Source organism: Amphiura filiformis, chromosome 12 (assembly GCF_039555335.1).
Source record: "Amphiura filiformis chromosome 12, Afil_fr2py, whole genome shotgun sequence".
Taxonomy (NCBI): Eukaryota; Metazoa; Echinodermata; class Ophiuroidea; order Amphilepidida; family Amphiuridae; genus Amphiura; species Amphiura filiformis.
Window position 1 is genome coordinate 64,107,483 of NC_092639.1, and position 70,026 is coordinate 64,177,508.

The 70,026-nt window shown below is 36.6% G+C and overlaps 1 protein-coding gene across 1 annotated transcript; it reads left to right on the forward strand.

The window, feature by feature from the left end:
* The first annotated feature begins 4,704 nt into the window (after nt 1-4,704).
* On the forward strand, nt 4,705-41,420 carry LOC140166569 (lanosterol 14-alpha demethylase-like). Its single transcript, XM_072190065.1, has 12 exons — nt 4,705-4,953; nt 13,812-13,916; nt 21,905-22,081; nt 22,911-23,037; nt 23,540-23,596; nt 25,174-25,337; nt 26,484-26,563; nt 32,659-32,788; nt 34,152-34,220; nt 36,306-36,401; nt 37,941-38,053; nt 40,574-41,420. The coding sequence occupies exons 1-12, from the start codon at nt 4,723-4,725 to the stop codon at nt 40,815-40,817; spliced, it is 1,593 nt and encodes a 530-aa protein (XP_072046166.1). The 5' UTR covers nt 4,705-4,722; the 3' UTR covers nt 40,818-41,420.
* The last annotated feature ends 28,606 nt before the right edge of the window (nt 41,421-70,026 follow it).

The following is a 70,026-nucleotide window of genomic DNA, read 5'->3' on the forward strand; positions in this document are numbered from 1 at the left end:
CCACCAGATTTCCTCTTTCATTTTTTGTCAGAAGGGCACTTTTTCTTTCATATTTTGTCAGGGGGTTGCCACCCCACTGGTATACAGTTAAAGAAACACATGCCTTAAAAATGTGATATTTTTACTGTATATCGTCTGTAGAGCGTATATTTACATTTACATGTATCTTGAATAGCATTATGTTATATTTTAAGCCTGATGAATTTACACATATCTGTGGGCGAGCGGTTAAAGCATTTGGCACAGGTGTAGTGAATCACGGGTTCGAGCCCCTGAATATATTTTAATTTCTTTTTCTTTTCTTTTTTATTATTATTTTACAATACCCTTCATCGTATTATTTTTGTCATTCTATTAATTTTTGCCAATGTCCATCCTTCTTTTTTTTCTGTATTTCTACATGTACCTTTATTTTAGGGCACTGTATAGAGAAAATCATATTTTCAAATTACTTCAGATATCCAGTTTTGTCGGTTGGCTTAGGCCTATACATTTTTAAACATTGAATATTGATAAAGGATTTATTGATCATCGATAATATTTTGATTAATATTAATTTTTAATATTGACATGAATATGAGGATTAATCCTTGAAAATGGTCATATATTTTATGGTTTATATTTTATAAGCCAAAATATGAAATTAGATGCATATTTTTGGGAGATTTATCATAATTTTAAACTACGAAAATAATCGACAATCATATAATATTCTTTTGACTAATCACTTATTTCACGATATTTTTAATTAATATGCATTTTATATATTGATACGAGTATGAGGATTACTCCCTGAAAACTTGATGGCCATACCTTTTATGTTTTTTATTTTATAAGCCAAAATAGGAAATTAGATGCATATTTTTGCAATTGACCCGGACAATCCAGGAAAAAAATAGTTGGCACACTTGCACGAAACAATTGAAATGCGTACCCTATCAAAATTGAGGAGGCGAGTGAAACATACATGCAGTATTATGTGAAGTACAGACTACCCCCTATATCTCACCCTTCCCCACTCCCCATCTTTCAATGTTGGAGGGTCTCACGGGCCTGTTGACCACATGGCTTGGTCCAACATTGAATTGGGGGAGCGGGGGCAGAGATTATACCAAAAGACAGGCAAAGTGTGCCAACCTTTTTTTCCTGGATTGTAGTCATTATATATTCTAGTAGGCATTTCAACAGACTGAGTGTATTTGGTGGGAAAAGGTTGTTGAACTTTAACACAAGGGACAAGTTCAAAATTGCTCGGACTTCGTTAAAAACATAACCAATGTGTTCCACTAGTCATAAGGACTCACAAAGTACACTTTAACCTTTGAAGTTATGCGCAAAAATGTAAATTTGTGACGTCATAGGTTTAATTTTGGCTCACCAGGGGACAAAAATAAAAAATGCTCCGATTTTGTTGAAAATGGTCTCAAATTATTTGTCTTTCCCAGAAAAAGTTCATTCTACAAATCATATACTTTGAAAATGATTTATTGTTGTTAATGAATTATGTACGTTTTACAAAAGTGTTGCTCAGCCCTTTTGACAACATAACTCAAGAACCATAGGGCCTACAAAAGTATATGCCTATTATGTGATATTTGAATTCTTCTACACAATCTCTATGAAATGATCAATGCAAATTTTGCCAAAGCTCACTACCATTCGCAAGATGCTGTGAACTACCAAATCACAACATTTTAAAATAGTTGCAAACCTTAACTTCGACAATTGTTGTGTTACCTGGATAAAAAAAAACCACCTTAAACATTTAAAACTATTCTTTTTCTTGCAACAAGACAAATAATTTGAGATCATTTTCATCAAAATCACCAAAAATTAAAATTGCTAGCGAAATATTTTTTTTTTCAATTTTAATGTAAATACCTTTCTACAGACGGGGATTTTTTTACTCACCGGTGAGGCAAAAAAAATCGAAGGGGTAGGTGTAATATAGTCCTAACCCTCCAAAAACACATGTTACTGGTTTTCAGAGAAACCGTTTTTGACCACATAGTTGTGAAATCAGATGCATTAAGTACAAAAGCATAAAGTACATGGGTTTTGCAACAGATAATGTGAGTTGCTGGAATTATTTGTGTAATTATTAATTATTTTGAAACCAGTCACTTGAGGGTTAGCACTATGTTGCACAATAGATCATGTACTAATATTGCTGTTAAGTTGTACCTTATTTCTAGACCCTGAAAACGCTAAATAAATTGGATATTCTCTTATAAGAAAATAACAAATCTAAATTAAATAATCATTGATATTCCTGATTTATATAACACATACGCGTATAGTGTTGATAAACGCAATGATCAGATGATTTTTGTTGAGAATGTACTAAACGCCAGCTTTACAAATATGTTGTAAACGCAACTGTTTTGAAACCAGTAACAAGTCGGTTGAAAATAGGTGAGGGTTAGGACTAAATTACACCCACCTCTTCAATCTTTCGTCTGATTGATTGTGGGCGAAGGTTTTTTTTTGTCTCAAATGGTGCGCCCCTTACATGCTAACTGAAGAGATAAAACCTGACGTATAATGCACTGAAGCAAATAAACCACAATTTACTCAAGGATACTATCATATTTCTATATTATCCTTGATCATATTTAGGGGATAATACCTCATTCAGTGAGTTATAAAATATTTCCAATTTTAGTAAACAGTAAATTGGTCATCTTTATAGCTATTGTGAAGGATTATTAAATCAGGATGTGACACTCAGTAATTTGCATGTGTCCAATTCATATGTTAATAGTATATTGTTATTAAAATGATGGTCTGACCCGTCTCGTAATATTCTATGTTGGGTTAAATGGGTTGAATAATAGACTTTGCACAGTGTATATCATGTCCTTATAAAATAAATGTAATTCTGTCTATATATTACGTGTAATCTTTGAAGTTGTATACGTGATTTTATAGCGGCCTTTATAGCATTTATAAAGTACATACCTGGATTCCAAACCTAAAACGGCTTAACTGCACAACACCCCGACTGCGTGAGAGAATTCCTGTCAAATATTATTGAATTACTACAGATAGAAGGGTCGCAAATACGGTCCATCTGCATTTAAAACACATTCTAATTATATGTTAATAATCGAGTAAACCCAATAAAATCCACTATGTAAAGCAGCTTAAAGCGAGCAGTGAATGTTACAATGTTGAATTATGCAATTTCACGTATTTTCACGAGCACATATTGATAATAGACGTTTGATTAAGGGACAAAGTAGTTTCCGTTTGTATCGGCTATTATTTGAAGTTTTAATTAAAAAAAATACCCTAGGCCTATTTTACTACGGTAAATTAAGATGGCGGTAAATTACCGGTAATTTACCGATACCATGTAAATTAACCGGTAATTTACCGACTCACAACACTGACATGAATACAAGTTTTAGTATCATTTAATAATATGTTTCCTCTATCTTTTGATGTACAATGGTACATGGGGCGGAGCAAAATAGTTTTGTACCTAATACATGTATGAGGGTGGGGGTCATAACAGTTTTAGGTCCCTTAAGACCGGGGGTCAACAATGTTTTGGGTTCACGAAGAGGGGGAGGGGGTTAAAAAATTTGTAACACGAAAAAATATATTGTCCCCCACCAAATATTTCTGAACACTCCCTAAAATCAGTTGATTTTTCAGCAAATGTTATTATTCATTGAGTTTTGCTTTTATTCCGTGTTAAATTATGGCAAACGGAAACAAATACTATAATCGTCCCTGGGTGTCACCCATGCATACTTTTTAATGTAGGCCTACCGGCGCGGTATATTGCCGATCACAAAGTTTGAAATTGTAATTGTTTAATGTAGGCTACTCCCTAACAGAATACGTTTATACGCTGGCGAAGTGACGTAGTTAATCGGATTAACTACCATAGCAATAGATCAGGAAAGTTTCCTGAATAGATGAATACAATTTTGACTACTGGCACATCGCCCGCACTACAACGTTCATGTGGTACCGATGCATTGAACCCACACCACTCCACGCCATAAATTCTCCCAGCCACATTTCCCCAATATGAAATTTAAAAAAAGTAAAAATAAGTTTGGCAGAGGCGGGGTTAGAACTCACGGCGTACCACTATCTTGGATACTTTAAAAGCCTAGCGCCTTAGACCGCTCGGCCACTTGTCTTGTTGGTATTCACTTTGAAACTTATTTAAACATATAATCGCAACTTCAACATAGGCCTACCACGTGACAAGCAAAGGCAGAAAACGTACCATATTTTGAAATGTTATTTGCTTAAAAACATTAATGTGTATTAATAGCGCTCAATTGTTAATAACTGCTTGTTTTACATACAGAAATCCGACAATTAATGGGCACAATACATTATCGATTTGAACTCGCTGGGCTGCACGTGCTATACTCCTATATTATACCGGGTATATACATGTGGGTCTACCATTTTTCGTGTATACACAGTCTGGATTTTTGCAATTAATAGGTTTTCCACGTAGGTCCCCAAAAGTATCTTCCAGATATTGGAGATTAGATTCCCATAAAGACGAAACAGTAATTTTTAGTGGGATGGGCTGGGTAAGAATAACCGATCGATATCTTGCCTCAATACAAAAGCCGTGAATTTAGTGTCATCCCTGCTATTGTCCTGAATCATGCCTGAATTATAATAACTCTTGGTTCTAATGTTGCCAGTTCAATGATTTCATTCTCATTGCGTAAAACACATTTCATGCAACGTGTGTGTTGCTCTGCACTTGGTACATATAGAACGGATTGCTACGCCTTTTCAGTAAATTTTTTCGCTTTAATATTGACCATCTTAGCCATGGGGGCTGGGAGCATATCTTTGGAATCTCCGACTGCTTGGGAGGAGCTGAGTCGTACAAGCGTAGTGCTGCTCATTTTGGCTGCATCACTGCTAATATTCCGAAAGCTGAAAGGCATTGCAAGCAAGCAAAAGGTGAGCTTAAGGAGTATTCAGACTTTTTATTGTACGTACAATATTGTATGCAACATATCTACGTTGTTTAATCTATTGCCATTCTATTTCCAGTAATGTTTAAGTTCTAACGAATGTTTGATGACGTAAAATCGATAATATATTTCTACTAGATATTACATGTAACATATTATCGATTTTTCGTCATCAAACATTCGTTAGAACTTAAACATTACTGGAAATGGAATGGCAATAGATTAAATAACGTACATATTGTACATACAATATTGTACGTACAATACTCGGAGTCTGTGGAGCGCTTTACACTCAGGACGATGGTCACCAGTTCTTTTGTTATGCATAGTCGCGCTAAAAGTCGATCGATACATGTTAAAATCAGCACAATTCAGAGATACACCTTTTGCTATGAAATTAATTTTCTCCGTCAAATACAATGATATTTTTTCGTTCAGAAATGTCAGTTAAAAACTAGTGGGGATTATGCACTTTCAGTTTCCCACGCGTTTGAACGGGAATTGGATTGCGTACTTTTTCGATGTCTAGTGAGCAAATTTCTTCAATATTTTGAGAAAATGATGTCGGATATTTTCGTTCCCGATTCGAATTCTGAACCCTTCGCAAGGGTGCCGATTTCGGCAGAACTTTGACGATAATTTTGCCTTTTTGGGCACTAAAATGCATTCGATCTTTAATGTTGTTTCAACCGAGTCTTAAATTAGCAATCACAATAAGGTTGGTACCACTTTTATATACATTGATGAAATTTTAAAGATTTTTTTTCAAGTTTCTAGCCGGCGCAAATCGTTAAGTGTGTATTTCCCATTGACATCCAAAATGGCGTAAGCCAGTCCTTAAAATACATGTACATAGGTACGGCGTATATAGGACTGGCAAGCGAGTCTACTGTCTGTTCAATTAGCTTAGATTCTTGAATTTTTAAGATATTTGAAAAAATAGAAAATTGTGGTCAAAGTCATCAAAGAAAAGTGTTAGCACAGCCTTAGACCTAACATGATTTATACTTTTCAAATTCTAAAGTTCAGTTTAGAACCTCATTTCTTTTCAATTTTGGTCTTTTCCCGCGATATTTTTATAAAAAGCCGTAGAACGTCGGGTACCATAAACTTTTTTGAATCAATCCATTTAGAGCAATGGGGACGAATGTCATAATGCGCTGAGATAGTATTTATTCGACCATCCGTATCAGGAAGTATTGTCCATCAAAATAGCTATATATTAGCCAGTATGCCTAATTTGTGTTGAAACCCTACTGTTGAAACATTATGTTATTTTATGAACTAAGCTGTTCTAAAATATGCCCAGCTTATATATATAAATACATTCCTTGTGTATTTATTTATTTATTTATTTATTTATTTATTTATTTATTTATTTATTTATTTATTTATTTATTTATTTATTTATTTATTTATTTATTTTACGAATTGGTCTGAGAAGGTATAGGCCTATAGGCCTACTATAAAATTACACATTTATTTTCAATTTGTTATTCCGGGTTTTTTTGTATGAGAAGGACATTTGGAAACAAAAGAATTTAATATTATTTAAAACAATCAGGTTACAGAAAACAATTCTTGTAAAGTCACTGTATCTGAAAATGTCAAGCGAAAGCTGATATTCTTGGGAAGGAATGATGGTATTAAACAAAACTCAAGTTACATCATGACATTGTAAACCAGTTAAAATAAGAACGAAATCCATAATTTTAATGTTATTGTTTAGGAAAAAATAATGCTCAGAATAATGTTATGCATAAAACGTAATCGCGCCATAATTATAGTTTCGTGTAACAAAAACCGGTGGACCATCATCACCTATAGAACCTATCCAATAACCGGAACGATATAACAATTGGAATGGCAGGACAGATTGGTGGACAGATTGTTTTGCCAAATTGGATAGGGTCTATGCCCTAAGTAGAGAATGGACCGTCCCACTCGATTTGTAAAAAGGTCGCGAACCCTTATGGTGGACCCAAGTAACTGCCTAAAATGAGGCAAAATTGAAAAGAAATGGGGTTTTAAATTGAACTTTGGAATTTGAAAAGTATAAACCACGTTAGGTCTAAGGCTGTGCTAACACTTTTCTTTGATGACTTTGGCCACAATTATTTATTTTTTCAAATATCTTAAAAATTCAAGAATCTAAGCTAATTGAACAGACAGTAGTTAAAAACATAGTGCTTAGATATACATTTAAAAAAGTCCTGGTGTTAAAATTAGCCATGAAATTGTGTCTTTTTGTGTGATATTTTTGATTTTTACAGGCCTTTAAGTTCGCCCTCGAGCTTTTTCGGAATTCATTTTTAGCGCTTCAAACTAATATTGTTTGCTGAAGAAAGATATTTCCCACCTCTTAAGGCACATCGTGTGGAACTATATAGTTTGGTCAGAATTTCCGTTTTGATTTCACCTTTTTTCACTTGCGACTGCCAAAATGTTCAACCAGTACTTCATTTCTAATATATAATGCGATCAAGCAAAATCAGTCGAAACTCGGAAATATTGATTTTGTGATAAAGGCAATTAACACCGAATTCTTTCATTTCGGATGTAATTAAATCCACTTTTTTTTAAACTTCAAAGAAATTCACTTTGTGTTGGAAATATGATTTTGAATTTCCAAATCATTATCTAAAACAAATTTGTTTTTAAATGGACTGTAAATAGTTCACTTTATTTTTATTTGAGCCTTATCTGGTAGTTGATATTTTTTGGTGGCAAACTAGGCTCGAAGTTTAAAAACGTGATTTAAGAAATGTATTCCTTTGACAATGGTAGTGATGATGATGATTATGGTGATGATGGTGATGATAATGATGATGATGATGATGGTGATAATGTTAATGATGACGACGAATCACTGTCAATTTTTTTATTTATTTCTAAAATGTCATTACCATCGGAAAGGAAATTGTAAACAAAACGCAAAGTACGGAAACTAGTCTTGGGACACTTGAGGACCACGCACCATATTCGACCCCCTCCTCCCCCGTAACAATGTTGATTTGGGTCTTATGAATAGCCTCCGTGTTCGGACTCTGCAATTTTGAATCCTAATTTGTTTGGTCACGGGAGCTTAATAGAACCCAACATTGATTGTGGGGGAAGGGGGTGGGGTAGGGATGGGGTGTTAGGAAAATGTTTAGGTTTGAGCACTTCATTTGCATTCTTTATAAACAAGTAGTAACCTTCAAATTAAATGACGTTTAGTCAAGTGTTTGCTTAAACATTGATATGGAGGGGGAAGGAATGTGAAACATTAATGTTATATTATTGTTTTGCCTGTCTTGCCCGCGTGTTATGTACAACCAGACGCACGTTTTTCTCGCTTCATAATATTTTGCAATGGTAGCCTGTTTTAACACACAGATGCATAGCGAAGCATATATAACTGTCTCTCTCGAGGACAACATTAGAACTTTTACAATGAAACAATTCCCAGTTCATTTCATTAAGATCCACAACATTCTCATCTATCAGGGGAAGTTCTTATACCCCAATACATGTGTACATTCATTGAATGACCTTTGAAGATTTGGGTACAAAAACTCATACTCTGCAACTTGAGGTCAAATTTTGCACTATGATTATGTAATTGAGGTTATTGGACTGTGCCATTGGACGAGGCTCTTGTGGTCCATAGTGTTTGCTTTGAAAGGATACCTTACGTAACCAAATTAAATCGGCATACTCCCCTCAAACATGTTGAAGGACGAGCAAGGTCTGCTGACCTTTTATGACGAGAGGCTAATTATGTACTACGCATGTTTGTGCGTAAGCACACTTGTTTGTCATATACGCGTACTGTGTTCGCACACGTATCGCATTTTGAATAGTATGCGTATAATGCGCAATGCGTTTTGGGCGTTTAAACATTACTAGTAAAATGTACTGGAGATGCTTGTGCGTATGTGTATGATTTGGAAATTCATAATCATAATTGCCAAACAAAGTGAATGTCTTTGAAGTTTTAAAAAAACTGGATAAAATTACATCCGAAATGAAAGAATTCAATGTTAATTGTTTCCTTTTGTTTTGGAAGTCTTCAATTGCTCATATCTTTGGAACTGGTTGTTCAATTTCAGTGGAGTTTTCTGCAAAATGCAGCTTTGCAAATGCTATTTACTATCCTATAAGAAACTGACAATTTAATATTTCCGAGTTCCGACTGATTTTGCTTGATCGCATCACATATAACCAGCAGAAATAATCGATATTTCTATTGTGGCTTGCAAAGTCATCCATCCATGGGTACATTTGCGAGTTGATTTTGACAAAATTGGTAGTCGAAGTTGAAAATGGTGCAATCAAAACCGAAATTCTGATAAAACTATGACATATAGCTTTATATGATGTGCTTTAGAAAGTTGGGAAATATCTTTCGTTAGCGAATTATGTTACTTTGAAAAGCAAAAACGTTGACCCCCAAAAAAGCCAGTGAAAATCAAAAATCTTACACTAGAAGCCTAAATTTCACACCGAAGTTTAACACCAGGGTTTGAAAAAAATATACAGCACCGAGCATTATAGTTTTCTTCTGACATTTACTGAAGAAATGAAAATATTGCTTTTCATTTGGCCGAGAAAAATAATTTACATTGAAAAGGTTGCTCATTTCAACATCAAATTCGATCGTTTGTATTGTCTCATTAAATGACTGAGAGCCTTGCATAACAATAGATATCGTTGTGAGTGCTTATTCATTAGCTGAATTTATACTTTATCGCTTTATAATAATAACAATTGTGATGTACATCACTCTAGAATAAAAATTCCCTTTAAAAGGGAAGGCCAGCCTCAATGCAGAAGAGGTCTTGTAAATAGTTTGGGTCACCGTGAAAGGCATTTTTTAGGATCACGTTTACATCCATGCATGTTACATGACAGTTCACCAAACCATCAATGGTGAGAACATGCACACTGAAACAGCAAAAAACATTAACTCCTATAACTCCTGTCAACTCCTTTATTACTCCAAATTGTTCTGTATTTTTGTCTTTACTGCTTTTTACCCATGCTTATTATTAAAATCAAGAAATACACTGCAGTTGTTAGTTAATTCGCTATGTTAACTCAACTTACATGCACATTTTATTTTAAAATAATTTTATATTATTTCGCAATGTATAGTTTACTATAAAGTAGATAGTGGCAAGCACATGATAAAGGACTGATCATTCACTACAATCTTCACTTTTAAACTGTATTTTTTGAATGTGTTGATTGTTTGTGCGAAACTCCTGCAAAGCTATGGACATGGCATCTTACCTACTCCATTCTGTAATAGTCTACATTGTGTGTTTTCTCAGTCTTCAATCATTTTGTTGAATGTAATTTTATGAATCAAATAAAAAAGATAGAAATTGGCCTCACTTTAGTTATGTGTCATTTTACAGTATTTATAATTTATAAAGTAAGACAATAATTTATTTATTTTCTATAAGTGCATGTCAAAATATGGGATATATTGTTCAATATTATAGCTAGCCCCTAAAAACTTTATTTTCAATCGGATTTTTCCCGTTGAAAAGACAAAACTGATGTTAAAGATAGCAATAATATCATCAATAACATTTTGAGTCAATTTTATCCATAAAACGATACAGGATAGGATAGATAATTACTTTGACTTCAATGTGGTCCATATAATGAAGATTTTGATTCTACAACATTATTAGATCTGTTATCAACATATCAATTATGCACTCACAGGCAACCAAACATCATGCTATGCTCAGTAGTCCACTGATATGACCTCGTGATCATTCCCCCGCTTTGACCATGTCATTGTTTTGATATGCTGATTGCTGAACAAGTTTATGTTTATATGTGTAGGCCTAACCACAGACCCTAGGGTCTGTGGCCTAACCTATGATAACTTTTTAAGTCATAATTAATTCAAACATAACTTTGGCAATACTCAATCGTTTTCGTTCGTTGAAACGGCAAAACATACTTTCTTTTCCTTGCCAATCGAATTAGCAGACATCAAAAACATTTCCACCACGAGAAGTAAAAAAAATAATTCATACCAATAGAAGAAGGCTATAATCTTGACTAATCTTTAGTGTACACAAACCCCATCTCAGAATTAGGTACCAGCCCTATGGGCTGGCGAAAAGCGATGGTGGGCATGATGGGTAATGGGGATGCAATATCGCTTGTAGTTGTAAAAAGTGATGCATCGCTTGCTATAAAAGCCCTGCATGCTTTTATGGATTGGAAGCCTCTATATCGCCGCAAGGAAGTTGCAATTTAAAAAACTGCGATAATTTAAAATGGCGGCAATTTTGCAATGAACAGCAAATCCACCAAAAATTTCTCATATGTATATCTATAATAAACATCTCAAAAAAAAGTAACTATCCCCCCTTAAATAATGACCATTATTCAAAAACGGGCTATTGTATTACAAATCTGTAAAATGCGTTTGAAGCCGAATTTATTTCTGCGCATTTTGACACCTCATCTGATACAATAGCCCAGAAAACAATAAAATACCGGTCAATTTAATATAGTGATGTCCAGATTTGCAATTACAACAATACAAAAACACACAGATACCATTACACAAGACTTCCTTCCATTATACTGAATACAAATCAATAGATTTTACTGCAACTTTCAAATCGGGATTCGTTGCGATCATTCAATCTGGCGCGAAAAAGAATGACACTTTTATTAAATCGAACGCACAAGTTGCGAAATTGACCAGGAAAACTTATACATGTCATTTTTTACCATTCATTTCTGTGTAAAATTGCAATTGCAAAGTGTTTGTCAACACATCATAAAAACGGGGAGCCCCCTAATATTTTTGTTATTTCCCCAAACCCTTGCCCCAAGCTTGAAGATAGTGTTTGCAATGTGTTTGTAAATGATAACCAAGAACTTCTTAACATGTCTTTTCATCACAACAATTTTAGAAACAAAGTAACGGAGCAAAGAAGAAAAATAACAAAAATATTTGAAAATCTCCCAAAATCGGTGAGGGTGGGGACGATATACATGTTATTTAATTTTACTTGTACCTAATGGAAAAAAAAAACGGGTAAAAACGAGAGAAAAAAACGAAAATAATGGAATTAGGCTACACAGGGACTCGAACCCGTACCCAAGTTTTACAGCTCAAAAGTCAAGTGTAACATAGTCCAGTCAGAGTTTTTTTAGCAGGCCGAGCGACTTTTGGCGGGCCATACGTAACGAAAAATTCATTGTGGGAAGGAATTTCCGGTAGAGAAACCCTAAATCCACGTATTGCTATCCGGGGCAGCGTTACCCGTGTAGCTACCGGTCCGTGATCGTGTGCTTCGCATGCCGGGGGTCAAAGGTTCGAATCCCGGGGGTGCCAAGTGACTTCTTCTTCTTCTTCTCTCCTTTTTCGTATCTTCTTTAACTTCCGATATCAAAAAGCAGGGTTTGGTGTAGGGGTTAGAAAAGAGAAAGTAATCACTTGGCGTCGTTTTATGGTTCTTGACGGGACACTCATTTAAAAAAACAAAAAACAAAAACAAACAAACTTGAACATGTTTTCTATCTTGTCAACCTGGTGCGTGAAAAGGATACAAACGAAGGATATATTCAAACGGAACATAACAATTACATGTAGATATAGGTCCTAAACATACAAAAAATAATGTAAAGCTATATCCAACGCACCAACATTTCTCCATGGGATGGGTATATACAAAAGATGGCCTGGCCTTGCCTGGCCTGGCCAATGATGGCCAACTGAAAAATTTTATGTGTTTGTCAAAATGTCAGATCCTGAATAAGTATTACTACACATTACTGGTTGAGACACGATAATACGCCCAATAAAGACAGCCAGTTCCAAAAATTGCTTATCCATAGCAAATCATGGCTATTCCTCTTTGAGCTCATAAGGCATGCTGTATATACTAGTAGGTGAATGATGTCCAGTAGCGTAGCCAGCGGGGGGGGGGGGCAGGGTGCCCCCTGACAAAAAAAATGAAAGAAAAAGGTGAAAGTGAAAATCAGGAGGAAGACAAAGGAAAAGAAAAGGGGCACTGAGCCCCTTTTCTACCAAAATTCAGCCCGATCATGGGCCAAAATAGTGTAAGAAACGTTTTAGATTTAGGAACCTGGTAATCTTCATTATTTCTCGTGTGGTACTTGTGCAGAGTACTCTGCCTCACAAAATACTTTTGAAATGCTTCTGGAAGTTGATTGGTAAAATGTTTATACATAAAAGTATTAGTTCAAGATCATAGTCATAGGTATCGTAAACATTAAGGGGTACTACACCCATTGCATTTTTTTTTTGCGGTTTTTTTGCATTTTTACGGCATTTGTTTCATTAACTGAATATGTATCATATAGCAGGTGTTGGCTGTGGGTGTTGGCTGACATTGTGCTTCACATTTAGTACAGTTTTTGTCCGGGATAAATGACTACTGGACAAAATCGGACGGTATACACGTCTTTAAAGAGTAAAGAATTTTAATATAATATTACTTTCTTTTTTATTTATACAAACGTGTATATCGTTCGTTTTTGTCCCAAAGTCATTTTACCCCGGCCCAAAACTGAAATAAATGTGAAGCACAATGTCAGCCAACACCTGCTATATGATAAATATTCAGTTAATGAAACAAATGCCGTAAAAGTGTGATTTGTTTGACTGTTTATCGTCTGTAGAGCGTATATTTATATACATGCATCTTGAATAGCATTATATATATTATAGTTTAAGCCTGTTTGGTGTCTCCATTGGGCTGGCCCAGGGCGCCCCAAAAGGGTAAATTCGGCCCTTATCACAGCACTTAATTTCTTGCCATCTCTAATATTTTTGTTCGTGATGTTTCTCAACAGGATTTGAATTTACCACCAAGATTGCCATCCAAGATTCCTTTCCTGGGATCGGCTATTGAATTCGACAAGAATCCCATCACATTTCTAAAGAATGCTTATGATAAGGTAAGTCTAATCTAATGCAAAGCTGAAATACCGTAGAAATTCGACAATAAGCATATGTGCCTATTAACGAGTTGCTCGCAAAAGAACGAATTGTTAGGGTAGTTTAAGCGTTTTCACAATTTACAAATATTTGTAACATAGATATTTCTAAATTTAAAGAAAAAAAAGAAAGCAAAAGTTTAACAAACTACCCTAACAATTCGTTCTTGTCCAAGCAACACTTTAATAGACACGTACACTCTAAATTAGAAAGACTTACAATTTAAATCTTAGTTGAGACTTGACAATTTTGAAGTCTAAGATTTATTTTACGTGGGGTTTGATTTAAATTTTCTTTGGGATCGGGAAAAAGAAAATCTATTTTTAAATCTTTCGAAAGACTTAAACATAAAACCAATCACAACGCGACGGTGCGTGCACGTGATCAAATCGAAACGTTTTCCTCAGCTGGTGGTCGTCGTGCATTCTCTAAATTCAGTAAATTTTCATCGTCAACCGTGTAATTGAATGGGATTATTTTGACAATTTAAAACGCTTGAAATATCACAAACAAATAGGCCTATGTTAATAAATAATATAAATACAAGCTAAAACCGTTGGGGTTCGATAATGAATTGAACCCCACAAAACTAACCGAGTATATGGAAAATGCCATACGGCCGGGCGGTTTCACAAGTTGTCTGCTCGATCATGCCATTCGCCGCCTGGTTTTCCTGGACTGCTCAGCCGCCATCTTTCTTTTGCGATTTCATGTGGTGGCGAGCGAATGAAGTGATATGAACGAATTTGTTTTGCAGAATGGCATCCCAGATGCTGTAATTGCCAATGTCAGTGATTATAACTTCCATGCAAAAGCTTGTTGTGCACGAAGGGCCAATAATTATGAACATTATCTTCAATCGCCGAGGTAGTAGTCTGTGCTTCTGCTGTATAAGCTTTGTTTTGTTTGTTTGTTTTATTTCTTCTTTTGCCTGGGTTACTCATTCAGTGCATGTTTTAAGGTATCCTCTGTTCTTCCATGAGGCCCAGGGGTCACATTAAAATATACATCAAAATACGCAATAAAATATACATCAAAATACATCAAAATAATTTAACAAAATATTTAAATACATAGGATCCATAAATATATATTGGCATACACAATCATACTTGATAATGATTATTAATGTTCTATTTGCTACTCGAAGATGTAGAAATACAAATGCCGGTACGCATAACAATAGAGGGTGCAGGTCAGTAGCATTCAGAGTGGGTGGGGATGTAATGCAAACTGGCCTTCAGATATTCTTTATTACCAACTTCTATTATTATGCGGCATTAAATTCCGGCTCAGCGATAACAAATTATAATGACAATATTGCAATATATAATAATAATGCTAAATCTGTGTCAGAATGCTACATGAAAAACGACGTTTTACATAATTAAGAAAGCGATCAGATTGATGATTTTATATCTGTCATTGTTAGGTGCATGAGCTAATCCCCAAGATTCAAGCAATTCCTACATTCAATCAGAGAAGATTAAAAAAAAGGAGATTTAAATTAAGCTGATTATCCCAATTATTGACTCCCACGTCAGTATTTGAAGTAAACATTAAAACCTTTATGGCTGAACGTTTCCTCTTCAATTATCTTGCGCCATAGATCACGACGTGGAAAATATGCATTTTTTTCTGCTCGCTACCATGGCTACGCTCGCAATAGATCTAGACCATTAAGGTTACACTAAATTTTGTAATTTTCGACCCACAACTAGACTGCATGTAGCCCCCTTTAAAATTATCTATTTCTGGAAATAAATATCGTAGAGAGAAAACGCAAACTACGTCTAAACAGTCAGGACCCGGGACTACGGATTGTTATTGTTCTGCAAGGCTCACTCAGTCATTTAATAAGGCAATACAAACGATCGAATTTGGTATTCAAATGAACAAAATTTTGAGTTACACCTTTTCAGTGTAAAAATTTTTTTCTCGGCCACATGAAAAGCAATAATTTTCATTTTTTCAGTAAATGTCAGGAAAAACTGTAATGCTTGATACTGTATTTTTTTTTCAAATCTTAGTGTTAAACTTAGTCGTGAAATTCAGTCATTTAGTGTAAGATTTTCGATTTTGATAGGCTTCAACTCTGCCCGCGAGCCTTTTTTGGATCAATCTTTTAGCTTTTCAAAGTAATATAGTTCGCTAAAGAAGGATTTTTCCCAACTTTCTAACGCACATCACCGTGAGCGATATATCATAGTTTTGTCAGAATTTCCGTTTTGATTCCATAATTTTTGACTACCAGCTGGAAAATTTTCAAATCCACACGTGAAATCTAGGCTAATACTAGCATTGTGGATCGATATCTCTGGGTGCCCGGCCTGGATATAGTGTTGCCAGAACTTCAATATAGCAAAGAAATTACCTAGTGTTTCAATTGTCATGAAGGTGACTGGGTATAGTGCCTTTTGTTTGTGTTTGTTTGAAATTGCTTAAACCCACCGAAAGTCATAATGAAGCAGCCAAAACAATACAAGGTTAAACATGGAAGTTTATAACAACCTATTATAATGACCTAAAGGAAAAATCATTTATGGCAACAATGAGCCTTGCATTGTAAGTCATGGTTAAAATGTCTTGAGTACCCACACCACCCCCATAGGCCTACATAATATTACATACCGGTACCTTATAATATTTATATAGCACGGCTATAATAGCTATAGCCTACATTTAGAAAGTAGGTCCTATAGCGCTAAATTATGACAAATAGGCCTACACAAACCCGAACGCAAGTCTGAAGGGTGTAATGAAAATGCCAACCTGGAGATAGGAGGGACAGAAAATTAAAATCCCTCTAATAACACGCGAATTTTTTTAGGTTTGGACAGTGGATTTTACCAAGGACCTCATCCTAGGTAAATAAACAAACAAACAAACAAACAGACAAAATGGTTTTCATAATCATGGAATTCATAGCCCCTATAAATTGAAATTGCAGGCTATCACGGGAGCAAATTTCCAAAATTCACTTCATTTACCAGAATTGGGGATTTGGGCTACCAAATCGCTGGTCAGGCAATCCTGGTTTTCAATGGAAAAGGGACCTGGTTGACAACAATTGAAATATCGATTATTTCTGATGGTTGTTCTCGAGATAAAGTACTGAGTTTGACATTTTCGTAGCATGAAGGGAAAAAGGGTAAAATAACTATAATATATAGACCCACACGATGTGCTTTACAGAGGTGGGAAATATCTTTCTTTAGCAAACTATATTAGTTTGAGACGCTAAAAAATGAATTCCGTAAAAAGCTCACGGGCGAACTAAAGGCCTATAAAATCAAAATATCACACTAAAAGACAAAATATGATGCTTGAATTTTAACACCAGGATTTAAAAAAAATGTATATCCAAGCACTATGTCTTTAACTGACATTACTGAAGAAAAAAAATATTGCTTTATATTTGACCGAGAAAATAAATTTCATAGCAAAAAGGTGTATCTCTGAATTGTGCTGATTTTAACATGTATCGATCGACTTTTAGCGCGACTATGCATTTCTAAAGAATTGGTAGTCCCGGGTCCTGACTGTAAAAGCTGAAAGTGTAAGGGTCATTATTATGCTTGAATTTTCCACTTGGCTCAAAAAGAAATGTACTTTTCAAATATTTCAATTTTTTTTCAATATCCGGAGCATCAAGATTTTTGGGAACACGGCCATAATTTCTCAGTGGAAGTGGCGATTTTGTTGGGAACTACGACGCACATTACAAACAAGTCAATAAAAGAATGTGCATATTCATTCTTGATATTGGTTGTCTCGATTTTTTATGTAAGCTTAAAATGTTGGCCGAATTTGAAGTAAAATGGCCTCCACTTGTATGTCGTTTTGTAACCAGTAATAATAATTCCGTGCACGATTTCTTAGACAAAATTCTGACCTACATTATTTCTATATACCCTCTTCTACATGCAGGTGCTATTTAAAATTTTATTTTGATAGCAGAAAATTGAGATATTGGCTATTTTTTCGACTCGCTGCTGCCAAATTGTCTTGTTTCGCGATAAAAAGATACAGCGAAGTCAATTTTTTTTTAGAACCATTTCACCTAGTTTCGGCTTGTGCTTTGAAGTACAAACTTCAAAATTGATATAGTGATAGTATATTTCAAGCGCCGTCATACTGTGTTTTTCTTACCTCTGATTGTCGCTGCTCAAGGCCAAAATTCGAAAATTTTTGGACAGAATTGACACTCTCATTTTTTTTCAAACGACACGTTGTTTTCATCGTACGTTCGACGGGCTCTATTTGTCCGATTCGTTACGTCACAAAGTTGTGTTGCCGAGTTTGGATTTTAAAAAAATTTAGGTATTTTCTAGCTTAAAATCTAGCACCAATGAACCTACCTGGTGCATGGGCGGGGAAGATGGGGGGGGGGGTATTTAGGGCGCGAAAAAAATGTGCACATTTTCATGCTTGCTGCGCTTGCAACAGGTAGATATCTAGAAATCCATTTGAGGTATGGGTATGGAAATTGGGGATCCCAAAAATTGGCATGGGTAGGGGTGGGGCATTTTGCCAGGCCAAGGGGAGGGGGCCACAAAATTTTGGCAGTCCACGGGGGGGCAAGCGATTTTTGGCTGCCCGAGACGGGAGGCAAGCGATTTTTAGCGAGTCGCTTGGAAATTTTGGCTTATAATTAGTAGGCTAACACCGGTAGGCCTATTGCACAGCCTTTCGAGAAAGCAATTTTTGGCAAGCCGGGGGGGTAAATTTTGGCAGGTCGAAAGGGAGGAAGAACGACTTTACCTAGCACACATTAAAGGGGCATTTCGTGATCCACAGCCTCATACAACCCCATACGTCCTTTCTCACAATGAGATTTTATACCACTCATCCCGCTCTGGCCACATGTTTAGGCTATGTACAAACATTTTCATGCAGATCAATTCGTTAAGGGATCTAGAATGAGCGATTATTGCGTTTCGACAGTATGTTTTGTGGGACATGAGAGCACCTCAGACCTATCGAATTGCATTCTGAATACGAAGCATGTCTTTCTGATATCACATAATTTTCATTTTTGAAAATCACAATATAATACAAATTTTATGACAAATTATAAAAATTTGATATTTTTCAAATTTTGATATATAACAGTCCTCGAAGTAAATTATATAAATCTAATGATATATTCTTAAAGTGTACGTAGCTGGGAGGAAAAGCCGACGGTCAATTGAAAATTTGACCTTTCATATTGAAGATATGGATTTTTTTCTCAAAAAGACCTATTTTTTTTTTGTGGTGTTTTGGGAAAAAAATCCATATCTTCAATACGAAAGGTCAAAATTTTCAATTGATCGTCGGCTTTTCATCCCACCTACATACACTTTAGGTATAAATCATCAGATTTATAAAGTTTACTTCGAGTACTGTTATATATCAAAAATATCAATTTTTAATGATTTGTCATAAAATGTGTATTACATTGCGAATTTCAAAAAATCAAAATTATTTGATATCAGAAGGCCATTCTTCATATTCAGAATGCAATTCGATATGTCTGATGTGCTCTAATGTCCCAAAATAAATACTGTCCAAAGGTTCATACCCCAGCCCTTAAGCAATGGAAAATATTGCCAAATTTGAATTGAAGGCCTACTCCCCATTAAAAAACACACTAATTTTTGGGGATTAAAAAAAAAGTTCTGTCAAATGAAATTTGGACCATTAAGGGGGGTCAAAAAAGTTTTGGGTTCACGAAGAAGGGGGAGGGTTACAACATTTTTCACGAGAAAAAACATATTTTCCACCCCCCCACCAAAGTATTTATGAACACTCCCTTAGTTAAGTTCAAAGTACCATAAAAGTCAAATGTTAATATTTGGTCAATATTTGGAAATAGGGAATAACTATAGAATACCCATCTCGGGGTGCCTAACCCTAACCCACTAACCCTAACCCACTAACCCTAACCCAATGAGCCCTGGATGGGTGTGTGTTGGGAGGTGAGATGGGTATTCTATAGCTATGCCGGAAATAGTAGTAATTTTGGTTACCAGTGTGTAGTTATTTTTTGAGAAAAATGAAAATTAGTCACAAAATTTATCAGGGGGTGTAGTACCACCTTAATGTATTATTTATTTATTTATTTATTTATTTATTTATTTATTTATTTATTTATTTATTTATTTATTTATTATTTTATTTATTTTATTTATTTTATTTATTTTATTTATTTTATTTATTTTATTTATTTATTTTATTTTTTTATTTTATTTATTTATGTATTTATGTATTGGTTTATTTATTGGTTTATTTATTTATATATGTATTAATGTATTAATTATTTATTTATTTAATTTATTTTATTTTATTTATTTTATTTTATTTTTTTTTATTTTTATTTTTTTATTTATTTATTTACTTGGAGGCCCATTCAGTGATTTGCTCATCCGGACGATCGTAAAAATTATCAAAATTCATATTTTGGTACCATTGTCATTGTCATAGATGTGCTAACATAACCTTCTAGTACAATAGCTCAGCCGAAAGCCGTGTATAAAAACAAAATAAGACATTTTACACGAATCTACAATTTATATTCTGACAGTAAATAAATAATAATGCTAGGGTTAGGGTTAGTGGGTTAGGGTTAGTGGGTTAGCGTTAGGGTTAGGGTTAGGCACCCCGAGAGGGGTATTCTATAGTTATTCCCTATTTCCAAATATTGACCAAATATTAACATTTGACTTTCATGCTACTTTGAACACTAACCCTAACCCAATGAGCCCTGGATGGGTGTGTGTTGGGAGGTGAGATGGGTATTCTATAGCTATGCCGGAAATAGTAGTAATTTTGGTTACCAGTGTGTAGTTATTTTTTGAGAAAAATGAAAATTAGTCACAACATTTATCAGGGATTGTAGTACCACCTTATTGTATTTATTTATTTATTTATTTATTTATTTATTTATTTATTTATTTATTTATTTATTTATTTATTTATTTATTTATGTATTAATTATTTATTTATTTTATTTATTTTATTTATTTTATTTATTTATTTATTTATTTTTTTTTTTATTTATTTATTTACTTGGAGAAAGATGACTATCTTCGTGCAGAGTGCTCAATGCCCTCAAAGCAGAGCTAATAATACGGGTAGAACTTGTGGAACGAAAGTTGTCTACTGATCGCATTAGCGTGAAACTCACGAGTTTTCATTTGGCAAAATTGACAACAGTACAAAAAAATAACAAATAAGCAATCAAGTAACAAGAAACGACCAGCCAAGTCAATGTGCTTAATAACCCTTAAAGTTGGCTAAGTATTTCCAACTTATTTCCAATAGGGTCCATAAATGAAAAGGTGCCTCCAAAAGGTGATGAAAACAGAGCCACAAAAGAGGGGACAAAAGTGATGATGAAGATGAAGATTAAGATAAAGATGACGATGATGATGATGATGATGATGATGATGATGATGATGATGATGACGATGATGATTATGATGACGATGACGATGATGATGACGATGACGACGACGATGATCATGATCATGATGATGGTTTCAATTCAATTGGACCTTCATTTTGTAATTTTTTCAAATTTCCAACTTCCTCAGACACCCCCCCGTGATGTCGACCCTTAGCAGTCCTTACAGATAGCGGACCGGTGCGCCTTCTAATTTTTCGCAATTTCATTTTCTAATCTTTTTCATAACCCATTATCAAAATTAAATTTTAGCCTATACTAAAGATTTTGATTGCTTACACTTGTGCCAAGTCTTAGAATTTTGTGACTACAATTTTCCCTTAAATTGAAAAAAAAATATTATAATTTGAATTTGATTGCGCCGCTGTATTTAGTGCTGTATTTTTATAGAAGTAGTTCTTTTGATTTTCAGTGCTGTAGCAAAATTTAGCCACCAACCCTGATTCTGATTAAAATTTGCTTTATTTTTCTCATTTGTGTTTTATTTGTCATGCTCAGTATGGAGATGTGTTCAGCTTCACCATGGTAGGACAAACCTTCACCTATCTCATTGGTCCTGACGCAAGTGCTCTACTACTTAACAGTAAAAATGACCAACTCAATGCAGAAGAAGTGTATGCCAATATAACAGTGCCTGTGTTTGGTAAAGGAGTGGTGTTTGATGTACCAAATCCTGTAAGTCTATACATATTCTATTCTCCTTAGCGCAAAGGGGTGTCAGGAGAAATTTTAATAAACCCTTTGAAGCAAGTAATTGCCTCCAAAGAATCCGTCCAAATATGGTCGTTTCCAGAAAGATCCCATATTCTTGTATGCATGGATTTTGAAATAATGCATTAATATATAGTATCATTAAACATAAATTTGTAGAATTTAATAGAATACTGCCAGAACTCGCTTGATTTTACAACTTGCCATGTTATTGTCTGATTATCTGATACAAAATTAAGTAAGTTCCAGTATTAGATTAAATTCACTATAATATCAATAAACAGAATTGGCAAAATGAATTGATGCGTGTAACAAATGCAGTTGGTTTTCATTGTAAAGTCATTGAATTTTACAAATGTTTGAATAAATAATCAACAGAAAATCATCTCAAATTGTGTTGCAACCTAATAACCAAATACCTTAGATAAAGACATTATATAGTACTCTGGGTGATTGTGAAGCAAAATACATTGCCTATAGATCTGATTCTATTCTAAAAGTTCACATTTTATAAACTAAATGTATAATGAATGTAATGGAACGGTTCTCAATTATATTTGTTCGCGAGCCTTGGACATGTTGGAGGGCCAAACTCTAGTCAAAAATCTGTGTTCGATGCCCGAATAGACCTTGTTTTGCTCGGTTTACTGTATCTTTTAGAGCTGCGCAACAAGAGCCAACCACAATTAGTCAGAGGGCCGGGTTTGGCATGTGGGCTGCCTATTGAGAACCAATGCATCCATAACCATTTTGATGGACTGATGAAATTTGAATTTGTTTTGTTGATATCTAGTTGTTTTTAGAACAGAAGAAGATTTTGAAGACAGGAGTAACCAGCCGTCAATTTAGGAAACATGTTCCTCTTATCACAAAAGAAGCTCAGGAGTACTTCAAGAGATGGGGAGATAAGGGGGAGACAGGTAAGAACTATACATGATCTTGAATAAAGTATGTCTTTTGATGAAAGAGAAACTGACATGAAAACACTCTATAAAATATAAGTGCATGGGAAGATCATTCTATTGGTCGACTATAAACCGGTATATAGGAGTTTCAAAAGGTGAGAATCAATTTATTTTTTGCAAAGACCTTAAAATACCTTTGGAAAATTCCAGTTTGATTCTCCAAAATTTCATGCAACATGTTGATGTGATTGTTATCAATTTACACAAATAACAGTGAATTAGAAATCCTTTTGCATTACTAATAAATAGAGGACTACAAGTTGGATATATTTGGGGGAGGCCATACTAGCTGCAGCTTCCTCCTGTCACCATTTGTGTAGCTTTCAACAGCATTGCAGTCAATCATTCTGCACTCTCTCTTGCATGTGTTTGCACTTCCCATTCAAACAACTCTATGTTCTGGCAATAGTTGCTGAGAGGGGTTGATTTAAATGTGCTTTCCCTCATTTTCCTGCAGATCTGTGTGTTGCCGTGTCTCAGCTGCTTGTCCTGACTACTAGCAGCTGTTTACATGGTAAGTAAAGATTTTAATCTACCACTTGTAAGGTAACTTTTATGTTATTGTGGTTTTCCATAGTGACAAATACAAGATAAAACCGTCCCTGTATAATCTTGACCCAATTATGCGAGGTGCCAATCACAGACAGTGATATTGGTAAAAATAGCTTTACACTGCAAACAATTTGATGCCCTGAACAGTCTGTATAATACAAAGGGATGGTTTGCACTAATCTGACATTCATCATTATGGAGCAAAAAACAATGAAATGCACAACAAAACTGCTAGAAATGTAAGGCACAACATCTTTTTTGGTCCTATAGTGCTATCGGTGCCCGATGAGGTACCGATGGCACTTTTTATAGTACCCTGAACATTTGTTAAGTGCATTCGTTTTTATTTAAATGAAAAACAGTAACACTATGCAACGTTTAGTTACCAGTGTACTTCGGTTATATCTATATACCTCTGTAGATAAATATCATCAAATTTAACTATTAATTGAGTTGCAACATTATTACACATTTTGCAATTCCGAATTTGTAATATGTTATCAAAAACAATATTCAACGACGGAAACGTTTACAATAATCACAACGTTGAACAAAATATACAATTTTGCTGCACAGCAGTTTCATGTTGTTCCACCTTCGCATTCAAATCATTCAAATGTATAGAAAGACCACTCGCTATGTACCTTCTTTTCATTTATATTCTTGTACATTATTCGAGCTGATAATTTGTTTTAAATTGTAAAAAAAACTGTGTGTCTGTGTTTTCCAGTCAATTGTTTTGGAAAAAAGGGTATGGAGTTCACTAGAGGAATTTTTGGATGAGAAAACGGACATTTTGATGAGAAACGGCCAAAATGGAAAGAATTTAAATTTTCTCATTCTTTTGGAGGAGAAACTTCCTGGTGTGTGTGTGTTAATCATTATTGTCTTATTAAAACTGGTGAGAATTGCTAATCCCCACTTAGCTCAAAATAAACATTATTTTCTCATCCAAAAGAATGAGAAAATTAAATTCTATCCATTTTGGCCGTTTCTCACCAAAATGTCCGTTTTCTCATCCAAAACTTCGTCTAGTGGTTGTGTATGCATGTTTGTTGATATTGGATAAGGCGTGCGCTAGACTGTAGTTAGGATGTGGTTGCAAGGGGTGTGTGGAGTGTGGTTATGGGTGTGTGTGGTATGTAAGGGTGTGATGGTGTTGCGGTGTATTTAGTTTGTGTATAGGTGTTTGTAGTACGAGTGTGAATTGGCAAATGTGTAACTGGAAGTAAGGTATACATACTGCTATAAGGAATGTTATTACTATTATTATGGGTTTTTTATTTCAACGTCTTGCTTTTTTATGCTTTTATAATTTTGTTACTATCGTTTTAATAATTGTGTGTGGGTTTTTGTTTTGTTTTGTTTTGTTGTTATATGGCTTAGAATGTGAATGATATTTGTTTATATGGATATTCTGCCTTTGCTGATTCACAAGTTGAAATTTAAAAATGTTAAGTACCTGAGAAATGTAGATGCAATATTTAACATTTCAGTTTACAAGAAAGATTACTTCTTTTTAAATGATGTGCCATCTAGGTAAAGAGATCCGTTCAATGTTGGATGAAAGAGTGGCACAGCTCTATGCAGACCTAGAGAGTGGATTCAACACTCTGGGATGGCTCTTCCCACCTTGGGTCCCTTTCCCCAGTTTCCTTACGCGAGACCGAGCTCATCGTGAATTAAAGAAAATATTTTACAAGGTAAGCTTGTTTTGCTACAATATATGTTGAATGAGTGTTATAGACATTAACTGAATTTTATTCAATGCTTGGTACGTTGCAAAACACAACAAGAACCTTAATGAGCGTTATAGACATTAACTGAATTTTATTCAATCCTTGGTACGTTGCAAAACACAACAAGAACCTTAATGAGCGTTATAGACATTAACTGAATTTTATTCAATCCTTGGTACATTGCAAAACACAACAAGAACCTTAATGAGTGTTATAGACATTAACTGAATTTTATTCAATCCTTGGTACGTTGCAAAACACAACAAGAACCTTAATGAGCGTTATAGACATTAACTGAATTTTATTCAATCCTTGGTACGTTGCAAAACACAACAAGAACCTTAATGAGCGTTATAGACATTAACTGAATTTTATTCAATCCTTGGTACGTTGCAAAGCACAACAAGAACCTTGTTTGTAGAAATGAATGAAATAATTTTTAACAGAAGCAGCTTGGTTTTTAGATCATGATCTTGTGTGTTGTAGTTGAACCTTTGAGCAAAAACAAGGCTAACACCCATAAATGCCACAAATTCCCACACTCAGGTTGCATCCACTGGATCAAGTATAGGGGCACTGAGATTCACCTGCCCAAACCAACCTTGCAGAGTTAGGGTGAAGAATATACACGAATCCAATTTCACGCATTCCTACACCTCAATGGCAGCCATAGCTGGTTCCCCGTCGGCTCCATCTCACCAAAAATGTGAAATGATGCGCCTTGGAGGGTATCTCAAACTGCATTCTATCACCCGTGTTACACGTAGACAAAAGAATGATGACAGTTTATAACACAAAAGAATCTAACAGTTTGGTGCTGCGGGGACCCAGTAATGGCCGACTAAATCCTGACCATGACTTGGCTCGTTGGATTCGTCTATTGGGGAATCCATTGTTCTGTTATTTTAATTGTCAATGGTGTACTGACTGGGAGGGACTAATTTCCCCCAGCACAATATACTAAGACAAACTTGACCCAAAAATGATGCGCATAGACCAAAAGTAACTCATTTTTTTTTGCATTAAATTTGCAGTGTTCACATGCTTTGCACGCATTTGTCCCAGTAAAATAATTCTTGAAGTGGGTGGACTATTTTTTCTTTTCTGTAGGCCATAAAACAAAGAAGAGAGTCTCAAGAAGAAGAAGAAGAGGATGATATGCTGCAAGTTTTGATTGATACTAAGTATAAGTATGTACTTTTACCTGGTGGTGCTTAGGATGGGGTATATATATAAAGTGTTTAGTGTGCATTTAGATACAAATTCAAAGTGTGATAACGTATAAACCAAATGGAAGGTGTTGATTTTATTTTGGATTTATGATGTGTAGGAGAATAAGTTTCAAAATGGAAATATTTTCCTGGAAAGGCGCTTCTCTTCCTTTGATTTCTGCTTGTGGCAGATCCTCTTTGATCATGTTGATGTCGATTGGCACTGGCGCCCCCGAGAACAAGCAGTACAGGACAGATGACACTGTTGCAATTAACCTGGAAAGACCCAATGAAGTTGGAAATTGCTGTAACAACCTTAGATGTGTCCTCATCACTTTGACTGATGCTTGATGGCCGCAAGCCCTTGTGTGATGTCGAGTGTTGTCCATATCTGCTAGTAGTAGGCATGTCCACTAAAAATTGACGACATTTAAATTGATTCAGACCTAACTTATTGGCTGGGAATTCATGAAAGAAACATTTTGGCGTTTAAATAATTTTAATCGGACGTTTCATTCCAGAGATATGGCCTTTCGAGTATCACGGTTTTATATAGGGCTGCTAGAAAATGTTAAAAAGTGTAAGTCCAAAAAGGAATACTAACAGAAAGTGCAATATTAAGGTGCTTTTTCTTAATGTATTTATGAACTAGCGTTATCTGGAACATTATATTTGCTTATAACAATATGAAATAAGATCATCATGAAAATTTAAGCGATTTTGTTGGCATACAACAAAAAATATAAGACCTCAAAACCCATGGTTTGTTTGGTGGAACCTCAAGTATGACCATAGATGGCTGGCATGGAAAATATCTCCATAGAGGAGCTGAACAATAAGTGCATTATTTCAAATGAATAGCGGTAGTCTGAAACATTGTTCAATGTTTTTAGGTCAGCACATTTTATCTTCAAATATGATTATATTTCATAAGTTTGGTAACATTAATCACTACCAATTTTGAGAAATTTGCTCCAACTCAAAGGTTATTTTTACTACATTGAGCAATATACTGTGTGTGCATGGAAGCCATGATGGGTAGAATATCTAAAATGCACATGGTCGTCAGAAGTGCATAATTTGAGATGGGTTTTGGAAGGCTTAAACATTCTTTAATTTCTTAACATCCTGCACATTTTGCCTTCAAAAAATAGTTTTATGAGTATGTAAGTTGCCTGTCTGAATCAATCCAAATTTTGAGATAATTGCGTTTCAAGACCTGATGCACAGAATGGTGTCACTTCAACCTGTTGTAGTTCTCATCTCATTAAATTTTTCTTTAAAAAAAGATGATCTCTTGATAAAGGAAGGTCATCTCTATTTACTGACCAATCAGGAAAGAGTTTGGTTAATGTTATCTGGTGATCAGGAATTTCTTGAAACAACTTGTTTTAGGTCTAAATTGGGCCAATGCAAGTACTGCATACCATGGGACTTCCTGCATTGATTTGTGTCTGCATTGACAATACATGGGTGAGTGCATACAACAGTTAATGGGAAACCGTTCTAGTAGCACATGTATTGACAGCGGGCATCCCTACTAGTAGTTCTATTGTCCCTTGAACATAACTAACCCTTGCATGCCTTGTCATACATCATCTGTAATACGTTGATTGACTTCTGCTGAATTCCACCATGTGAATTTGCATGTCGGTTGATGGTTTGCTCGTTAGTAAAATCGACAGCATTTCTGGAGGAGGTGACATCAATTCTGCTTACACTACATCACCGTTTACCTTAAAGGCCACTATAAATATCTGGAAAACACATTAAGTTGGGAGCTGTACAAAGTTTGGTGATATAGAGGTGAACATTGACTTGATTATATTTTAAGCCTTAATTGGGTTGTCCTTGAAAGTTTTCCTGGTCAACTGGATCCCCCTTTAAGAGAGGGTGTGTATGGGGACGGTTATGAAGAGAGTGTGAATAGTACACTGTTGTGTATCTAGCGTAATTGGGGTGATCATAAGCTAATAATAGACTGCACATTCGTTGTACGCATGCTAAATGAAGATCTAGATTATTTAGCTTTGTTGCTCTTTGAAACTGCAAAATCAGGTGCACTCTATCTACCCATAAATTGTAGCCAGTATTGTGACATGTTGCCTTGATCACCGTGACGTATGCTTTCCTTGAATGCAAGGATATTAGACTTGTCATGCATGGTTTTCATCGACAGTGTCTTTTCAAAGATTGTCAGCTATGCGGTTCAGTATCCTTTTAGCCTCTCCATGCCATGCATCTCCATGTATAAATGCTTCATACTTCTTAACAAGAGGTAGGCGTTCCAATGTTCAGTTGCAGTGCTTTCATGTGACAACTCTTTCGATGGAGCCACTAGCACATATTCCTGACTCAACCAGGATTTCTTCATATCTGCTGCCTCGGATGGTTTTACCTAAGGGCTGTGCAATAATTATGAGCCCCATTTCGGGGGGCGTAAAATTTCCAAACGGCTCGCCAAAATCGCCCCCCCCTCTCGGCCCGCCAAAAATCGCTTGCCTCTCGGCCTGCCAAAAAATCTTTGCCCCCCCCCCCTTTTTCAACATGCCAAATTTTTGGGATCGCAATTTGCAAACTTTAAATGATCTAGATGTATGTTGCGAGCGCAGCGAGCAGGAGAATTTGCATTATTTAAGCGTTTCCGTACTGTTTTCCTAAGACTTTTTAGAGCGTTTTATTAAAAAGGCGCCCCATGAATGTGTGCCAAAAATCGCTTGCCCCCCTCTCGGTTTGCGAAAAATTGCTTGCCCCCCGCCCTTTCGGCTCGCCCAAAATTTCTTGCCCCCCCAATTTTACCCTCCCCCAGGGCTCATAATTATTGCACAGCCCCTAAGGCACCCATATAGGTGCAGACCAGATGAAAACCACCCATCATGACAATTGTATCCAATGGCGTAGATTTCTTATTGACATGGAAGGGGGGTGGTGGGGTTGGAGAATATTTCTTGAAGTATAGTGAATCCAGCACCTTTTGGCGACAGATTAAGTTAAGGGGTACTACACCGTGTGGTAAATTGTGACTATTTTTGCATTTTCTCAAAAATAATAACACACTGGTAACAAAAGTTATGTATATTATTGGGGCAAGGAAAACAATTACTACACTGAAATTTCAGTGACTCAAGACAAGCGGTTCAGTATATATGATAGGAAATGAGGTACATCCTAGCGGTACCTCATTTCCTATCATAAATAACGAACCGCTTGTCTTGGGTCACTGAAATTGCAGTGTAGTAATTGGATTCCTTGCCCCTATAATGTACATATCTTACTTATCACCAATGTGCTATAATTTTTGAGAAAAATGCAAAAATAGGCACAAAATTGGCCAGGGTGTAGTACCCTTAATGGTACAAATGCACGCGTAGCGCTCGAAAAATTTTGCCATATTGAAGGTAAATTGATGAAACATAGTGCCAAATTGAAATAAATTGTGAAAAAATGGTCACTTTTGAGTGGCCAAATATGTGGTTAATTTGGTCAGAAACCCACATACAGGCATACAGGCGTCAACATTGGGGGGATGATTGTATGGACCACCTCTATCAAAACGTTGGGGGATTTATCCAACATCCACCCCCCCTCCCCCGGATCTACGCATATGATTGTATCCTTAAATATCTGTGACTTCTCCCACATAGCAAATACCTTCTTAGCAACAGCCAGGTCAAATATCACTATTGTGTAGGGCTGTCCAACTTCCCTTCACTAGTAGAAAAATTGTAAAATTCTTTCAAAACGATGAGAATTGGACAAAAGTATGAGAATTGTAAATTTTCTCATTTCTATGAAACTTTCTCATCCAAATGAATGAGAAATACTAATTAGCGTGTCAACTACCTGTCACATTGTTTTAAATGAGGAAATTTAAGTTTCAACCGTCATCCTGACGTTCTGTACAATCAAGTGCAAATTTGCTGTGGCACATCCACGGTTCAATGACCCCCCCCCCCGCCCCCTTATTCAATGTTGTATACCAAACACCGGATTTTTTTAATGTACTATATCATGTATATATTTGCTCTAACATTGGTTGGTGAGGGAGGGAGGGGATTCAAAATAGGCTGGAAATTATACAAATAAAATATCCTATGGCGAACTTCATATGGACAGTTTTATTGAACCGAGGGTGCGAAATATGCAAATGCAGTTATTAGGCCTATGAATTTCTATAATAATAATATAAAAACCAAAATTGAACATGTTGAAGAAAACCCAAGCATTGATACATGGAAATAGAAATCAATCAATCAAGATTTATTCATTTAATATTTCATATAAAGACATTTTAATAATTATGCAATGCAAAAGAAGTGTGAATTGGCAATGTGAAGAAAGAAAGAAAGACGGACAGACAGACAGACAGACAGAAAGACGGACAGAAAGACAGACAGAAAGACAGACAGAAAGACAGACGGAAAGACAGAAAGACGGAAAGAAAGAAAAAAAAAAAAAGAAAGAAAGAAAGAAAAAGACAGACAGACAGACAGAAAGACAGAAAGAAAGACAGAAAGAAAGAAAGACAGAAAGAAAGAAAGACAGAAAGAAAGAAAGACAGAAAGAAACCTTCCAATCCACTCATAGATATTTGGTATAAATATATGCCGATAATGCAGTTGTATACATTGAGTAAATAAGTTGAGATAAAAAAGTTTTTAAACATATCTTATAGAAGAGAAGAGGAAAAGTAATAATACTAAAAAATAGCACTACAGAAGATTCGAACCCATGACCCTCAATATAGCCTATAGTTCACAAGTCAGATCCTCTACCGCTGCACCACGAGGAACTCTATGAACATTTAATCGATTTGTAATGTATATTAAGTTATTCAATGTACGTATGGCCCGTGGCGTGGTAGAAAACTGAACTGAAACGTCTCAAATAGACAGAATTGTATCGGTTTACTACGAATATATTTCTTGACAATGTATTTAGGGTTAAGAAAATAAACTTGGAATTTTGATTCGTGCACTTTCCTCACGGTGGACAAAATTTAAATAAAGAAAATTACATCAATTTCTTTCAACACTGTTTGTGTCCATCGTTAGGCCATCAACCTGTTATACTTATTATAGACAACTCTGCACGACTGACAACGACCCTACTACAGTGCAGTGGTTTCGTTAATGCCTTGCGATCACGAGGTCTAGAGTTCGAGTCCAATTGTCGCCGATTTTTTTTCCTTTAAAATTCTGTTCATTATCCCTTTTAAAATCTCAGATGACACCTACGACGGCCCAGTTTATCGATTTCAATTTGTTTAAAAAAATTATCATCAATAACGAAATCTGAGATTATAAATTAAAATTAGCAAAGTCTCAAGATACTGGTTATGGCTTCCTTAGATTTTACATTCACCTATTTGGACACAAATAACGCAATGTAGGTGTTTTACATCAAAACATAGTAATCATAACAATTCCTTATGAGAAAATTGAAACTCACATTAATTTCAGTGTCAAACGACCATCTGTGACGGGTTGTTCACAGGTGAATTAGTATTTCTCATTCATTTGGATGAGAAAATTTCAATTCTCTTAGTTTTGTCCAATTCTCCAAAAGTGTTATATGCTCACGGAATCGCTGCCTGGGGCAGCGTAATCCGTGTAGTTACCGGTCCGTGATCGTGTGCTTGACATGCGGGGGTCCAAGGTTCGAATCCGGGGGTGCCAAGTGACTTTTTTCGTCATCTTCTCTCCTTTTTCGTTTCTTTAACTTCCGATAGCAAAAAGCAGGGTTGTGTGTTACGGTTAATATTCAGTATGAGACCATGGTAAATCGTAAAATCTGTGTGATTCAATGGGACGATTTACCATCTCACTTTACCAGCGTGGTATTGATACTGCACATGCACAGACGAAATGCAATAGAATCGTTACGTTCACGCGGGATATTTAATTGACCATCCCCCTAATGATACAATTAGGTTGCGAGTAAGTGGGGGGATGAGGCTGTTGATCACGAAGTGCCTATTAACTGCTATTGTGTTATTCCATCATGGCAGGATAAGAAAGAAACATTCAAATGTTTTATTCGGAAGTTCTATCTTAATTTTGCATTTCTAATAGAAATGGCAAGCACCTTACTGATGAGGAGATAGCCGGTTTGTGTATAGCACTACTGATGGCAGGACAGAGTACAACAACTACTACCAGTTCCTGGTTAGGATTCTTTCTAGCACAAAATAAACAAGTACAGGTGAGAATACAGCAAGCCAAAAAATTAAGGTACCAGTTCGGTTCACCCCCTGTATATCCTAAACAAAGGCAGATATGTAATATTTAAGACCTCATTCGTTGAAATTGTTTAAGAAATAAAGATTGTTCGCAAACAAGATAACTAGCGCTGTACTTTCATTGATTAGCACGAAAAACTAGCGTCGTGCTTTCATTGATTAGAACACAAATGTGCAACTTTTTATTTCGTATCTTCATCAGGTTTTGGACTACCGTTTCTTTAATTCTCAACCAATTTCAACAAATAAGGTCTTAAATCAGAGCTAAAGAGTACAGGCATCGGCTGCTTGTTTTAATTTTGACACATTTGTCTTTATGTAGTATATACAGGGGTGAACACAAGTGGTACCTTAATTTTTTGGCTTACTGTATGTTATTGGTTCAACGGTATGAAGAGGTCAGAATCAAGTCTGATTTTGTAAACTCTGTTTTTTATTATTTTTCTAGTTACTATACCTTTTTTAAGCCAACTTGTGAAATAGCGTCTATTATGGATCATAGTATTTTCAACAACTCCTCCTATACCTTTGTACAGGAACCAACCGTTGTTAATCCGTGATGAATCCACACTTTTACTATAGCGTATACGCGAACGCGAGCGAGACTACGCGTTACGCGAGAGCGGGTAAATTCGTCATGTTTGGAACCTGTGTGCGTATGCAAGCTTTACAAATTAAATTCATTATTTTTCAGCGGCTAAACATTGCAGTTTTATTCTGTAGTTTTATCCCAGTTTTATTGCTGATTTTAACAGAAAAATCATCGAAGTTTTTGTAAGGCTGAGTGGCAATGATTAACTGACATTCCTCATGAAATAATACGATCTTTAGCTTCTTTTCGTTGTTGAAAGGGATTCAATCATGTTTCACCGTTGTTCATCACCGTTTAACAACTCGCGTCCGGCGCGTCTGCGTGGTTTACAACGGTAAAACATGATTGAATCCCTAAATGAATGGAGTGACTTGGATTTTTTGTGTGTGATTGATATGTTTTTAAGGTTCACATTTCACCAGGGCTGAATTTACCACATGGCCAGTTGGGCCCAAGATCCAGGGGTCCCAAATTTGGGAGGATAAGAAAAAAGAAATATTAAAGTAAAGTGGGAAAATTTAGTGAAGCATTGTTTTGGAATGACAAATAGGTTACAGAGTTTTGGATGTAAAACATGGATCCGGATAATGAGTACTTTGATTGGGTCACACATATACAGCCATATGTTCAGAATTCTTACTCATTTTCTTCGACAAATCTTCATGTTCAGATGAAAAATTTGCAATATTTTGGTGTAATTTATTTTTAAGCACTGTGTTGTGTTTATGTTTCAGGAAAGCTGTTATGAAGAGCAACAGCGCATCTGTGGGGCAGACCCAGAGTACATTCCAGATTATGATGAGGTAACAGTCTAATAATTTGCTTTAAAAGTTACCTTTTTCAGAGTCTTTGCAGTGACGTAGCTTGCGACACAATCACGGCGTCTTCTTACAATCCTCCGGTCACATGGTCATATTCAATTGAATGAAGATACCGTGATGGCGTCGCAGGATAAGTCGCTGCTAATACCAAGACTCTGAAAAAGTAATAATAATTATATACTGCGCCCAAAAAAGTATCTTTACACTTGGAAAAATAAACACAATTTCAAAACAGAACCATATTGGAATAAATTTGTTTATTTAAAGGGGGGTAACCCTATTGGTTTTGGATATGGATTGTCTTTAAAATTACATAATAATATCAAATATTGCCCCTTTATGCTGCTTTGTGAGAAAACGAGAGCATTTTCAGCGTAAATGTGAATAAATAGCCAAATTTGCAATCCAATACCTTGGTATACGTGAATTGCATTATGGGCAGGCAAGCAACAACAACAATTCCCGTTCGTATGACGACAATGCTGTACAATGCCCGGCCCGTATTGAACGGAAAATATTTGTTTTTTTCGTTCCGTTTCAGAAAAAAAGGAAACAAAATATATTTCCCCTTGCAATATGTACATTTCAAATGAATATAAAAAAGTTTGGGTTAAAAATGGAGAGGAAAAAAACTTCCGAAACCGGGTTTTGAACCGGGTATCTTTCGGGTAATACACAACGCGCTAGTCGATTGAGCTAAATCGCCCACCTCGTCTATCTTGGAATTGTATAAGTATATACGGCGTACCGTCTCCTCAGCAGTTAGTGTGGTTCGCTTTTTTTCACAGAATGTGTATGACGCGAAACCAAAGTAGCTGTTGAGGAGACTGATGATTCGCAATAATTCCGTCCCACAATTCCGACGAAGTTTTAGTATTTACAAACTGGTAACCTGTAAAAACCGCTGTGATTCATGATTTCTCCGGAAATACATCGACTTGGAGCGTCAAATTTCAGGATAGTAATGAGAAAAATAGTATCTATCATACTAAAACCTCATCAACAATGAAAAATATCGGGGGGATGATGCTGTCGATCGGGTCACGGACCTTTAATAGATGCACTATCAAATCCGTCACATTATGACACCTCGTTGAATCCAATGTGACTTCAAGAAGCAAAGTTACAAGCATTTGATTAGACGTAGGTCCAGTTTTAAAGGTGACAAACTGGCTTATTCAAAACTCCACGGACTAAACATCTGGTTTGAGAGTGGTGAATGGCTAATTTATGCGTGCCTTTAATTTAAAACAAAAGGAACAAAAGAAAACTGAAACAAAAGAACTGAGAAGTAAAATGAAAGTTATGAAAAGTACAGAGACGTAAAAGCTGAAATAAAAACTGCTTTAGATAAAGCTTCATTGAAGAAACAGTGTTGTCTCTTTGTTGTGTTTGTTGGAATCTTTTTGCGCTTTGTATAGACCAGTTTGTCACTTTTAAAATTAATGGGACGTTCGTCTATTCAATTGCTTGTAACTTTACTTCTTGTGGTCACATTGGATTCAAATAAATTTACCCAATTTAGTTTAGTTTTGAAATTTTTTGAAATTTAGTTTTGAGATTTTTCTTCCAAGTGTAAGGATACTTTTTGGCGCAGTATACAATATAATGCAAGTGTAGGGATCAGGATATTTGGCTTCAATATTTTGTACATTTCCGTTGTGCTTTGCATTACAGACAAGAGACAGACTGTAGTAAAGATTTGACTGAGCCTTACATAAATGACATCAAGTACAAATATTTCATGTTGATTAAAGACTAGAGACACTAAAGTAAGGGACGCACCATTAGATATTATGGTGGGGGCTATGGAGTTTTTTGAAGAGTGAGAGAAAAACAAAATTGCTTCACTGATGCGTTAAAATGATTTCCCTACCCAACTCTGTATAAGGTATACATGAAAATTGCAAAAAGACAACTTCCCCACTTCGGCGGGGAAAAAATGCCGCCAAAGGCAGCGAAAAAGAATCTGCTTGACCCTTACCACCCCCCCCCCCCGATAATATCTAATAGTGCGTCCCGGAATATTTTACCTGATCCTACATAAATATCTCCTGTTTATTACAGACCATGCAGATGACCTATTTAGACCGTTGTGTGAAGGAAGCCCTACGTCTCCGTGCACCTATTCCGACTATGTTAAGATTGGCTAAAGTGCCACTGGTAAGTGTGCGTATAAGCCCTTTCGCAATTCCAGAATCATGATGCATCATGGGTATTATTTGCCGATAAAATTGGAGATGAAGACGAGGAGGCTGCAGTACGTTTGCAATGGTGGCGAACTTTGCACTTCCTTCAAAAAGATAATTTTGTAAAACATTTTTTATTCATTCCTATGTTAATATTTCCTGTGAAATTCAAATATATTGTGAAGGAGTGAAGACCAAACTGTCAGCGAAATTCCAGTACAAAACGTTTTTATGCAAACGTCAAAGTTCACCCCATTGAAAATGTACAGTAGCCTCATCGTTTTTATCTCCAATTTTATCGGCAAATATTACCCATGATGCACCATGATCTGGAATTGCCAAAGGGCTTATTCAAACCAAACAATTTAGTGCCGCTGCGGACTTTTTAGTGGATGTAGAATATTCTATGTAACACGTCTTTGTTATTTAATCTATTACCATTCTAAAACTTCCAACGAATGTTTGATGACGTAAAATCATTACATGTTATCGATTTTAAGCATCAAGCATTCGTTAGAAATTTGTACTACTGGAAATAGATTAAATAACGAAGACATATGTTACATCGATATTCTACGTCGAATACTCATAGTCTGTAGCAGCCCTTATATAGGCCACCAATAGTGACTCACTATATTGTATTGCCACTCATGGGGACCAAATCACCTCTGCCATTTTTCAGAGCAGTATGATGGCACATAGCTTGTTATCAGTAATGTCCCATTCCAGCAAAAACAAAAGGAACGACTTTGAAAATCAAAAAGTGCTTTAGTAAGACAGTTTGTCAATCAGCAGAGATAAATGACACCCCAACACAATTCTGACCATCAGCATTGCAGTACAAATGTACATGAACAATCTCGATTTGGACCAATATGCATGTTTGGCAATGAAGCCCCACCCGACTTTAACATGTAACGGGACAGTAGGTTGATTAACAGCATGGTTTGATCTAGTCGATACAAAAGTGTGACAAAAGCCCAATCACTATTCTAACTTCCGGTTTTGGAGAGCAGTTTTGGGACACTTTGACCTCTGACATATCGGGAAAATTGATGTAATTATTATTAATTTTCTTATTATTGTTATAATTGTGATCATTAAAAATACCAAATAATTAATTTATAAAATACTAATATTTTTTATATTTGTTTTAAATATTGTAAAATATTTTAGATTATATTTTGTACGTACAAAAAACCAATATTTCTGAATTTTCTGAAAGGTCAAAGGACAAAGTGTCCCAAAACTGCAAAAACTGTCCTACAATGCATTGCAAACTTCCAATGCCGATTGGGCCTATACACTCATCCTTTCTCTTTTCCATTCTAAAAATCTACATGTATTATAGGCATCTAATAGTGTCAAGAGCTTGCTTATAATATTGATACCTCTACACGTAGTTAGTTGCTGTATTGTTATTCTCATGTATGACAACATAGTGATTATTCTCATAAAGCATGCTAAAAATATTGACCTGTACATGACCAGTTACCTTCATCTTTGTTTTTAGAGCTACAGAGGCTACACCATTCCACCAGGACACACAGTATGTGTGTCACCAATTGTTAACCAGTGCCTTGATGAGAACTGGTCACCAGACCCAAATGCTTTCAATCCAGATAGGTAAGATTGTGTTTGTGGGGTGTAATTAGGAGGAACAGTGGCTCGTAATCATAGGGTTGCGAGTTCAAACCGCGGCGGTGGTACTAGCGTTTTGTGCCTTTAAGTCAAGACTCCTAACCTCTAGTGTCTCTATCCATCTAGGTGTATTAGTATACAAATATTAACTGCATGTCTATCAGTTCAGCAGAGTTTCCTTTTTTGGAAACATTCTATTTAAGGAAGTTTTTCCCACAATGCACTGCCCTGGATTTTAGTAGTCCTATTTGGAAAGACAATGTTTTGGGTAAGGAAGTGTGTTTAAGTTGATAGCTTTTACTGACAGCAAATATGGTTGTATTTAGATAATGTTGATGTGTTCTTTGGCTTTATTTTATAATCTTTCATGGAGAGCTTGACAAAATGTTCCCAATAAATATTACTATATTACGTAATAATATACGGACACGACATTACAAATACGATCGTGCCAACAACCATAATAAGACTAGATAGTTAATATAAATATGCAACTTTCTATCAGAGCAAATAAATTTCTGTCGTGCAATTTTTAAGTAATATTAGTGTTTTAATTAATTTAGTCCTGTACACTGAACCATGTAACAAAACTGCCCCCCCAATAAAATCGCTTAATAATTTCATGATAATTAAAATATAGAATTATAGAATAAAATATAGAATTATGCTTATATATAGCTATGTTTGCAATATTTGTCGATAATCTGTTTAGGGGTAACGAAATAAAATAAGTTCTTTAAAATGCCCGCCTTCCAGAATGTTTCCAGAAAAGGAAACTCTGCCGAACTGTCTGTGATGAGTGTGCTGGTCGAAGTAAAACCACGAGGTGAAAGATGGGTTGTTCAATTCCTTAATGGAACAATACATCTTCCACCGATTGATTATATTCCATTTCACAAATTTAAGACAATAGTTGTTTTATAGCACTATACATAAGTTAATTAAAACAGTGGCGTAACTAGGGTTGGTAGCGCCCGGGGCAAGAAACAAAATTGGCGCCCTACCCCCCCCGAGAATATCTTACACAGTGATATCGTAGGCAGTGGCGTAGCTAGGGGTTGTGGCGCCCAGGGCTAAGGTTACATAATGCCCCCCAACCCATTCTTGAATCAATCGTGGGCATCGCGCAAGAAATATTGGACAAATAAAGCCTACCACTAATTAATTTTGAATACTAGAAGTTGAATATCGGTCTTAAGATGTTCTTTCAATTGATTTTGTGCTGACAATTTTGACTTTCATCGCTTGGAGGGACACAGAATCGATGCTGAATTGGTCAATTTAGCGCCCCCTAATGGTGGCGCCCGGGGAACGTTGCCCCCTGCCCGCCCCCCTGCCCCCCCCCCCCCCAGTTACGCCACTGGGAAGGAAATACCTTCTGTCATCAGCACTTCACATTTTGGGGGTACATTTTGGAGAAAGAGAGGTGGGTACTCCAAGATTTTTCCTTACACCTCCAATCCAGACAATATGTAATAGCATGCAGTGCGGGGTATTTATTTTTGCGGGCCCCTTTTATCATGTTCATTCCTACATGAACCGGTTTACTGCGTTTGAGTACTTTTGTTTTTATTATTTTGTTTGATCAACTATTATATTTAATTTAAACATGATTTAAGACATGTTCATGGTACATGAATCTATCATGTATTTAAGTTATAATTTTCTTTTCAGTGTAATTAGCCAGAGTTTTGTCAGTGCAACGAGATTGTGTATTTCCAGTTCACATGCGCTTGAGTACTTTATTGTGCCTTTGCAGTTTATTTTGCTGAAAGTACTGTTTACATTTATCATAACGATATTCCAAATTAGAGTAAATGCCTTTGTTTCACTTGTTCTATCATGCATTTCATTGCATTTTCCATTTGCATGTATTTGGCACCCTGTTATTTTTTTCTTCTATGTTAACATAGGATATGTCATTGATGGTGACAGCTGGTTGGTTGGACTCGGCAATTTTGTTGTCTACCAACCTGCTGCCATGTCAAATAAATGCCATATACCTGTATCAAGGGGTTACAGAGCTAGAGGCCTTTGGGCCTCAATTGTAATTCCTTCACTCATCGTTGTATTATGCATTTCCATAGTTTATTATATATGTATTATTCCTTCTATCTTTATAATGTATTATTCTTATGTATTATTCTTATATCATATAATGAGTGAAAAGATAATAATAAATCTATCTATAAGGTGCACGCAAAAAGAAATAGAGTGCACTGCATGCTAAGTCTTAAAAGCTGACTCCTATATTGTAACTTCATAAGTTGAAGATGAATAACTGTTTGCAAAGAGGGCAAGTAAAATAACAAGTTAAGCAAGTGGATTACTATTAATTGGAATTGTCGGCAAGTGGATATTTTAAAATTCTGCGAAGCCTAGGGGTATAGATGTAAGTAATAAAATAAGGTACATCAATTTAAAATGGTTGGCATTAGTGATAAAATATAATATAGGTCTAGTAATCTCGACAAGGTTTAATTTTATGTTTGCCTTCATTTGCAGGTTTCTAGATGAAAGTACTCTCAAGAGTGATAATTTCAACTTCATTCCATTTGGTGCTGGGCGCCACCGCTGTATTGGCGAACACTTTGCTCAGCTTCAAATGAAGACCATCTGGTCAGTACTACTAAGGAAATTTGAATTTGACCTTGTTGATGGTCAGTTTCCACCAACTAACTATGCAACCATGATACACAAACCAATCAATCCCAATATTAGGTATCAACTGCGCCAAAAGTCACAGTAAACTTTGGACTACCTTCTCAGGGAATAGATCACCTGTAATATGTAGTGTTGAGTAGGATATTACATATGGACAAAATTTTGATTATAATTGCAAACTATAGTTCGCCCTCTATCCCTGAAACACTACATCTAATCCTAACCTGATTTTAGGGGCTGACTACATTATGTAATTATGTCACATTTTATGTTCAGAACAGCCACATGTGTTTATACCTAAATTATTCTTGGAAATGTAAGGTACAAAAGAATGATTTTATCACCAGTAGTAAAGTGCCGTAGCCAATTTGTTTACTTAAGTAGAGAAATTACAGATTTATGTAAAATGTTTTATTTTGTCTTAATACACGGCTTTCGGGTTAACCACTAGCAGGCTATGTTAGCACATATATGACACTAACAAAGGTACGAAAATGTGAATTTTAATGATTTTTACGATCCTCCGGATGAGCAAATCACTAAATGGGCCTTTATGGGCTCTGGCAGCAACGTTTGGACAGTATTTTTGTGAGACATGAGAGCACATCGGACATATGGAATTGCATTCTGAATATGAAGAATGTCCCGATATCATTTTTTTTAAATTCGCGTTATAATGCATATTTTATGGCAAATGATTTAAAATTGATATTTTTGATATTTTTAATGTTAAAACATTCCTTGAAGTAAACTTTATAAATCTAGTGATGTGAACTTAAAGTGTATGTAGCTGGGATGAAAAACCGAGGATTAAAAATTGAAAACTTTGATCTTTCGTCTTAAAGATATTGCCCCCCCCCCCCCCACCCAACAAATTAGGTCTTTGGGGGGAAAATAATAAAGTTTACTTACTTTTCATAATATGTGGCGAATTTCAAAAACTCAAAATTATTTGATATCAGAAGGACATTCCTCGTATTCAGAAAAATACTATGCAAACTTAAATATCCATTTCCTTAATGTAATGTTAATTTGAAACTATTCTGTTGTAAATAATGACAGTTGTAACAAATTAGTGAAAGAGAATTTATATGTTGAAATGCATCAAAATTCAAGCAGGGTCTTATAAATATTGATAATAATTCTTGTATGAAAATGATAGACTACTAAATGGAAATTATGTTAATAGACGTGGTGGTGTAGTTTTTTATTTTAACAAAATCTGTATTCACAAAGTAAGAGATGATCTAGTTTTAAATCAACTTAAACTGCTTATTATTGAACTAAAGCAGTTTAAAAGGAAACCCATAATAGTTAATGGTTATATGGTATAGACTGCCTGGGACATCTATTGTTCTATTAAATCTTCTTAATCACCTACTTCAAGTAGTTAAGTCAGAAGGGAAAGATTATATATGTGACCCGTTCTGACAAAACAAGAAACAAGTCGCATATTTGACATTTCATCATTTGAATACAAATGTCAGCACAGGACAATAAGCTTCAAAATGATACTAAAATTATATACATAGCATCAATACTTTTCAAGATATGGATAATTTTGCAAATGATACCTTAATATTTTTGCCAAATTGCTATTCTAAGTAATGGGCTAATTAGTTTCCTGCTTTACACAGGATTGAATAGGGATTATCATAGTTCAACTGTCAATTATTGATTAAATAAACCTCTTATTAACCCTAACAAGGAACATGCTTTTTTGCTATCGGAAGACAGATAAGGGACGAAAAAGGAGAGAAGATGAAGAAAGATTTCACTTGGCACCCCCGGAATTGACCCTGGGACCCCTCGGGTGCCACGCATACGATCACCGACCTCATGCCACGGGGAGTCGCTTGCCCGGCCAGCGACTTGGTGCCCATAAATGACTTAGGGTGATTGCGCAATGCCATCACTTGGAATGCATGCATGCGCAGTGGTTTTCCTTGTAAGATTTTGTAAGATTTTTAGGTGTTAGGGTTAATAAACGAGAGATAAGATTAACTCTAGTCAACCAGATAAACATACCTTGGAGCAACCAACGTTGCGGCCAGAACCACTGACCTTCAGCTGGGTTTTGATGTTAAACACATTGACTCCCGATGACGTCACCTTGTGACATCATTTGGCGAGGTAGAGTTCTGATGGTTCTGTCCCTCCCATCACAACCCAGCTGAAGGTCAGTGCTTCTGGCCGCAACGTTGGTTGCTCCAAGGTATGTTTATGTTGTTGACTAGAGTTAATCTTATCTCTCGTTTATGATTCCCAGATGATTGAGAGTATTCACAACTCTTATAAATAATAAGTACATTCAAGGATTTGAAAGTCCACTCAGTCCCAAGGTCAAATACCATGAAATTAAGAATTCAAAAATTTGATTTTGTTTATGGGAATGTCATCTGTAAAGGCATATAACTCAAAGACATGCCTGACGACTTGTTCCGGGTTTTGTTGGAGCTGGTCACATATATGGGTGATTTAAATGTGGTCTATTGTATAAATCCTTCTAAGATATGTAATTCTGGAGTAATTCATGTTGGTATAAGTGATTATTCAATATGTATGAAATTACCACAAGCCAATCAGATCACTTACTCTGTACACATAGTTCTAAAAATAGCCCATTACCTCAACACAAACCAATCAGACACTGTACCCCGATTTTTGGCACCTTGCCAGCACTTTACTACTGTGGTAATTAAGTAATCATGACCATTAGAGTATGATCTAATTGTTGCTAGAACTTTCTCCACATTACTAGATATATGAATTTCTTGATCACTTTAATCATTAGCCTTCTAGAATATTCCATGCACAAACAAATGGAGATAAATATCAAAATAAGTGAAAATTAATGTTTGATGACAAAATATATAACTTTTAATGATTATTATGGAATAATTGTGGGTGGCACATAACAATTCCAAAAATGTTCCCCTGGTCATGAGGTATGTTGTCACCGAGTTTGAGCCCCATACGAGTTACATATGTCCAGATAATACAATTATATGATTTGACCCCAGATGACCTTTCACCTGACCGATGCATGATGCTCCTTAATGTTTCCCTGGTCTTGAGGTTTGTTGTCACCATGTTTGAGCCCTGTACTTCTTACAGATGTCCAGAAAATAAAATTCTAAGATTTGACCCCAGATAACCTTTGACCTGTCCCCTGCAAAGTATTCCAAAATGTTCTCTTGATCATTAAGCTTGTTGTCATGGAGTTTGAGCCCCGTACCCCTTACAGATGCCCAGAAAATGCATTTAGAAAATTTGACCTCTGCATGACCTTTGACCTGACCCCTGCAAAATATTCCCCTGGTCATGAGATTTTTTGTCACTGAGTTTGAGCCCCATACCCCTTACAGATGTCCAGAAAATGAAGATTTGACCCTTAATGACCTTCGACCCCAATTCTGAGTGCAAGCTGTGGGCACTGGGTATAGCGGATGCATATGTGCAAGTGACGTAATATAGTGCTATGTAATATGTGGCAGAAGAAGCATTTTATTTGGTTATATACCGAAAATGCCCCCTTAATGACCTTTGACCCCGATTCTTTTTGCACCCTATGGGCACTAGATATAGCCGATACATCTGTGCAAGTTACGTAATTGTAGAGTGTAACATGTTGGAGGAGAAGCATTTTGAAGTTTGCCAGAAGAAGAAGAAAGAAGAATCGGACAGAAAATTAGGACCTAGCTCGGGGGTTGTAACCAACCCCAACCCCCCTCCCCCCAGCTAGGTAAATGCGCAATCTGTAGCGGTATTAAGCTGGAATGAACTATAAAATTATATCCATAACTCTTTAACATTACTATTAATCTTTAAAAAAAACGTAATACCTGTAAGTATATAACCATGAAAGTGTTATTTTGGGTTTTGATAATAATTTTGTATTTATAATATGGTTAACCCTAGTTAACAAGCTCTTGTAATTATTTTATTATTTTGTATGCTTATTTATGCACGACCCCAAGGAAGAACAACTTTTATTGAATTGGTCTTGCCGTGTTGAAAAAGTCTAATATAATTATAATAGTTAATGAAAAAGAAGTGAAAGCGAGTCCGACTCCGAGTCTTTGTTGTCCGAGTCCGAGTCTTTGATGTCCAAGTCCGAGTCCTCAATGTCTGAGTCCGAGTCCTTATATTATATTCTATTACTCTTATGGCCCATTATTCAAAATGGCACACTGTGATTTGTTAAAACACGTCACGTGAGAGCCCATTATTTAAGAAATAAAGGGTAATGCATTATCCTTTACTTAAGAAATAAAGGGTAATGCTTTATCCTTTACACCCAAATGTGTCCGAGGCAGTAAAACGTAAATAATGGGTGAGGCGCAGCCAAACCCATTATTTAAACGTTTTTACTGCCGAGGACACATTATTTGCGTGTAAAGGATAATGCTGCACCCTTTATTTCTATTCTATTACCAGAAAATAGTGCGATTTAAAGAGAAAATATCATTTTTGGCACAAATATTTTAAGTTGTTTACTTCAAGGGGTGGAGCGCGTACGCGTAAGTGACAGCGCGTATCGCGGAAATATTGCACGCGTAACCAAGCGTAATGCTGTGCGTAGAATGTTACGGCGCTCGACCCATTATTGCAGAATAATGGGCTCTCACGTGACGCGTTTCAACAAATCACAGTGCGCGATTTTGAATAATGGGTCGTGGAGGTAATAGAATTAAGAAATAAAGGGTAATGCATTATCCTTTACACCCAAATAATGTGTCCGGGCAGTAAAAACGTAAATAATGGGTGAGGCACGATTTTGAATAATGGGTCGTAAAAGTAATAGAATTATAAACATAGTCGAAGCATAGTGTTATTTTAATACTATTGTCTGTCCAATTAACTTAGACACCCAGTTTTTGTTACTTATTTGAAAAAATATCCACTTTCAAAGAAAGTCATGAAAGAAAAGTGTTAACATTCGCTGAGACCTAACGGGATTTTTGTGTTTCCAAAGCATTGAGTGAGAGTTTACCAGAAATTCTATTGAAATTGGAAAGTTTTTCTCAACACTTTAAAAATAATCCGGTAGAAGTTGGGTACCACTATTTTGGAAGGTCTCATTATACAGATTTGTAGGTATTGTGATTTTGGATAGTGAATGGATGAATAGTAAATTAATTATACTCCTCACCAAAAACATTTTATAAAAATGAAAACTATAATTCAGTTCATAAAATGCAGACAGTGTTTCTAATTGGCATATTTATTCTTAGTGTATTAACTCAGTGTTCCCAGCTGTCCCTCAACCAATTACAACAATTCGGCGCGGTATTTGAATCAGGAATAATAGACAAAGGGATAGGCATCCTAGACTGCTGCCATTTTGTCTTCGACATGATTTTATTCACGTGTCCTTATACTTCAGTACACAAATATACAAGTTAACAGGTTTACAATATTAAAATTATATTTTGAATAATCAATTATATTCTGTAGTAAATCGATCAAATGACGGTAATTGTTCAGGTATTATATGCTTGATAAAATTAAACTGTCTGACCAGCTAGTATTCTCCTCCGCCGTCAGCGTGATTCCAGACATTCCACGTACCGTGTTGCGAAGGTGGAGGAGACTAAAGCTGTATTAACGAACACGCATGCGTTAAAAATGATGTAGCCTAGGTCGAACAATAGCGTGACGTAGTTTCCGGCATTGTTCCTATGCACTTTCACCCGAGTCCTGTTTGAATCTTGTTCTGTGCATGCCTTTGGCTTGGCCCAATTCCAAGAAAATACAAATTGTATGCCCTATGAATGTTCTGATGTTATTGGTGAGGAGTATAATTCACAATACACTCCAGACGCATAGTAACTTGCCCTATAATTGATTGGCTCCAAACAAAGGATTTGAACAGTGCAGTCCATTCAATCAAATATTGTCATCAACCTATTTGATCGTAGTGTATTTGTTATGCGTGTGAGACGACCTCTCGCGGTAGATTGCAAACATGCTTTTGTTGAATGCATTTGAGTAGACCGCCATTATTGTGAATTAGTAAAAAAAAAAAAAAAAAAGGGTGGCATCACTGATCAATATGCATGATTACAATGTTCAAACACCCCTTACTGTAAATAGATTATCCCATCAAAAGTCATTAGGAATATTCGGCTGGACCCAGATATCTTGCTGTAAATCGGTCAAAATTGAATAAAAGTAGACAAGGAAGAATATTTTTTCAACGCTTTACTACTAATTTCTGTTAGGTCTGACCGTGTTTAGCAACTTTTCTTTCATGACTTTTTTGCCAAAGTAAAAACTTTTCGAAATAAATCCTAAAAACCGGGTGTCTAAGTTATTTGGACTGACAATAGTGTTAAATCCACAAAAAGCCCTAGTAGTGATAATAATATAATAATAAACATTGTTCCTGCCTATCAATTCATATTCTATTACCTCCACGACCCATTATTCAAAATCGCGCACTGTGATTTGTTGAAACGCGTCACGTGAGAGCCCATTATTCTGCAATAATGGGTCGAGCGCCGTAACACATTCTACGCACAGCATCACGCTTGGTTACGCGTGCAATATTTCCGCGATATGCGCTGTCACTTACGCGTATACGCGCTCCACCTTGAAGTAAACAACTTAAAATATTTGTGCCAAAAAAATGATATTTTCTCTTTAAATCGCACTATTTTCTGGTAATAGAATAGAAATAAAGGGTGCAGCATTAGCCTTTACACGCAAATACACTTCTAGTGCCCGTTTCTATTCATCGTTATGTATTCTTCTCCCGTGCATTATTTTCGCGAACTACCCTTCACAGCCCAAATTATATAAACCTGCACGCTAAACAATGCATTATCTAAAACCTGCACGCTAAACAATAGATTCGGTACAATTACCGAATAGGGTGCAACTCGCTAGACTTGAGTCCAGTCCTCGTTTACGGAGTTTAGGGTTAGGGTTTAGGGTTGGGGTAGGGCAGTCTTGTAATAAGACTAGTAGAGTTGCATCCTATTCGGCAATCGCTCGTGCAAATATCATTGTCATAAATTATGATTAATGACCTCAAATAAATCAAACATCAAATGAGAATAATCGAGCTTCTATTAATTAAAAAGGGCCAAAAACAGGTGGATCATAATTATACAAGATGACACCATTGCAAAATATTCAGCATTTTACAAATGAAATACATGTAGGCCTATATCTAAAATAACATAGCTGGGCCCGGGAAACACACACTAGCGCATAATATCATGATCATGCTTTATAATAACATAGGATTGTGTTTGAAGGCCTATGATAATACTGAACAAATTGTTAAATCCCAATGTCGTGTCTTTTAATATAAGTAGATTTTAAAGTTCAAATTATAGAGCTATATAGTCCAGTTGATATTCACCGTAGTACTAGTCGGACATCTAAATCGATCGTTTCCAGGTGAACTGGTTCAGTGCTCTCTGTGTTCGAAACCACCACAATATTAAATGATCACAACATAAAGTCAATTGGTTACAAACCATGCGTGAATAAGTTACTAAAGTATGACGTATGGCGCAATCGATACCATTGATAGCTAACTTATACAGGGATTGATTTTCTTTACCAGTTAAATGCTACGTAGCTGGTCAATGTCCTGACGGTGTTTTTAAAATGTAAGATATTTTCCCTAATATTAAAACTAATATAATGAATGCAGCAATTAATATTGCCTATTGTTTTAATAGGCCTACACTCAAAGTGTATGACGGATAATGTACTCGTGCAAATGCATTCGTCAAGATAATTGCACTTGCCATGGAGTTATTGCATTTAGCTCTTGAGCCTATCGGCTCTCGAGCTAAATGCAATAACTCCACGGCGCGTGCGATTATCTTGACGAATGCATTGCACTCAGTTCATTATCCTTATCATATATGTCCTCGGCAGTAAAACGTTTAAATAATGGGTTCGGCTGCGCCTCACCCATTATTTACGTTTTACTGCCGAGGACACATTATTTCGTGTACAAAATAATGCATTATAGACCGTCAGGAGAGAGACATTTTGGTAGACGAACGAGGTACCAATATCTGACCACAGACGTGTGTAGGGGGTCACTTGAAATTAACGGAATTGCGTGTCTGCCGGGTTCCACCCACTGTGTGTGCCCCAGGGGGCCCTCCAAATAGCTAGAAAAATAGGTTCAGGGTAGATTAGCGTGGTACCATTCAAAACCACCACCATAGTGTGCGCAACGTTCTCCATATATCAACATCACAAACGGCAGACATTTTAACTTCTGTCAAAGGCCTGTCAGACCCACAGGCCCCCTGAAAATCAGCCAAACATAGATAGGCAAGGTACCACTTGGGAACAATTCCAAATGAATGAGTGTAGTGTATAGAATACTAAATGGACAATAACAGACACATAGTCCCCTGCACTACCGGTATCAGACACCCTAAAAGTACCGCCGGCCCCCCTGCTTTCAACTAGCCTAGGCTAGATATTGTCGATACCACTCACAAATGATCTTAAATGAACAAACATAATTCATAGAACGCGAAATAGGGTATGACAGACATTTTGTCTGCTGCAATACCGAAAACAGACACCCCAAAATGGACCACTACCCCCAGCTTGCCAACTAGCCCGGGCTAGATATTGTCGGTACCACTCAAAAAAATCTTAAATGAACAAACATACTTCATAGAACAAGAAATAGGGTATGACAGACATTTTGTCTGATGCAATACCGATACCAGACACCCCAAAATTATCCCCTACCCCAGCTTACCAACTAGCCCAGCCTATATATTGTAGGTACCATTCAAAAAGAATCCTAAATGAACTGACGAGCACATTTCATAGAACACCTAATAGGTAATGACACACATTTATCTGCTGCACTAAATATACCAGACCCTCCACCCCCCACACACACACACAAAATGGGACATCCCACCCAACTTACTAACAAGGCCAGGCTACATAAGTAATATGTAATACCCACAGTACAAAACGAAACTCTTCAATGCAATTATTGACGTTTTGTGTGACAACTAAATAGCCCGACAATCGGTATTGTGTTTCAAATAAATTCAAAAACAATTATTTTCAAATTAGTTTTGTGTTATCATGATGTCATGTCCACAGAATTTACACTAAAGAAAACATATTAAATATTTCAAAGAACTTACTCAATATGCCTCGAAAATTCATGATTTCAAGAACATTTTAATACAGGGTGTCCCAAAAAAAGAGGCCCCACATTGCGCCCTCTTTTTCTCCTATTTCTGAAAAGTTGACCAAATATATTTTGGTATGTAAAGAAACCTTCAATCGTTAGCTTTAATAAACCAAAACAATTATTTCTATCGGCTCATAACTTTTGAAGATATGTCCTTTTAAAGAAATGTATCCGTTTTTCACTCTGTCCACGGAGGAGGTTTGGCTACTTCAAAGATTGGAAAGTGCATATATGTATGACCGGGATATAAATGAATCAAACGGGGAATACGATGTAAAGTTGTAGAAGTAATATTTAATATCTATGTAACCATAATACGATGTTAATTCGTCAGATCTCCAATCATAACTAACTACTGGTTGATACAACATAATTAATATACAATTAGAATATGTGTGGGAGTAGGAGATGAACTAACTCTGATTGGCCCAAAGTTATGGTATGTGAGCAGGAACATAATAGCTTCCTGTCTATAAGACAAAGGACACCAAACATGGTCTAAGAATGTGTGATGTCACTGATGCAAGGTTATGCATTGTCTTGATGTTTCAGGGAAATCACTCGTCTTGGAATCAAACAATAATGCAATTGTAGCAACATTCAATTAACCTAATCTTAATAAGGATGTGGAGGCCAACATTAATAAAAGCTTTAACAATATTATAATAAATCATTGCCGTCCTCAGAGTAAGTCATACACCTACTAAATTAGTATAATGACCCTTGTTATATCTGCTCCTCCTCCAAAGAAGAATACTCCGTATTCTGTGAACCGAAGTATAAACAGTTCATAATTAAGAAATATAAATAGCGATGTAAAACATGCTATTTTCATAATGAAATTTATCAAAAGAATCAATTCAAAGTTTATTGCAGGTCATGCGAATTCCATCAGTTCAACATGTTCATAGTATTACTGGTCCTTGAGATGCACTATGGTCGTACTGAAGGAAGACATCAAAATACACATAATAATGATAATAGATACAATTAGTCAGGACAAGACGTCATAATACTGTCAAAGAAAGTTGACAGTACTATAAGTTTAGTATGCTTTGCTTTCTTTTCTAAATCTACTTTACAATAATCTACTTAATGTATTTTGTTAAGATTTGAGTGACCTTATGTTAACTGGAAATTCTGACGCAAAATGGTCAATTCCTTAAAGGTACATAACAGGTATAACAATATAATACAAGGTAAAATGCTCAATGGAGCGGACAGACTTATCCTTTAGTCATGTCAATAAGACTCTTCTTAACAATCATGAATTTTAAGCTATAGCATTTATCCAAATGTTTACACATTTCTTAGTCACAACATAATTGGGTGTATCCTATAGATAACACCATAATTCACATTCTTCTTCATAATACTTGTAAAAACAACATTACATTATTTCTCTAATTTTGCATCATAGCAAAATAATTCTACATCACTGAAAAATGCACTTTAATTGATAGCTGAAAGAGGAAGCTATACGGAGCGGTACATGATGCAATTTATAGCACATTGTTTCCAAGGAAAGAGTGTAGGCCTACTTTACAATCCCAAACATACTAGATATATCAACTAGTTAAAGTCAGCACAAACAGTATGGGAAAAATGTGTTTGAACTTGCATCATGCAAGTAAATCCGAATAAAGCGAATCAATAACAACAAATATGCTTTTTCAAGTCTTCAACTTTCTGCCTTTTCTGATATAGAAATCTCTTATTAATTCGTCAGGAACATTTTCTGATGGTTCCCAAGTACATTTCTTATAATTTTTCCACTTGATATTGAAATGCAGCTTTTTATTTATTACAGCTGATTTCATGATCTTTTCCACAATGAACCAATCGCCTTTGCTGGGTTCAGTAGGTTGCTTTGTGGAATCATCTGTTTCATTTTCCTTTGTTTGATCTTTTTGTCCCAAATCTGATTTGTCCTGTTTGGATTCGTCTACTTTTATATTTCCTGTGGGTAACTGGGGAGGGGATAAAGGCAAGCTTGGTTTACCTATTACAATTGGGGGAACTAAATTACTGTCTTTAGTTTTGGGTACATCTGATTTTTTGGGTACAACACTATCTTTTCTCTTTGTATGACCCTGAATACCACTTGCATTACCAGAATGCAAAGATTTATCTGATTCTGGTATTTCCTCAGAGTTTAGATCAGATTCGGATTCAAATCCTGTAGGTTCATGTATTGGTCGGTCTTTGGGGTCAAAGTAAATTTTGAGCCTATTTGCATGAACCACGGATTTCACAATTTTGTTTGTTACACAGTGTCTTAATTGATATGTAAAATTGTCATATGCCTCACAAATATAGTATGGTCCTAACCATTTCTTGCACAATTTAGGTGATAAGCCGACAGGGGTTTGCTTACAATATAACCATACTCGTTCACCAACTTTAAAAGTGGGCAATTTTGAACGTTTGTCAAATTGTTGTTTGTATTTTGACTTGGCATTTGCTATGTTCTCACGAACAATTGACTTGGTTAGTTCAAATTTGTCCATGATGTTAGCTAACGATTGTTGCCCTTGTTTTCCTAGAATTGACTTATCAGGCAAGATGGCTGTATCTATCGGTAGTGTACATTCTTTGCCAAACAAAATAAAGTAAGGACTGAAGCCTGTAGATTGTGTTGCTGGTGTTGTGCGATATGCCAACATGATACTTTGGTAATAATTCAGGCCAATTTGACTGATCAGCTTTGCAATAAGATCGTAATCCTTGCAAAATGACACTGTTCATTCGTTCACATGATGCATTTGTTTCAGGGTGATAGCTGCTCGTGGAAATCTTTGTAATTTGAAATATCTTACATAGTTCCTTGAGTAGTTTGGAAAGAAAGTTTGTACCTCTGTCTGTTAGAATGGACTTTGGTGCTCCATATCTACAAATGATCTCGTTATACAAAATTCTTGCAATTTCTGAGGCTTCCATTGTTTTCAAAGGAAAAGCTTCACACCATTTCGAAAATGCATCAACAACAAGCAGAACATATTGGTTGCCATCAGGCACCTTTTTCAACGGACCAAGTATGTCTAAATGTAATCTACTGAACGTGTCTCCTGTTGGAAGAGGTTGAAGGGGTGCTGGCATTGCATGATAATTACGCTTTACCTGTTGACATATTTCACAAGATTTCACATATGATTCAATATCCGAAAACATTCTAGGCCAAAAGTATTTCTGTCTGATACTTTGATATGTTCGTTCCATGCCTTGATGTCCTCCAATTAATGAATCATGATATGACAATAACACATCATTTCTCAAAACCGTAGGAACTACCAATTGTTTCACAAGTCTATCTGATTTGTGACCTTTACCTCTTGGGTAGTACAAATGATACATAACATTATTTTCAAGAATATAGTCTTGGGATTCTAAGATAAGTTGTCTTGCCTTTTGATCAATGGAAGGCAAGGTACGATCAGAAAGGTATTCTATGAATGGTTTTAATTCGGCATCATTTGCTTGTTTCACTGCTATGTCAGGCACTTGATCCACTGGAGGTGGTTTAGTAATTTCATTGATTGTAGGAAGGGGTTCCGAAAGTGGCTCATATGTCAATTCATATTCAAGCATGAGTTTGTCATGCTCTTGATTTTCAACTGGGGAAACGCAATTTAACTCAAAATCATCATCAATTGGTTTATTTGGTTCTACATGTTCTGGGTATGGTCTCCTTGACAGTGCATCGGCAACTACGTTTGCTTTTCCTGCTACATGTTCAACTGTAAAGGAGTATCCCTGGAACAAAATAGACCAACGACCTAATCGTCCGTGTGCATTTTGAATGCTTTGTATCCATTTCAATGATACATGATCAGTATAGACTATAAATGTTGAGTTTGCCAAATAAGTCCGAAAGTGTTTAATTCCTTCAAAAGAGCCAAGCCTTCCCTTTCAGTGATAGTCCATTTTCTTTCACCTGGTCCTAGGGAACGACCACCAAAATGAATTGCGACTTCTTTTCCTGAGTCATCTAATTGAGCTAAAATGAATGAAATTGAATATCCACTAGCATCAACTCGTAAAATGAATTGCCTGTCAAAATTTGGATAAGCCAAAATTGGTGACGATACCAGACCTTGTTTCAGTTTTTCAAAAGCCGATTGACATGCCTCTGACCATTCAAATGGAACATTCTTCTGTAATAACTTATTTAGTGGTGATGCTATTTCTGCAAATCCCTTCACAAATCGTCTATAATAGTGGCATACACCAATAAATGATTTTACATCTTTAGCATTTTTGGGGACTGGATATGTTGTGATTGCACTTGTTTTATCATGATCAACTTCAACACCATGTTTGGATACAATGTGACCTAAGTATGTTACACGTTTGGTTGCAAACTTACACTTAGATGGATTTAGTTTCAAATCAGCCTGATCTAGCCTGTCGAATATTGCTTCGAGATGTTGAAGATGTGAAGCAAAATCTTTTGAGAAGCACAGAATATCATCAATATACACTAGAGAACATTTCCAATTTAAACCACGAAGTACTTCAGAGATTACCATTTGAAAGGACATAGGCGCATTTCTTAAGCCAAAGGGCAATTTTTTGAACTGATAATGACCGCTATGAACTGTAAATGCAGAGCGATCTTTAGTTTCTGGATCTAACGGAATTTGCCAAAATCCAGAACGAAGGTCTAAAACAGAAAAAATCTGGGCCTTAGATTCACCAATAGTGTCAAAGACATCTTCTAATCTAGGAAGAGGCCAGGAAATCGGTTTACTCACAAGGTTAACACGCCTATAATCAACGGCAAAACGGTATTCACCATTTCTTTTCTTAATTAAGACTACTGGACTACCCCAATTAGACATAGAAGGTTCGATTATATCATTTTTCAACATGTCTTCAATTTGTCTGTCAATTTCTTTCTTTAAGGCCGGTGTGGTTCGGTAAAATCTCTGCCTAACTGGTTTTGCATCACCTGTGTCTATTCTATGGTAATGTACCTTTGAACTTCCTAATTCACTTACATCTTTTGCAAAAGCACTTCGACGACTGGCTAGAAAATGCTGGAGTGTGGCCTTGTCCTCATCAGATAAATCTGAATCGGACAAGTCGATTCCTAATTCTTGCAGTATTTCTGCTGTATTTACATTTTCACAGTCTACTGAATTCACAGAATGTGACGTAATCTTCTTATCCTGATCAAAATCTGTTACCAGACACTCGCTATTCAATGATTGCCATTTGCCAACTATTTGGTTTGGCCTTAATTTTACATTTACGTTGGTAGGATTCATAATTCGAAATAGGCACCGTCCATTGTTTACTTTTACTAAACATCTCGCTCCAACCAACTTATCCTTTGCCAATAAGGATGGGACGGGCTCAATCAAACCAATTTTTGAATACCTTTTATCAATTCGACATATCATTGGTAACACAATTTGTGATCTAGCTGGAATAGTAACACTACCTATTGTCTTAACGGATACACCTGTGTCATAAATGTGGGAACCAAGGGGTATTTCTACCTGGCCACTTCTTAATGCAAGAGAATTAGTGTCAAATTTGATCCACGCGTCATTGGCTTTCAGAAAATCAAGGCCTAAAATTACATCATGATTCATGCGTTCTAGGACATGAAATGTATGTGCAAAGGTAAAATTTCCTATTTTAAATGTCAATTTGACTCGTCCTAGGACACGTATCAAAGAACCTCCTACACCTCTGACAAATGGGATTTTGGATTTGTTAATTCTAATATTGGGAAAAAATTGTGAAAGAGTTGATTTACTCACACAAGAAATTGAAGCTCCTGTATCAACTAATGATCTTTGAGCTTTGTCAGAGAGACCGAAACGAATAAAAACAATATTGGAATCACCTTTAGTTTGAATATCATAAATGCTTGGATACTTTTGGCGTTTTCGAATTTTTCGTGCGGACTTTCCAGATTTGGGGCCTAATTGTCAATTTTGATTAGCAGAACGACACATCTTGCTTAAATGACCCTGTTTCCCACAGCTATAACACTTACTCTGTTTCGCAAAGCATTGTTCTTGTCTATGCCCTGACTTACCGCATCTGTTGCACGGTCTTCCCCATTCACGTCGTTGTTCTTGTCGTCTGGGATTGAACTTTGCCTGTTGCCTATACCTTGGTTGATCAGAGAATGAAGCTCGCTGGGGTCCTTGAGCCGTCGCAATAGATGAGACTTGATGTGATAATTCAGTCATGCTCTGCACCAACTTATCAATTCGGTCATCTTTCGTGTCTGTGAGTTTGAATAGCGATTGTGCCACACGCGCTACATTAATTCCTTCATGCAGAGTTCCGGGCCGGGCCTTGATCAGTTCAGCTTTTATAGTAGGACGAAGTCCACGAATGAAAGCTTCTAATGTTGAATCCTCATCAAGTTCTAGCTGGGCTGACAGTTTTTCGATGTCCCCTGCGTACTTCTCTACAGTTTCTGTTGGGGCTTGGCGTCTCTCAGACAGCTGGGATCTTAAGGCCCAGATCAGGCCATCGTGCTGTCGGTATTTCTCGTTGAAAGCGGCAGTTAACTGTTGTAGATTTCGCCGTGTTGCTTGTGGCAGTTGACGATACCACAAATATGGGCCTTCGCCTAAATAAAGTCCAACATTGGTCAGAGATTGGGCTGGTGTCCATCCTTTGCTAGTGGCGAAAATTGTATATTTTTCTAGCCAAACCGTGGGTGACACGTCACTGTATCCCTCAAACTTGGGCATTTTCGTAGAAGCCATTGTAGTAAAAAAAAATCAAAACCGGATCTCCACCAAATATGACCGGGATATAAATGAATCAAACGGGGAATACGATGTAAAGTTGTAGAAGTAATATTTAATATCTATGTAACCATAATACGATGTTAATTCGTCAGATCTCCAATCATAACTAACTACTGGTTGATACAACATAATTAATATACAATTAGAATATGTGTGGGAGTAGGAGATGAACTAACTCTGATTGGCCCAAAGTTATGGTATGTGAGCAGGAACATAATAGCTTCCTGTCTATAAGACAAAGGACACCAAACATGGTCTAAGAATGTGTGATGTCACTGATGCAAGGTTATGCATTGTCTTGATGTTTCAGGGAAATCACTCGTCTTGGAATCAAACAATAATGCAATTGTAGCAACATTCAATTAACCTAATCTTAATAAGGATGTGGAGGCCAACATTAATAAAAGCTTTAACAATATTATAATAAATCATTGCCGTCCTCAGAGTAAGTCATACACCTACTAAATTAGTATAATGACCCTTGTTATATCTGCATGAATATAAAACATTCCTCGATGATAACTTTATAAAATAACAACTTTATTTAAGGGAATGGGCTTTACCGGTGGGCTTATGGGTTATGGATTTTGTTAAGTGTCATTAATTTGGGCGAAATTGATGTGGGATGGGACTTCTTTTGCTATACTTGCAATTACTTATGTTTTTCTCGTTTCTTGCTTTCTTTTTATTGACAACATAAGTCATTTCTCTTTTTGTTTTAAAAGGTAGCCCTGAAAAGGGCTGTTTAGTTTGTCTTTGGTTCTTTTGAAGTGAGTTTACTGTGCTGCTCTGCCCTCTACCTGGTTGCCTGTGACGAATACAGGTTTCAGCCCTAGTTCTCATTGCATTAATTGCGTTGAGTACCATCCTTAAGGCCTTTTGCGCCGGAAACTTGCAAATGCAGCAGTAATATGGGGTTGCGAAGATGTTTGAAGCTAGCTGGTGATCCTCGCTTATAGTGAATGCTTTCCCAAGACTAATACTATTATCTATCCATGTCATTAACCGTGTGTTTCGTTTAAATCTCTGATGCAGCCAAACCTCATCCGTGGACAGAGTGAAAACGGGTACATTTCTTAAAGAGGGCATATCTTAAAAAATTGTGAGTCGATTGAAAGAATTGTTTTGGTTTATTAAAGCTAACGATTTAGGGTTTCTTTACATACCAAAATATATTTGATCAACGTTTCAGAAATAGGAGAAAAGAGGGCGCAATGTGGGGCCTCTTTTTTGGGACACCCTGTACAGTTACTCACTTTGCATCAAAATAATCTTCTTCTTAGCGTGTCCAATGTCGAGCGCCGTAACACATTCTACGCACAGCATCACGCTTGGTTACGCGTGCAATATTTCCGCGATATGCGCTGTCACTTACGCGTATACGCGCTCCACCTTGAAGTAAACAACTTAAAATATTTGTGCCAAAAAAATGATATTTTCTCTTTAAATCGCACTATTTTCTGGTAATAGAATAGAAATAAAGGGTGCAGCATTAGCCTTTACACTCAAATAAGGTGTGCGAGGCAGTAAAACCGTATTTAAACGTTTTTACTGCCGAGGACACATTATTTCGTGTACAAAATAATGCATTATAGACCGTCAGGAGAGAGACATTTTGGTAGACGAACGAGGTACCAATATCTGACCACAGACGTGTGTAGGGGGTCACTTGAAATTAACGGAATTGCGTGTCTGCCGGGTTCCACCCACTGTGTGTGCCCCAGGGGGCCCTCCAAATAGCTAGAAAAATAGGTTCAGGGTAGATTAGCGTGGTACCATTCAAAACCACCACCATAGTGTGCGCAACGTTCTCCATATATCAACATCACAAACGGCAGACATTTTAACTTCTGTCAAAGGCCTGTCAGACCCCCAGGCCCCCTGAAAGTCACCCAAACATAGATAGGCAAGGTACCACTTGGGAACAATTCCAAATGAATGAGTGTAGTGTATAGAATACTAAATGGACAATAACAGACACATAGTCCCCTGCACTACCGGTATCAGACACCCTAAAAGTACCGCCGGCCCCCCTGCTTTCAACTAGCCTAGGCTAGATATTGTCGATACCACTCACAAATGATCTTAAATGAACAAACATAATTCATAGAACGCGAAATAGGGTATGACAGACATTTTGTCTGCTGCAATACCGAAAACAGACACCCCAAAATGGACCACTACCCCAGCTTGCCAACTAGCCCCGGGCTAGATATTGTCGGTACCACTCAAAAAATCTTAAATGAACAAACATACTTCATAGAACAAGAAATAGGGTATGACAGACATTTTGTCTGATGCAATACCGATACCAGACACCCCAAAATTATCCCCTACCCCAGCTTACCAACTAGCCCAGCCTATATATTGTAGGTACCATTCAAAAAGAATCCTAAATGAACTGACGAGCACATTTCATAGAACACCTAATAGGTAATGACACACATTTATCTGCTGCACTAAATATACCAGACCCTCCACCCCCCACACACACACAAAATGGGACATCCCACCCAACTTACTAACAAGGCCAGGCTACATAAGTAATATGTAATACCCACAGTACAAAACGAAACTCTTCAATGCAATTATTGACGTTTTGTGTGACAACTAAATAGCCCGACAATCGGTATTGTGTTTCAAATAAATTCAAAAACAATTATTTTCAAATTAGTTTTGTGTTATCATGATGTCATGTCCACAGAATTTACACTAAAGAAAACATATTAAATATTTCAAAGAACTTACTCAATATGCCTCGAAAATTCATGATTTCAAGAACATTTTAATACAGGGTGTCCCAAAAAAGAGGCCCCACATTGCGCCCTCTTTTTCTCCTATTTCTGAAAAGTTGACCAAATATATTTTGGTATGTAAAGAAACCTTCAATCGTTAGCTTTAATAAACCAAAACAATTATTTCTATCGGCTCATAACTTTTGAAGATATGTCCTTTTAAAGAAATGTATCCGTTTTTCACTCTGTCCACGGAGGAGGTTTGGCTACTTCAAAGATTGGAAAGTGCATATATGCATGAATATAAAACATTCCTCGATGATAACTTTATAAAATAACAACTTTATTTAAGGGAATGGGCTTTACCGGTGGGCTTATGGGTTATGGATTTTGTTAAGTGTCATTAATTTGGGCGAAATTGATGTGGGATGGGACTTCTTTTGCTATACTTGCAATTACTTATGTTTTTCTCGTTTCTTGCTTTCTTTTATTGACAACATAAGTCATTTCTCTTTTTTTTTTAAAAGGTAGCCCTGAAAAGGGCTGTTTAGTTTGTCTTTGGTTCTTTTGAAGTGAGTTTACTGTGCTGCTCTGCCCTCTACCTGGTTGCCTGTGACGAATACAGGTTTCAGCCCTAGTTCTCATTGCATTAATTGCGTTGAGTACCATCCTTAAGGCCTTTTGCGCCGGAAACTTGCAAATGCAGCAGTAATATGGGGTTGCGAAGATGTTTGAAGCTAGCTGGTGATCCTCGCTTATAGTGAATGCTTTCCCAAGACTAATACTATTATCTATCCATGTCATTAACCGTGTGTTTCGTTTAAATCTCTGATGCAGCCAAACCTCATCCGTGGACAGAGTGAAAAACGGGTACATTTCTTAAAGAGGGCATATCTTAAAAAATTGTGAGTCGATTGAAAGAATTGTTTTGGTTTATTAAAGCTAACGATTTAGGGTTTCTTTACATACCAAAATATATTTGATCAACGTTTCAGAAATAGGAGAAAAAGAGGGCGCAATGTGGGGCCTCTTTTTTTGGGACACCCTGTACAGTTACTCACTTTGCATCAAAATAATCTTCTTCTTAGCGTGTCCAAGCGCAGGGTCAAATGCGCCCGAGCCAATAGCTGACGCAGTGACGAGCAGAATCGTTGAATTCAGCTAGGTCCTCATGTGTGCAGTGTTGCCCCTGTGGCGTAACCAGCAGGGGGCAGCAGGGGGCTGGAGCCCCCCCCATTTTGAACCCTTGCCCCTGTTTGCCCCCCTGTTTGCCCCCCATGAAAAAAAGTTAAAGTAGGCCTACTTCTGAGAGTTATTAATTAACCTCATATCTGGTCATTTTAACCTAAAAAAACACAAATTTTTGCGCGCTTTGCGCGCATTTATTCCACTTTTTTACCATATGTCACCAGTTTAGCTTCAATATGCCAAAAATTTTCACGCGCTTCGCGCGCATTTGTACCATACACTTCTTTTGTCGCCAAAAGGTGCTGGATTCCTGCCCCCTCATTTATTACGTTGGCCCCCGCTTGCCCCCCCAAATGAAAATGTCTAGTTACGCCACTGGTTGCCCCATCTGTGGACACACGAACAGCTGTTCCATAGTCTGTGGAACCGTTCCACACTCACAGGTAGTGTTTTGCCCTTCTGGTAGGTAGCCCCATTTCTGCAAAGCAACCTTGCACCTTCCGACCCCTGATCTTAGTCTGTTGAGACACCGCCACTCAGGCCATGTGGAATCAGCTCTAGGTGGTAGCTGCTCACTGGGTTGCAGTCCCATAGCTGGTGAATTGGGAAATCTCTCTTTCCACAGGGTGAGTCTTTCCGCTTCCTTGGAGACTTCCGTTTCCCCTGGATGTAAGGCGTTTGGGTGCAGCAGTCTGGTTGAACATGGGGTGCTTCATATCAGTGGTCTGACGCTCACGCTCTCGCATGCTGGTCACTTGCCGACATACATCTGGAGGGGCTATAGCAGCTAAGGTGTAGAGACTCTCCGTTGGTGTTGATCGGAGGCATCCAGTGATAAGTCGGCAGCATGAGTTGAGTGCTGGGTCCACCTTCTTGGCATGAGTAGTCTACTGTAGTAGACCAGTTTAATTTATCATTCCCTAAATTAATCTCTCTGACCTGACCATGGAAAACGCATCATTCCTGTTCTGATTCAACAGCTCAGATATCCATGATGGTTAAGCTGTCAAAATGAAATCTGAATAAAACTTTACCTGACCCAGATAGAGCTACCCCACGTGGGTTGGGTTCAGTGAACACAGTGGGTTGGGCTAATGCATAAACATGTATGCTTGCCTATCTGTTATTGGTTAAGATTTACCACCCACATTGATTTTTACTTCATTAACATTCATCTCAGATTCGAGATGAAAGAGGTTGAGTCTATGTGTTAAGATTAGGTGGGTCACACAGGTCATATCCAACTACCGCAGTCCTTTTTTCTCTAGGCAGGGCAGTCACTGCAGATGTGATGTGTTTCGTCATAGATTTTAAATGGTTTCATGCATGGAAACATATGAATTGTTTATCAAAAAAAAAAAAAAAAAAAAGGAAAGAAAGAAAGAAAAAATAAAAGGAATGCAGCGCAGTCTATGGCATGAGTTGATCTTCCCCACACCTGGGCAGGCACATTCAGAATAATGAACATCTTAATTTCAAATCGTCGGCAGAGTGCTATACTATCGTAAGTGACATATTTTTGGCCAATTTGAGATGTTGAAGAATTATGGAAGGCCGTTAAAATACACATTTTAAAATTGCTTAATTATTTTTTAATCAATAAAATAAAATGAGTTCAATGCAATTTTATTAATGCCTACAAGACTATCATATGTGTCACTTACGATATAATAGTCTTAATTTTGCACGCTAAATTTTGTTTTTCATCTGCTGCAAGACCATCGTATGTGCCACATACGATACTTTCTTGGACCTAAACAACAAAATCATGGAATGCTACACTATCGCAAGTACAGTCAGCCGCCTGGACAACCAATTCTTTAGAAATGCTTAGTCGCGCTAAAAGTCGATCGATACATGTAAAAATCAGCACAATTCAGAGATACACCTTTTTGCTATGAAATTAATTTTCTCGGTCAAATATAAAGCAATATTTTTTTTTCCTTCAGTAATGTCAGTTAAAAACTTGGTGCTTGGATATACATTTTTTTTAAAATCCTGGTGTTAAAATTAAGCATCAAATTGTGTCTTTTAGTGTGATATTTTGATTTTATAGGCCTTGAATTCGCCTGCGAGCTTTTTACGGAATTCATGTTTTAGCGTCTCAAACTAATATAGTTTGCTAAAGAAAGATATTTCCCACCTCTGTAAAGCACATCGTGTGGGTCTATATGTTATAGTTTTGTCAGAATTTCCGCTTTTGTTTTACCCTTTTTCCATTCATGTTCCGAAAATGTCAAATCAGTACTTTTATCTCGAGAGCAACCAGCAGAAATAGTCGATATTTCCTTTGTTGTTATCCAGGTCAATTTTTCATTGAAAGCAAATTGCCCGACCAGCGATTAAATCCCCAATTGGGTGTTCTGGTTAAACATGATCAGTAGGAGCGCTATAGGTCTGGGAATTTCTTTGCTATATTGAAGTTCTGGCAACACTATAGCCATGCCGGTATTCCTATTAAACCCAGGGATATCGATCCACAATGCTAGTACTCGCCTTAGATTTCAGCGTTGATTTTGAATTTTTTCAGCCGACAGTGAAAGATGGTGAAATCAAAACGGAAATTCTGACAAAACTATGATATATCGCTCACGGTGATGTGCGTTAGAAAGTTGGGAAAAATCCTTCATTAGCGAACTATATTACTTTGAAAAGCTAAAAGGTTGATCCAAAAAAAAGGCTCGCGGGCAGAGTTTAAGCCTATCAAAATCGAAAATCTTACACGAAATGACTGAATTTCACGCCTAAGTTTAACACTAGGATTTGAAAAAAATACAGTATCAAGCGCTACAATTTGACCTGACATGTACTGAAAAAAATGAAAATGATTGCTTTTTATTTGGCCGAGAAAATTAATTTTACATTGAAAAGGTGTAACTCAAAATTTAGCTCATTTCAACACCAAATTCGATCGTTTGTATTGCCTCATTAAATGACTGAGTGAGCCTTGCAGAACAAAAAGAATCCGTTGTCCAGGTTGCTAACTGAGTACAAAAGTCTCTAACACATCACTGACCGTGACGGCTAAACGCGATGTCACCAAGCTGGCTAAATTTAAATATCATGAATATGGTGTTCTTATTTTTTGATTCAGTAATAAATCTTGAGAGATAACATTAGGGCAAAAGGTTTCTTGCTATTGTAAATATTATGTGCCTAAATAAATTAACAGTTGTTTTAACATTTGTCATTTTATGTTACTTAAAGGTAACATAAAATGACAAATATTGGACATTTGAGCTGATATTACGCAGTGGCTGCTACACTATCCTATGTGGCACATACGATAGTATTGCACTCTACACTTATTTCTATTTGCTTACGACATCTAAAACAATAAATAATTCATCTATTTATTAACTTTAACAACATTTATATAGTTTATTATTAAAATTAAATTGCTTTACTTTCCCATGTCATTTTATGGCTACTGGGAAACAAACGCCTTCGCAAAACACAAAAATGCTCCTCCGGTAAAATTGTCCAAACGATAGTGCTCTGCCGACGAAATGGCTCATGTTGCTTCCAAAGTTTAAACTCTATGCATGTGTAAATTCGGGTATGCAATGTAGAAAAAACATCATTGAAGATGCCCTGTGCTCATTATTTAAGATACACGAGATGCACAAAATGGAACATATGGTCATGTGAATGCAAAAAGGTCTTAACTGACATTTTTAGCTAAATTGACTTGTGTTAAAACACACATTTGAAACTTTCACGCAGGTTTCAAATCAAAATAGTAAACAATATTTTGAGAGAAAATAGGAGGTTGACATGCCCACTTTCAGCACCATGGATCCAGTATCCCCCGTTGTTGTTGTGAAAGAAATAGGTAGAATATGCAGATAAGAGTCACCAACTGAGAACAGTAATTATGTCCCCTTATTAAATAAGTTGATTAGATAACTGAAAGATAAATAATAAGTTGACTAGATATATCAGTGTGATCGGGGGGGGCGAGGATGGTGAGTGGTAGAGGGAGGATGTCAATTTTGGGAGAGGTCTGGTATCAGCAGTACAGCAGACAAAATGCCTGTCTTATTCTATTCCGAGTTTTATGAAATGTGCTTGTTCATTTAAGACTATTTTGAGTGGTAGCGACAATATCTACAGTAAGCCAAAAAAATGAAGGTACCAGTTATGTTCACCTCCTGTATATCCTAAACAAAGACAGATATGCCATAATTGGAATCAGCAGCCAATAGTTGCATCTTTTATCTCGAATTTAAGATCTTATTCGTTGAAATTGTTTAAGAAATAAAGACACAGCGATCCCAAAACCCAATAAATAACAATTTAAAAGTTGCAGTTTGCTGCATTAAATACCCTATTGATTTGTACACAAAGCGTTCGTGTGCAACTTTTGATTTCGTTTCTTCATTAAGTTTTTAGATCCCCGTTTCTTTAATTCTCAACCAGTTTCAACAGCTAAGGTCTTAAATCAGACCTAAAGAGTACAGGCATTGACTGCTTTAATTTTGACATATTTGTCTTGATTTAGGATATACAGTGGTGAACATAACTGGTACCTTAATTCTTTGGCTTACTGTAGTCCAGGCTAGTTGGCAATCTGGAGGTGGGGTCCATTTTGGGGTGTCTGTTTTCGGTATTGCAGCAGACAAAATGTCTGTCATACCCTATTTCATATTCTATGAACTATGTTTGTTCATTTAAGATTATTTTTGAGTGGTACCGACAATATCTAGCCCGGGCTAGTTGGCAAGCTGGTGGTAGTGGTCCATTTTGGGGTGTCTGTTTTCGATATTGCAGCAGACAAAATGTCTGTCATACCTTATTTCGTATTCTATGAATTATGTTTGTTCATTTAAGATTATTTTTGAGTGGTATCGACAATATCTAGCCTAGGCTAGTTGAAAGCAGGGGGGCCGGCGGTACTTTTAGGGTGTCTGATACCGGTAGTGCAGGGGACTATGTGTCTGTTATTGTCCATTTAGTATTCTATACACTACACTCATTCATTTGGAATTGTTCCCAAGTGGTACCTTGCCTATCTATGTTTGGCTGATTTTCAGGGGGCCTGGGGGGTCTGAAGTTAAAATGTCTGCCGTTTGTGATGTTGATATATGGAGAGCGTTGCACACACTATGGTGGTGGTTTTAAATGGTACCATGCTCATCTAAATTGGACCTATTTTTTTAGCTATTTGGAGGGCCCCCGGGGGCACACGCAGCGGATGGAACCCGGCAGACACGCCATTCCATTAATTTCAAGTGACCCCCTACACACGTCTGTGGTCAGATATTGGTACCTCGTTCGTCTACCAATATGTCCCTCTCCTGACAGTCTATTACCCTTTATTTCTTAAATATACACCAAATTTCTACCCATCTCCCACATTAAGAATATTTATAAAGTAAATTTATTATAAAGTTTTTGCCTCATGGGAAGGCCGAAAAAATAATGTTTTGGTTCTCGTTCCCTCCCTCCTCAATTTCTTCTATTTTTTATATATGCATTTTTCACAAAAAAAATGGACTAAAGACTGCTTTAGGAATGCTTTATATATATATATAAATGAGTTCATTAGAGAACAAGGATCATTTCCAAGGATTTTTGTTTGTGGTACTCTAGGCCTATCCCTAAGAATCTCACATTTGAAACAAGAAAGAAAAGAGCCTCCTCCTTTCCTCGGGCGCTGTTGGGAATAATTGAAAACTACTAACAATACTAATTTTACATAAAAGAAAAAAACCTCCCTCTCTCATCAATTCATGAAAATCCTCTGGACGAGAGCCAAAACATTAATTTAATAGAGCCTAACGATTTGCTTACACCCACAGTTGCTATGTAATGCAACATAATGAATATTTATTGTCATTGTCCCAATTTCCAGTGCATTGTACTCTACAGAGAAATTGTTTCATACTACTAGCTGCCTTGACCCGGGGGAGGCACTATTAACCGCGTATAAGGACTTTCCAAGATTATCCAAAGCAAGTATTTTTCCCTAACGTAAATTAGTTTAAAATGGACCAACAGCAGAGGCTGCGCCTACGTGCCCTATTGTCCTATTCCGGCTTAAAATGGACAGAAACCCTTCATGGCAGTTATTACTAATCGCCCAAATGCAAAAGCTTCATAAACAATATTTACAAGCGGCGTTGCCATTCTTTCCAAGAAAATAAACAGAAAGAGCAAACAAACCTGTCGCCCATTACCAGGAGGGTGAAAGTGCATAGGAACAATGCCGGAAACTACGTCACGCTATTGTTCGACCTAGGCTACATCATTTTTAACGCATGCGTGTTCGTCAATACAGCTTTATCAATCAATCAATCAATCAATCAAATTTATTTCCATCAAAAATTAAAACATACAAATAACAAACATGATAAAAAAAAAACGATGGAGGAGACACAACTAGAAGCAAAAGCCTGTAAAATGTTGTGCCCCCTGAAACACTTAAAAGAAGGGCCTAAATATATAAACACAGATACACAAAATGAAAAAAATACAATATACCAAGCCTGAAAGGAAAAAAAAAAGATAATACACTTAATTCTCACCTCACACTCACACCCACACCAGGCACACTCCACCACAAAAATATCATAGGCATGTAATAAAAAGGTATACACATAAAAATAAATTTATACATGTAATACATTTATTTATATCAAATTCACATTGCAAAGTGATCATGGAGAAAACCAAGAGTTATATATTACAATAGAGTTGTGAGCATCACTGCCTTTGGTGAATAGGCCTATTATTAGAATGTTTGAATCTAGAAAAAAGATTCTGGTCAAGGAATTTCTGTGGAAAAATATCTGCGTTTTATTAGTAGGCCTATAATATTCATGTTGCAAAACACCCCCCCCCCCCTGGCTTTAAGTAGAAATTTTGAAAATTAGTACATTTGTTTAATTTTTCAGCAAATAGGCCTATACGTTTAAGATAAGTTTCCTTGATACTATCATTAGGAAATCATTTTGGGAAAAAGCCAAAGAGTTAAAGTCATTCACCCGCCCTGCCCCCCCATGAAATTCGCTTTAAAAAATAGAAAATCACACCAGAACAGAAAAAAAAAAATCGTGTCAGACACCGTCTGATTTAGTATCAAGTTACATGGAGGCAAATCACTTCCAACGGACCGGAAGTGCAACGTCACTAAAGGTCTCTAAAACCCTAAAAATGAGCATAATATGCTTGCATTTCCAGACAAATATTTGTATTGCATCATTTTAGGGTAACATACAAAAGTTGAACAACCCTAAGGCAGTCGGACATGATATATCGTGCATAAACATGGCGCATTGTTTTCAAGAAATGTTATTTTGTACGCCTCGCGGCCGTGTCTTGTTCCATACACCCCCACTTTAAAAAAAGAGGGACTTTAAATTGCCTTTGTTTTGTATTTTGTTTGCTTAAATATGGATTTAGTTTGATTTCTGTTGTTAATCATGCAAATAAAACACAGATGAGAGATATAAATTAGTTTTATAAACAATTTCAACTTCTTGTTCATTAAATTTGTCTTTTTACCTCAAATATATATCTTGCCTGTGTGGCGCAATCGGTTAGCGCGCTGTATTGTAATTTTTATATCAGGCGTATATTGCATGCGTCTCTTAATCTAGGTTCGAACCCCACCCAAGTCCGGATTTTTTTTTCTTCTTCTTCTTTTCTACATTTTCCCAGTTAATAATAATAATAATACAAAGTACTTTATAGCGCATTACAACAGAAATGCTCTCAATGCGCTTTACAAACATCTTTAACATCTTAAAAATACAACAAAAAGCATGCAAGGGAAAATATACATGATAACAACAACTTTAAAAACCACAAACATAATTAAAGTGCAAAGTATAATAATTAAGCATGCAAGGCAAAATATACATAGCATGCCCAACAATAGCTACAACTTTAAAACAACTATAGTAATAAAATACACACGTAAGGAGCAACATAAAGGCAAGTAACTATTACAAAATCAGTTTCAACAACATAATATACATAAGGAAACAGTAGATGCCGATGACAAGGAAGCGACAATCAGTCTGTGGTGAACAAATGTGTTTTCAGCGCGGATTTGAACCGGTCAATGGAATTAGAGTCCCGAATGTGTAATGGCAGACTGTTCCAGAGTCTGGGGGCTGCAACCGAAAAAGCCCGATCACCGTAAGTCTTAGTATTGCACTTAGGAACGACAAGAAGGTTTTGCGAGCTTGAGCGAAGATTGATTTTTGGTTGATATGGCACAAGAAGTTCGCGTAAATAGTCCGGGGATGCATTGTTGAGAGCTTTGAAGGTAAGAAGTAAAGTCTTGAAAATGATACGCTTTTTAACCGGTAGCCAGTGGAGGTCATTCAGGATTTGAGTGATGTGATCGCGCTTCCTTGCACCAGTTACCAGCCTTGCAGCAGCGTTCTGGATCTTCTGTAACTTAGTGATGAGCTTGTCAGGTAATCCCAGCAGCAGACTGTTACAATAGTCCAGCCTGGAGGTCACAAAAGCGTGAATGAGTTGTTCAGCGGAGGCACGATCCAGATACTTTCTGATTTGTCCAATGGAGCGAAGAGCGTATGATGCGGACTTGCAAACATTGTTCACGTGTTCACACATTGTCAGATGTTTGTCAAACGTGACACCAAGATTACGAACCGAATCTACCGGGGCGATATGACTTTGCCCTACTTTCACACTCTCAAGGGGAACAGTGCAGGTAAATCGCGAACTAATGTGCAAAACCTCAGTTTTCGCATCATTTAGCTTGAGCTTGTTTGCTAAATTCCACGCTTTGACATCCTGAAGACAATGTTCCAGATTAGAAACAGATTGAGATCTCTGCGAAGGATGGAAGGAGCAGTACAGTTGTGTGTCATCCGCATACGACAAACAGTTAATACCGTGATTTGTTATGACATCTTCTAATGGGGCCGTATACATAATGAATATTGACGGCCCCATAACAGATCCCTGGGGCACACCATATTCTAAACTGTGCCTACGCGATATGTGCAAATCTACAGCCACGGCCTGCTCGCGATCAGATATGTACGACTCGAACCATTTTACAGCACTTTCCTGTGATTCCATATCTACTTTGTAAGCGATTAAGCAAAATACCATGGTCTAGAGTATCAAATGCGGCTGACAGATCTAGCAGCACTAGGATCGCTTCTTTATGACAGTCAAGCGCACACAACAAGTCGTTCTGGGTACGCAGGAGTGCGGTTTCTGTACTGCAATGTGTTCTGTATGCAGACTGGTGTTTTGCGTAGAGACGGTTATCATTCATGTGTTTTTGAACATGCTTTTGCCGAATTTGTCTGATAATATCTCCTATTGAACATGTTTGGGGTTCAAAGCAAATAAGCTAATCTATGTCTTTATGCTGCGAGAACTAGTGGCTTG

Bases quoted from the DNA above. Each gene is read 5' to 3' on its own strand.
- LOC140166569 (XM_072190065.1), top strand. From the start codon at position 4,723: ATGCAACGTGTGTGTTGCTCTGCACTTGGTACATATAGAACGGATTGC. The intron at 34,221-36,305 runs GTAACAGTCTAA...TGTTTATTACAG, and splicing joins ACATTCCAGATTATGATGAG to ACCATGCAGATGACCTATTT. The intron at 36,402-37,940 runs GTAAGTGTGCGT...CTTTGTTTTTAG, and splicing joins GATTGGCTAAAGTGCCACTG to AGCTACAGAGGCTACACCAT.